Source organism: Alexandromys fortis, unplaced genomic scaffold, assembly GCF_014885135.2.
Source record: "Alexandromys fortis isolate MF-2015 unplaced genomic scaffold, M_Fortis_MF-2015_v1.1 scaffold_75, whole genome shotgun sequence".
Lineage (NCBI taxonomy): Eukaryota > Metazoa > Chordata > Mammalia > Rodentia > Cricetidae > Alexandromys > Alexandromys fortis.
Genome location: NW_026067956.1, coordinates 3352110 through 3413057, shown reverse-complemented (window position 1 = coordinate 3413057; position 60948 = coordinate 3352110). Strand labels below are relative to the sequence as shown.

Genomic DNA, 60948 nt, shown 5'->3' with positions numbered 1-60948 from the left:
AAGGCATAAAGCCGAGCACTGATCTATACAAGTTTTTAATAAGGCGCTTCATCTAGCTAAACAACGGTATTCTCGCCTGTAGAGCAGGTTGAACCTCAGTGGTCTATCTTCCTGTCCCAGAGACCTTTCAGAGCAAATGAAGCAATTGTCATGAAAAATCCTTGTGAACTGTACATCAGTAAGGCCACGTAACGAACGAAGACCTTTAAAACAGAGGTGACACACCTTCAACTAGAGAACAAAGAGCCAGCACCAGAAACCTGCTCTTCCATCACTGACCTAGGGCTGGCGCTATAGCTCAGGGTTAGAGCCCTTGTCTCGGATGCACAACATTGTAGGTTTGACCCCAATATAAATAAGTAAATAAACAAGCAAACAAACAAATAAATAGATTGCTATGGCTTTGCCCTATGTTTTGTCTACCATAGTAGGTGTGCATAGATGATGGTGGCTTGAAAGAAAATAGCCCCCAAAGGAAGTAGCACTATTAGGAGGTGTGGCCTTGTTAGAGGAGGTGTGGTCTTGTAGGAGGAAGTGTGTTACTGTGGAGGCAGGCTTTGAGGTCTCATATATGCTCAAGATACCGCCCAGTGTTAGAGCACTTCCTATTGCTTGCAAGTCAAGATGTAGGACGCTCGGCTACTTCTCCAGCACCATGCCTGCCTGCAAGCCACCATGTTATACCACAATGATAATGGACTAAACCTCTGAAAATGTAAGTCAACCTAATTAAGTGTTTTTCCTTTATAAGAGTTTCCATGGTCATGGTGTCTCTTCACAGCAATAGAAATCCTAACTAAAATGGATAGATAGATGACAGGTAGATAGAAGATAGATAGATAGATAGATAGATAGATAGATAGATAGATAGACAGACAGAGAGATAGAAATAGATAGATAGATAGATAGATAGACAGATAGATAGATAGAAATAGATAGATAGATAGATAGATAGATAGATAGATAGATAGATAGATAGATAGATAGACTGACTGACTACCTGACCATTTCAGTGGGCTCTTGCTTTCAAATTCCATGAATCTTATAACATGGCATGGGTTCATATCTGTGAAAGATCCATGAGAGACCTAAAGCAGAAAATCAGCAAATAATGAACAGAAGACGTGAGTTCAGAGAAGCCTAAAGGGTCACGTGATCACAATGCTGTGAGAGACACTCCTAATGAGCATGTTCCAACCAGAAGCACAGCCAGGCTTTCTTTCCCATGGTCCATAGGTTTCTGATCTCCTCTCCCCCAGCCAATCACCTTGGCCTCCATTTCAACTCTTCCTCTGCTCTATGGAATCCCGACTCCCCTGGACAGATTCTTTACCCCTCCATCTCCAAGTTAGTGGTTCTGGGTTCTCTGAGAGCAGTGCTTCTGTACACAGCTACTGTTCAGAAGTAACCCACCTTCTGGAGCATCCCAAGCCATGGGGCAGGCAAGTAGCTTCTTTCGATCTCTTAATGGCCCCCTGCCCCTTCCACAGCAATACCTTCTGTGAAATGGGTACCTCCTTCCCCTCTCCCTGTTCACACTGAGTACATCATCACACCTTGCCAGGTTCACCTCCAACATCATATAGTTCGCACCCATAGACTGTTCCTCATCTCCACTACCGCTCCTCAATCCCCTGAAGTCATCACCGCCTGTCACTAAACTAAGAGACCTTCTACCTGGCCTCCTGTACCATGTTTAGATAACTGCCATCCGTCCTCCACTCAATAACTGAAATAGCCTTTATAGAAACCTGATCGTGAATTTGCCTGGGAAAAGCCCTTCAGTGGTTCCCACAGTGAGATCCACTAGCAAGGACAACTAATGTGTGCTGTCCTGGTTTGCTTTCTGATGTCGTGATAAACCACTACAGCCAAAAGCCACTTGAGGAGCAAAGCATCGGTTGTGCTGATACGTCTGTCTCAATTACAGTCCCTCACCCAAGGGAGCCAAAGCAGGCCACTGAAGGCAGGAACTCAAACACAGACCAGACAGGAAAGCGGCTCGCAGGCTTGCTCTCCACGGTTTGCATGCTTTGCTTTCTTCCACACCATCTGCCCACGGGTACTAGCTCCCACAGTTGGCTAGGTCCATCCACACCAATTATCAATCGATAAAATGCCCCCCCCCAGGCCAATCCGATGGGAGCATTTTCTCAGCTGAGGTTTCTTATTCTCAGATGAGTCTAGTTTCCTTTGAGGGTAGAGACTAGCGTAAATGTGCTTATATGGAAAGGTTATAATGGAACCATTGGCCCCGAAATTAATACATGCTAATAAGGAGTAAATAAAATTTCCAAAATGTTGTGTATCAGCCATGTTTTTTCTTGTTATTGTTGTAATTTTTTTTTCATTTTCTACTACCTGACAAATCAGGTTATTTATTGCATTCTAAATACTCTATAGGGCTGGCAAGATGGCTCCGTGGGAAAAAAATACCATGATGCTGAGAACTTGCGCTTGAGCCTTGAATCCCACGGTGGGAAGGAAAGACTGACTCCCATCAGCTGTCTTCTGACCTCCCTACGCTGGCCATGGCGTGTGTGTGTGTGTGTGTGTGTGTGTGTGTGTGTGTGTATGTGAGTGTGTGTACTCCCACTCAGAGGCCCACACACAATGATAATAAAGTATTTCTAAATGGAAATACTATGTACAGAAGAAGAGTGGGTACAAAGATGTTACTTTGGATTTGCTTCTGTTCACGTCTGACTTCCGGTGCAGCGAGGATGGTGATCGAGGTGAGAGGCTGGGCCAGCGGAAATGTGTTCAATAGACTTCCAGCATTGTTTTTATTGTTTTCAGCCATTTCTGTTTGGGGATTTTTATTTGTTTTGCCTCGCTTATTGCAGCAACTTAAATCCCAGTTGCCATGAAAAGGGCAAGTGATGTCTTCTTTCTCCTGTCCTTCCAGTTTCTCCACCAAACTTGAAGACGGAGTCTGGGAGCCTAGGAGGCAGACATGGAGATTAAACAACTGGTTCCCAAATCCACAGATGTCTAACCTTCACCTTCTTTCCCCTCTAATCCCAGGCTTATTTCCATCTGGAATTTGGTTTATTCAGGCTTTTTTCCCCCCAAGACAGGGTTTTTTCTGTGTAGCCCTGGCCATCCTGGAACTTACTCTGCAGACCAGGCTGGCCTCGAACCCAGAAGTCCGTCTGCCTCTACCTCCCAAGTTCTGGGATTAAAGGTGTGCTCCACCACTGAGACGTCACCAGGGCTTTCTTACACCTCCTGCTCTTGGCTAATTCATAGAAAACTGATTTTTATTTTGCTTAAGATTGCCACTAAAAGGCACAGAGTTCTTTTGCTCTAACTAAATGGCTTGCAGGATCTTCTTTAGTTTTTTTTATTAGAGATAACCCCTGACTTAAAATAGTTTGATTTATAATTTTTAAAATTTCACTACAGTGTGAAAATGGTATGAAGATTTGCTGCAGGTTTTTCTTTTTGTTAATTTTTATCTTCTTCAAGGGCTGTATGGTACAATACTCTCAGGATGCCGGGTAACAGTTCCCAGCAGTCACACAATCACAAGAGCAAACTACCTATATTTGACACAATACTCTCTTGCTAGGTGATTTGACAGGTTATGTATAGTAAGTGCCTCTTTAACTTACAGTATTTTCCACTTATCACGATTTTTGTTAAGATATAAGTCCATCTCAAGTTGAGGGGCATCTGAAGAAAGACCACCTAAGATTAGTAATGTTTGACTTTCCTGTTTCCACACAGAGTGCTCTCAGCTTCTGAGTAGTCACTAGACGAGGAAGAATCGTAAAGCTGGGATTTGAGAGTTCAAATCCGCCCCTCCCTCCACCCACTTGCGGAGTCTTCCTGAGCCTAAATTGAGCACTTGGAATAGGCATGCTGAGTGAAGGCAGCAGAAAGCTCGCCAGCGGTTCACTTAGGGCGCGAGGACGTTTCCTGGAGCAGCTCCGCTGAGTATGGCACAGTTGGTGTGATTAAGTCAGAGAAGGATTCTGTGGGTGAGAGGCACGGGGGAGAAATACAAGGGAGGTGTACCAACATGGTCTTCATCCGCCACACTGCTCTTCTGATCCAAAAGAAGCCGTGTCCATCCTTCGTAGATGAAAAACGTTCATGGCAAGATACTAAAGTCACCCTATCAGTCCCTTCTGCCACGGGGGTTAAAACACTAAGAAACTGAAGAAATAAGAAAACGGCATCTGTGTACCTGAATTCGAACTCGTTCTGTCACCTCCGTGTGACTCAACACGTTTCCTGGAAGCTCATTACTTTGAATAAGCCAATGGTGTAAAAGCAACTGTAAAGCGAGGTTATAGCGCCCTCGTGTGGTTGTGGTGACTATTACATGAGATCATTTCTCTGTCAGAGACGGGGGAGGAGGACGGCTCAGTGGGGGACAGCTCTCACGTGCAAGCCTGACGGTCCGAGTTTACAGCCTCAGAGCACGTGCAAAAGCCCAGTGTAGTGGCATGTATCTCTAAACCCAGAATTCCTGGCAAGATGATAGGCAGAGATAGGTGAATTCCCTAGACTTCCAGAGACCAACTAGTCTGGAGTACCCAGAACAGTGGGAAAACAAGAAGTATCCTGCCTCCCAATATACGCTGTGGTATGTGCACACTTAAATCCCCCCTTCCACACACACACATACACACCTATACATACAAAAGATTTTAGAATGTCTATGTAACTGTAAGAAACTTAATCTAGTAAGCATGAGGGGATGATAGCTATTTCTGTTATTATTATTAATTGGTGACAGTCAGCAACCAATATTCTGATGACTCATACACTTTTTTAATAATTGTAGACTTCAGTATATGCAGAGATCGAGAAATAGAGCATCTACAAGGAACAAGGAGAAGGGGGAATCCTTAGTAACTGTTGCCGCCTTCCTATGGCAGCCTTTGTCCTTCATCCTTCTGCTCTGATGTGCACACGACTGTGTGTGGGACACGTGGACCTCCTCCCCACTGGCACACTTGCACGTCCTCACACTCACACTTCCACCACCAGCGCCTCTTACACCACCCACCAGAATGGTCCTGACCCAAGTCTGCTTTGTGAAATGCTCGAGAAATAAGGCTCAGCATTCCGAGTTATACCGCAGCTTACTTCAAGTTTACCCAGAAGAAAGTGGGGCCGTGTGACTGTTGCTGCCTCCTGTGGCACGGTGTTACACACACTAGTATTATTACGTGACTATGGCTGTGGGTGTGTGGAGTTAAACACTCAGATTTTTGTCAAACACCTAAAGTTTGCACTTTGATTCTTCTTCCTTTCTTTTTAAAATTGTTTTATTCTATTTTCAAGATGGCTTCCTCTATGTAGTCCTGGCTGTCTTAGAACTCTGTGTGTAGACCAGGATCTGGGATTAAAGGCTTGTACCATGAATCCTGGCATAGGATTTAGCTTCTTGGTCTTTAAAATCAATGGTTGAATTATCTTCTCTTAAGTCATCCCGAGCTCTGGTAGAAGGCTGTGAGCTTGCCAACATTAAGCCAATCCCCAAGGCCCACCCATCAGGTCCTCCATAGACCCAAGGACCCAAACTGACCCCCATGGATTCATTTCAGAAGTCTATTTTAACAGACCTATGCTCTAGACCCAACCCCACAGGCCCAAGACCTAAAGCTGCACACCTGCTGTCCCAGACCCCAGGCCTGCCCACGTGATTCCCAAGGGCACCAGCACCTACATGCCTTCACAGCTGTCTGGTGGAGTTCTCTCAAAGGCAGAACTGTTGGCCAAAGACAAGAATAAGTTCCACTTCCCATGTTCAGATGCTAGTATAATGCGTACAAAAGGCATGATAAGCCAAGGAGAGAAAACACCACACACACACACACACACACACACATATGCACGCACACGCACGCACCTGCGCGCACACCTCCCGGTAGCTGACCTCAAGGAAATGGAGATGTATCAGCTTCTCTGTGATAATCCCAAATGAATTGTTCTTGGGAAGCTCATTGAGCCTGAAAAAAAATACAGCAAAACAGTTTGAGGAAATCAGCAAAATAAAGGAATAGAATGACTCAAGCTAGAAATTTAGAAGGGATTATAATTGTTTTGAAACAACAGAAGTCCTGGAGCAAAAAGGATCCGAAGAATAAAACCGAGACAGCAGGCATTAGCGGCATAGCCGGAAACAGAGGCACCTGAGGTCAGAGAAGAATCACTAAGAAACAGACTGTCAGGCAGAACAAGGAAAACTTGCCCAGTAAATGGTTAAATGTTTCCTTTTGTCAGAGAACAATTTTATTTCCTGATACACCCAGCTACCAATATTAAATCGCTCCTCCAGGACTCAGTGGCTTGGGACTAACTGTATGTTAAAGAATTGCCCTAATTTCTTTTCTTTTTTTTTTTTTTTATTTTCGAGACAGGGTTTCTCCGTGCTTTTTGGTTCCTGTCCTGGAACTAGCTCCTATAGACCAGGCTGGCCTTGAACTCACAGAGATCTGCCTGCCTCTGCCTCCCGAGTGCTGGGATTAAAGGCGTGCACCACCACCACCTGGCTGCCCTAATTTCTTAAACTGGACATGGCCACTGTGTATCCAAATACAGAACTTCATCAAATGCTTAAGATGAGCAAAAATAAAGATAACAGGGAGCCAGGCTGCTCTTTGTTGGAGGGAGAGGTAGGGGCATGCTCGTAGGTTGGAGGGAGAGGTAGGGGCATGCTCATGGGTTGGAGGGAGAGGTAGGGGCATGCTCGTGGGTTGGAGGAGAGGTAGGGGCATGCTCGTGGGTTGGAGCGGGAGGCAGGGGCATGCTCGTGGGTTGGAGGGAGAGGTAGGGGCATGCTCGTGGGTTGGAGCGGGAGGCGGGGGCATGCTTGTGCAGCTCTCCTGGAGGCCAGAGAACCACGTCTAGAATCTTCCTCTATCACTCTCCACCCCTTGTTTGTTTATTTGTTTGAGGCAGGGCCTCTCACTGAACTGAGAGCTTATAATTAGCTAGACTGACTGGCCAGGGCCCTCCCATCTCCTCCTCCTAACACTGGAGAGGTGCCATTCATTTAAAATAAGATGTTATATATAAAATGCTTTAAGTAAGTCTTGTCATAACCAAAAACATTAAGTGTCTGGGACAAACAGAAAACATAAAGAGAAATATAAATAAGAAGCAATCAAGGGATATGATTACCACCAACATTATACGTGCACACACATAAATTAATTAATTAATTAATAAAATAATAACGTCATATAAGTCTCTTCTAGCCAGTTACTGGAGGGGAATTTTCTCTACACCTCTGGAGATACAGATAACGAACTGTAGAGTGGCTCAAATACTGACCCCATGGAACTGAACCAAATCTTCTCCCACTCTCTGTAACATTTGCCTTCATCCGCTCTGTTAGCTTTTCCTTCTCACACATCTGTAATGAACCTCATCCTCTGAAGTTTTGCCACATCAGCTCTGTGTCTCATTTATTGCAGAAGCTGGGTCTAAGAAGAATGGGCCAGCGGTCCCTTCAGACATGTAACTAAGGCTGACAGCTCAAGCCAGATTCCCATCCGGCACAGTGGAGCTGCCCCTCTCGCAGCCCCTCGTCATTCCCAGAAATCCAAGGAAGAAGCACAGCCTTGCTTGATACACTTGTGCTAAGAGCTCTGAGAACAAGGGAGATGTTAAAATGTCCATGGGAAGAATAAGGCAGTGCGGACATTTGGCAGGAGCCAAGAAAAGCAGCCCTGAGCCCTGGGGACTTCTGGGCAGCTATCCCAGGGTATGAGCGCATGAAGCCTTGAAAGCAAGCACCAGGGACTTTTTTTTCTCTTATCAAAGGCAATATTGGTTTCATCTGGCTACACCATCCCTTAAGGCAGCTATGCTTCCTGGACACTTGGACAACCAGATTTTACAACCTTTACTGAACTTGCCCTGATACAGAATGTGATTGATGATTGATTGGTTGGTTGGTTGGTTGGTTGGTTGGTTGGTTGGTTGATTGGTTGGTTTGCCTTGTACCTGAGCAATGTTCTGTGTGGCCAGTTAGATTCTTCAGCTTGGGCTTGGGTTTTCAGTCTGAAGTCGCCTCTCAGTGATCATAGGTTCTCAAGGATCCTGAAACTGTACTCTGAACCAAGTCTTTTTAAAATATTCTTTTATTTACTCTTCGAGAACTTCATACATGTTTACCATTTGGCCAAACGCATCCCTTACTCCACCTCCTCCAGCTCCCACCAGAGCCACACTACTCATCTTTCTCCTAGCTTCAGGCACTGTCTTCTTTTAACCTCCTGAGTACATTTACTGCCTCCAGCATGTGCATGGGTGGAGGGCTATCCAATGTAGCATGGGCAACCTACCAGGGGTCACCTCCCCAGAGAAAATGACTGCACCCCCAGCAGTAATCCCTAGTAGTTCCCTGGGTGGGACAGAGCTGTGTCATCCCCTCTTCCCTCCATGCTAGACTTTTGACTGGCTTAATTGTGTGTAAATCTTGTGCCTGCAACCTTAGATGCTGCAAGGCTTATCCTAATACACAGGTCTGCAGGAACGTAACTGGAGAATGGAATGTTCTGGATGCGGCCTAAAGGCAGGACATATGTTCAGTTTTATCATAACTAGAGGAAAGGCTATGTAAGGTTCTCAGTTCCTATGAGTTAAAAACCCAGTGTTCTGAAGAAGCCAGAAGCAATGATGGAAGTCATTTCTCCTCTTCTTCACAGACATCCCCCACCTGGTACTCTGTGGGGCTGAGCGGCACCCTAGAGCAGCCCCATTCAGTGGCCTACCCAGATCGGTTGAGGGAGGTTCCCCTGCCACCTTCCAGATAATCCAGGCTCTGGGATCTCCTCATCAGATGTGAGAAGGTAGCAACTTTCATGACTAATCTCTCTTCTGATACATGTATGCTCTTGCTAATAGGTACAAGTCGAGCAGAGACATGGGGAGCACATATCAGCTCTTCCTCACACCCAACATCTCCCAGGATTCCAAAGGATTGAGGGCGTGTGTCAACGAACATCCTCTAGGCCAGCGGTTCTCAGCCTTCCTAACGCTGCCACTTTTAGTACAGTTCCTCATGTTGCAGTGACCTCCAACTATAAAATTGTTTCCGTTGCTCCTTCATAACTGTAATTTTGCTACTGTTATGACTCGTAATGTAAATATCTGTGTTTTCCGATGGTCTTGGGTGACCCTTGTGAAAGGGCCATTCAATGCTTCCCCAAAGGGGTCTCAACTCACATGTTGAGAACCACTTCTCTAGGCCATGGCTGGTCTAGGTTGTTCATTACTTTTGTTAACTGATAAATCTCCACATGTGGTAGTGAATATCTGTAACACTAGCACTAAAATCCCTGAGGCAGAAGAATTGGGAGTTCAAGGCCAGCCCAGGCACATTGCAAAACCTGGTCCCCAAAAACGAACTAAGATCTTACATAGTCAAAGGACACACAGACATTGTGCAATGTTTAAGTCAGATTAAATATTCAAATTCACAAACATTTATCATCTTTTTTTAGTGAAAACTTTGTTTCACTTTGTTTGATTCACTGAGACCGGCCTCCAACTCTTGATCCTCCTTCCTCGATGCCTGAATGCTGGGATTAGAGGCGTGGCCCATCCTGCCCAGCTGGTGAAACATTTAAAACTCTTTTCTTGCTTTTTAAGAAAATCTACAGTGTATTATTGTTATTTCTAGCCAATCTAGCATGCAATAACACACCAGAACTTCTTGTGTCTAACTAGAACCCTGTTCCCAGGGAGTGGATGGCCCACAGCCCTCTCTGCCTGTCCACCTCCTTTGGGAAACCACCATTCTGCTCTCAACTTATGTGGGGTCAATGTTTTCAACTCAAGATCACATGGTACTCCTCTTTCTTAATTCACTTTACAGAATCTCCAGTTTCACTCATGTTGGGGGTGGTTAATATTAAATATAGGCACCCCATTTTCTTTGTCCATTCATCAGTTGATAGACATATAAGTTGTTTCAATTTCCTAGATATTGTGAAGCGTTTTCACAATTAATATAGAGGTTTGGTTGTCTTTTTGACATGCTGATTTTATTTCCTTTTTAATAAATTCTCACTAGGCTCTTTCTGGATCACAAGATAATTCTCTTTCAATTTCTGAAAGACCCTCCTTGCTATTGCCCATGATGTTTCTACCAATTTACACTCCAGCCAACAGTGTACAGATGTTCCCCTTTTTCCTTGCCCTCCCCAGCAGTGGTCACCTTTAGTCTTTCTGTAGCAGCCATTCTTATTGGCCCCAGATATGCACCTCCAATATTCATTAGTATTTCTAGGCCATTAGTGATGCTGAGAAAGACTGTTTTTTATAAAAAGCATCTTTTCTTTCTGTTATACTGTTATCCATCATTCTTCAGAAGCTGGTCTAGCGTGTGAATTCAAAACAAAGACATGATTTTAGGTTTGTTGACTAACAAGTACACATGTAGAACACAGCTCCAGCAGCAATTGCTCTCCCCAGGCAAGCCCCTTCAACCCCTCTGAGCCTTAATTTTGCATCTCTAAAAGAATGGCCAAGCCTCTTTCCTGTATTCATGGACAGCAGATGCTTGGGATGAGACTGAAACTCTGTGAGACCAGAAGTCCAATGAGAGGTGCTCTCATGGCAAAGAATCATTCCTTGGAAGAGACATCTCACCACTGGCCACCAAAACATATCGATGCAAAACCCACTGTGGTCTCACTCGGGAGTTTAACTCCAAGTAGAGACCAGAGCAATATTTTCTCAGCAAATGTCCGAGAAGACATTTGGAGGCCTCTGAAGGAGAAAGAAAAGATGGCCACTACAGTGGATTATTTAATAATAATAATGAGTACTTACGGTACACCAGCACGTGTGCCAGCAAGATGGCTGAGCTGGCCTCACCACTGGAGCTCCATCCCTAGAACTCACGTAAAGGTAAAAGGAGACAACTCCACAACATTGTTCTTTGACTTCCACATGCACACTGCACACACACACACACACACACACACACACACACAGCACGGGAACATGTGCACTCATATTTTTTAAATAAAGTATACCAGCATGAACACATTTTTCATTTTATTCTCATATCCTCAAAAGGAGGAAATCCTTCCTACGATGCACCTGGCTCTGGAGAAAGATGCAGCTGGAGCTGAGATGCTAAATAAAGTCTTCAAGAGAGTAGTCCTTCAAGACAGAGTGTAACCCATAAAACTGCACTCTGCTGACATCTTACAGACTGAAGAGTGTGGGCCGCTTGGCCGCAAGCCTACCTCCAAGGGCAGAATAAAATCAAAGTTACTGTCAGTCATTCATCACTGGCCCCGGGCAGAGCAAAGCTAATGGCTCGTATCAAGGGCCACATTTTTAGCTCCAGGGACGTCTTGTCCAGTTCCTCTTCTGAGTCTAGGCATCCAACCATGAACCCAGAACAGGACTGGCCCTCCCGTGGGAAAGCAGCAAGACTTCCAACTCGGCCATTCCAAAATGGGAGCTTCTACCCTGACCCCTGAGGTCCTCACACAGTGATTGGTATCTCAAGCCAACCATTTGGAAAAGGAAGTGCACCTGGGAACTTTGCTTCATCTACATTGGTCTCTGGACAGGGGAGTAAGTGAGGACCCTTCCCTTCTCTACTGCATGAGTAATAATCAATGATTCTACTCTTGGTCAAGCCCTGTTGACATGTTAAGACCCTTTTGTTTCCTAAAACACTGTGAGCACTTCTTACCTTTATTCTACCCAGTCTTGAATTACCTGTACTCAGGAATGGTGTTTCTGGGACCCTGGGCTTTCGGTGTGACTTGAAGGCAAACGTTGCACCCATTTTTTTTCCCTGAATTTTCAAGAGATGAGGGGGAAGGTACTTAGGTCTGACGTGGGGTGTCCTGCTCTGCTGGTGGAGACACTCTGCCCTTGGCTGAGTGCCTTCACATCATGTGGTTTGCAGAAATAAAGGTAGCGCTGAATGGCACGGGTTCTCCTCTTCTTCTGAACCCTGTAGGAACTGTGATCTTCCCAGAAGAGGGAGCCAGAATCCAGCCCCACCTCACCCAGAACATCTCTATAAAGGAAGCTTCCTGACGGCTAACTGGGCAGTTTCTGCTCTGCATTCTCCACAACCATGCACCTGCATCTTTCAGGGCTACTCTTCTTCCTGGTGATCTCACTGCCTGCAGGTAGGAGGTGAACTGTCTGTCTGAATATGTAAAGGTCTCCTAAGGGCTCAGATCCTAAAATTCAAATAAATTAGCAAGCAAGCAAACAACCAAATAAATAACATAAGCCCAGCACGGAAAGTTCCACCCATAAGAGATGAGCTGGTAGGTTAGGCCTAGGATGTGGGTAAGGAGTATCAGGGTGTCATTCTCTGTACGAGTTATCTTGCACTATTTCCTGAAGACCCCCAGGATCTTTAAAGAGGGAAGCCCATTTCATGATGCGTGCACCCCTGTTCAGTCACCAAATTCCTATCTCCTCTAAATTGTGCTTTTGTTTGTTGAGACAGGATCTCTCTATGTAGCCCTGGTTTTTCTGGAACTCACTCTGTAGACCAGGCTGGCCTTGAGCTCCCAGAACCTGCCTCTGCCTCTAGGGTGCTGGGATTAAAAGTGTGTGCCACCATGCCCGCTTGTTGTGGACCTAGACTCTACAGTCTCCACGAGATAGGAAGGGAAGCCAGAGGACGAGTCTGGAAAGGGGAATCAACAGATACCAAACCCTCCACCAGCAGGAAAAAAAAAAAAAAAAAAAAAAAAAAAAAAAGAGACTGCCTTTGCTCCACACCTCCCAAACACTGATTTGTCTTTTTCTCTATTCCTTCAGGTAACTGTGCAATCGGGAATAAAGGTGTAGAATTTCAAACGTGTACCGCAGTCAACGGCATTTGTTTCTTTGGCTGTCGGCCAGGATGGATATGGGTCAGCTACTGTAACAACCTAATGTCCTGCTGTAGAAAGGACAATGAATTTGTACTTCCTCAATCCAAAGGTAGACGACCTATGTATGCTTCCCAGCTCTAATTAAAGAGCTATGTGAATGAATAAAGAGTTCCCAATCTGTCTCCAAGGCCCAAGAGCTCATTAAGAGAGGTTGTGGGTGGCAGACGGGGATCACACTGTCAGATCTGCGATTTACTAGGTTCCAAATGTTCCTTGTAAAAAGCATTGCAGTGAACGGCACTTCCTGGTCTTTCTTTCTTGTCTTAAATCATAAATCCCTGCTTGGGACTGGAGATATGGCTCAGTGCACCAGCTGCTCTTCCAGAGGACCCGGGTTCGATTTCCAGCACCCACATGGTAGCTCACAACCATCTGTAACTCCAGTTCCTGGGGATCTGATGCTCTCTTCTGGCCTTTGCAGGCGCTTCATATATGTGGTACACTGATAGATACCACATATATAAAGTTCAATTAAACTTAAACAAAAATAATAAAGTCCATACAAGTCCACAGACCCAAGGAAAGGACATTCTCTGAGTGTAGAAACAATAGCTGCCACGGTGCTATCGGTCTTTAAACTGTTTTTGCATATATCAAACTACTTACCCCTCAAAACAAAAATCCTATTTCTTCAAATGATAATTTTTCCCCAAGATCACACAAGTAGTAAATTAGTTTGTCCTACATTTGAACCCAGCCCATTTTCACTTGCTTCTTTTTCTTGTTATCATCATCATCAATTTCTCCAAGGAAGAGCACACCAATTGATTATCCAATACCAAATGGTCAGGCCTGGAAAACATATACATACAAGTAATATACAAACTGAACAGGTGTGATTACTTTAAAGGGACCAAACATTGGTCTGTTGCCTGTGTGGAGTCCTGGAGTGCCTTCCAGGTTCATCCTTCCCCTTGATGAGGGAATGACCACGAGCAGCCATAAATACCCAAACCAGATGATTACAAGTTCAGCAGCTACCAATCCCTGTAAATACCAGAATGTTCCATCTTCCCACGAGTCCTGCCGTTCTGAAGTCCTAATGGCTACGGCTCTTTTCCAGCTCCTGACTTGTATGGAAACTCCACTAAGCATGTTTTACAGATGACGGCTCCTTGTCGCCACCATGTGGCAGCTGTCGTCCATTTTACTTCCTCTCAGTCTTGGCACACCAGGTTCCAGTCCACGGTGGGCGTGCTGGAGAATTCCAAGGCTTTTCTAAGGTCTCAACTGTCGGTTGCTTTCTTTCCTTTGGTCAAAAGCAGCACAGAGCAAAGTCTGCAGTCAGAATTCAGTAACAGAATAGACTTTGCTAGAGAAAGTTCTAGAGACTCATTGCATAACCATGTCTACCCTTAAAATGGCACTGAACTGTACCGCTAAAAGGAACTGGGAGGGAGCCTTGCGGTATGGCTCTTTGGGTGAAGGTGCCTGATGCTATACCTGACTAACTGAGCTTTATCCCCAAAACCCACATGCACTTGCACCTGTCTGCATGTGTAAACACACACACATACAATACACACACACCACACACACATGCCACATCTGTCTGAATACCAGTGAAAAACTGAATTCAGAGAGGGAAGAGACTTGTCGGTTACACTTCTGGTGATGGACCACAATTAAGAATTGTTTTATCACTTGGAGGCAGATGCAGGCGGATCTCTGTGAGTTCGAGACCAGCCTGGTCTACAAGAGCTAGTTCCAGGCTCCAAAACCACAGAGAAACCCTGTCTCAAAAAAAAAAAAAAACAAAAAACAAGAATTGTTTTATCTCTTCCGATCTTTGTTGTTTGGGAAAATGGACACTTGGGTAAGACTAAAAAGAACATAGATAAAAAGTCAACGCAATCCACCATTGACCCCTTCCCCCCTGAGGCAGAGCTGGTCTTTGAAAGTTCTGGGGTTCCCTCAGCCCTGGAGGTTTGGGTAGGAAGGCCAACTGCTAGTTTTTGCTTCTGTCAGCAGGAGGCGCAAGCACAGGCTTCAGGCTTCTTCCCACTTCCCACCTGAAGTTTGTAAGATCCGAACAGAGCTAAAAAAGCATGATCTTGGATACAAACTTCACAGCAATAAAGGGAGGAGAGGAATGGGGATGGTGAGAGAGGGTTTACTAATACTGGTTATGAAGACAGAATCCATTTCTGGCTGTATATGGTCATGAAGACCCTTAGCAAAAGTAATGCTTTGATTGGAGTTTTATTTTAATTGCACATGAATGTAGACTTGAAACCCATCTGTCTGGACTCAATTCCTTGTCGCTCTTTGTTGAGGGACATTAGAAAAGGTGCTTACCAAACTCTAGATGCCTGTCTGTAGATGGGAAACAATAGCCACGGAACAGACACATGTAAGTTGATACCCAGAGACATTGAGTGAGACCGAATGTGTCCACTAGAACCCAGGCTGGCCTCGAACTCATGATCCTCCTGCCTCTGTCGCCTTCAGCAAATCCTACCGGCGTGTGCCACCACAACTGTCACCGTGGTGGTGCAAACCTTTAATCCCAGCACTCTGGAGGCAGAGGATCTCTGTGAGTTTGAGGCCAGCCTGGTCTAAAGAGTTTGAGTTCCAGGACAGCTAGGGCTGTTACATGGAGAAACTCTGGGAAAAAAAAAAAAAAGAAAGAAAGAAAGAAAGAAAGAAAGAAGGAAACCTTCGGAGAAGGAATCCAAAAAGGATGTACACATGGAAAGGCAAAGATATTGGAATGCAGCAGCTGTGCTGCCCCTTCCTGTCAATTTAGCAATCGCATGTAATCCCTCCCACTACACCTTCTGACGATGAGGAGTGAGCCTGAGCTCTTTGAACCCCTTCTAGACATCGGAGCCCATTATCCAGACTTAACAAAGGGAGGCGGTAACAACAAATGACCCGAAACATTGTCAAGTGGGAAAGGAAAATCAAGGATCGCCCCGTAATTAGGGCCAGGGACACTGGCCAGCTCTCTGCACCTAAGGCTGGAGGTTCATTGCACGCACTGCCCTGGACTAAACTCAAAATGAAGCAGCGGTAGGGAGTTACAAAGAGGGAGCTGGAGGGTTACTTTATCACTGTCTCACCTGAAATAAAATACAAATGTCATTAAAAATAATCATAGATGACATCAGAGGAACCATTTCTTCACGGAAAATTCAAAAAGGAAAATAACCAGGAAACAACAGATAATAAATTTTTAGAAGTTGGATTGATAGTTTCAAGTAAAACCTTTCAAATGTTAATGAAAACCCTTGAGAGTCCTTCTACAAAGATATGGTGTGCGTGTGTGTGTGTGTGTGTGTGTGTGTGTGCACGTGTATACACAATAGCCCATGTGTGGAAGTCAGAAGTCAGTTTTGTACATCTTTTTTTTCCATTCTATCTCTTTGTGCACATAGGTTCTAGGGGTGGAACAGAGGTGACCCCTGAGCCATCTCAGTAGCCCAATATTGGGGTGTTATTATACTGGCGCACACCCAAGCTAAGAACGGCTTCTGCTACTCACAACAGCACAGCCCTGCAGGCAACCTCCCAGACAAAACAATGAGGAAGAGAAGTTAGGACAGGGACCCACTGGCTCCCACTCACTTGGACTTAAGGAGCACAGCACTGTCAGAAGTAGGGGAGTAGCTGTCTCTGGTGGGTGATGAGGGGGATGAAGAATTCTGAGAACACTCTGGGAACATGTGTGTGGACATGGGCATAGGCTGGCACATGTTGACATCTAAGTAGCACTAGGAAGTGGTTCACATCGCTCCAGAAAAATAATGGCGCTAATAGCCAAGCTTTCCTAGGTGGCGGCCTCCGAAAATCCGAGAAGCTGGAGAGGCCGCCTAGGATAATGGCAAACACCAGAAGTTTTGCAGAATAAAGCAGACTTCAGATGTCTGGGGGGGGGGGGGGAGCATAATGGTCCCCTCTGCCTGTTGTAGGCTAGTTCAGGGTCCACGCGTACCAACTAGACCCCAATCCCGCGAGGAAACAACGGAAGAGGAGGGCTCAGCCCCTCAACTGTGCTCCCATTTCTCTTCCAGACTTCCCAACAAAGCACGGGCTGCCTCGCGTTCCCTGACCTCGGGAGTCCCCGTACCCTCTCATCACCCCCGCCCCCCGCATGAGGCACTGTCCAGACAAGACCCAGGCTGTCCACCCTGTGGCGCCAGCAAGGGGACAGCAGACAGCATGGCCCCTGCTCCCACCACCTCCCGTCCCCTGCCACCATAACAAATGACCTCATCTGAGGATCCGGTTCCTATCAGCCATGTCGCTCCAGGCCAGCAGAGGGAGCATCGGGAGGAACAGAGACGGCACTGGGCTCTGGTTACTTTGGCGCAAATCTGCTTCTGCCAAGCGTCAGCTGCAGCCTTCAAATCAGAGGCACCTCAGTCTTGTTCATGGGTGTTAGACACTGGGGGAGCTCAGCTCCTGCACGCAGAGCTCTCTCAGCCACCTTCCTTTGTGCCAGCCTTGGGTACACACAGACATAAAGGAAAGCCACCACACAAATAGCCACTGGACAGAGGAGGCTGTGTGTGTGTGTGTGTGTGTGTGTGTGTGTGTGTGTGTGTGTGTGTGTGTGATTATACACATGCTCATGACTCTGACATTTTCTGACATTTTGTTGTTATTGTGGTTTGGGTTTTGATTTTTTTTTTTTTGCATGGATACTGGGGCTCTGAATCAGGGAACCACTTCCTAAATATAACCTCAGTAGCACAGACACTGAGAGAAACAATTAATAAATGGAACCTCCTGAAACTGAAAAGCTTCTGTAAAGCAAAGAACATGGTCAACAAGACAAAATGACAGCCTACAGAATTGGAAAAGATGTTCACTAACCCCACATCAGAGAGAGGTCTGATCTCCAAAATACACAAAGAACTCAAGAAATTGGTCATCAAAAGAACAAATAATCCAATTTAAAAATAGAGAAATCTCCACAGAGGAATCTAAAATGGATGAGAAAGACACTTAAGGACATGTTCAACCTCCTTAGTTATCAGAGAAATGCAAATCAAAACAACTCTGAGATTCCATCTTACACCTGAAAGAATGGCCAAGATAAAAAACACTGATGACAACTTATGCTGAAGAGGTTGTGGGGAAAAGGGAACACTTCTGCATTGCTGGTGGGAATGCAAGCTGGTACAACCCCTTTGGATGTCAGTGTAGCGATTTCTCAGAAAATTAAGAAACAACCTTCCTCAAGACCCAGTAATACCACTTTTGGGTATATAACCAAAGGATGCTCAATTATACCACAAGGACATGTGCTCAACTATGTTCATAGCAGCATTGTTTGTCATAGCCAGAACCTGGAAACAACCTAAATGCCCCTCAACTGAAGAATGAAAAAGGAAAATGTGGTACATTTACACAGTGGAGTACTACACAGCAGAAGAAAATAACAACATCTTGAAATTTTCAGGCAAATGGATGGAGCTAGAAAACATCACTTTGAATGAGGTAACCAGACCCAGAAAGACAATTATCATATATACTTACTCATAAGTGGTTTTTAAACATAAAGCAAAGAAAACCAGCCTACAAACCACAATCCCAGAGAATTTAGACAACAATCAGGACCCTAAGAGAGACATACATAGATCTAATCTACATGGGAAGTAGAAAAAGACAAGATCTCCTGAGTAAATTGGGAGCACAGGAACCATGGGAGAGGGTTGAAGGGGAGGGGAGAGGCAGGGAGGGGAGCAGAGAAAAATGTAGATAGAGCTCAAAAAATCAATTTAAAAAAATTAAAAGGATGGTGTTCGTGACGTTGCTCACACAGGTGCAGGCTCTAGAGCCTTCCACAGTATGTGACCTTAAGCGTAGTTGTATATAACCTTTCTAGATCTTGGTGTGGAATCTACCAAGGGGGGTGCAGCTGTTCTCCTCTCCAAGCCCTTGTAAGAATCAAGTGAACAACAATATCAGTGCTCATGCTCCGCATGAAGGAAGCAGTCCACAAATGTGCAACATGTTTGTTACCAGGGTCCCTCTAGCGGCGACCTGGGAAGGTGGTCACCTCTACCTGGCTTCTCTATCCCCATCAGTCTGAACGAGCCACCTGTAGAGTGTGTGAACAGGGGCTCAGTGACCTTCCCAAAGGCAGCTGGAGTTCCCATATGCTGGATCGCAGGACACCCACTGGCCTTTCTACGCCTACCCAGGACAGCACACATTGTGATTATGTGTGCACTGCAAGCACCTGCCTTCAGAATGATTAGCTGAGGGCCGGGATTGTAGCTCAGGTGGTAGAGTGGTTGCCTTGCAGGCGTGAAGCCTTGGGCTCCATTCCCAACACAGCATAAACCGACTACGGTGGTGCTCAGCTTTTATAATCCTAGCACTCAGGAGATGGAGGCAGGAGCATCAAAACACCAAGATTCTCCTTAACCACGTAGTGAGTCCAAGGCCAGCCGGGGAGACAGGAGACTTTTTACCTCAAAAAGGAGGAGGAGGGGAACACGAGGAAAGAAGAGAAGAGGAGGAGGAAGAGGAGAGGAAGCAACCATTGGGCGAGGAGTGGATTTTGTTCAGCATCAGAAAACACCTGTGTTAGGTCACCCCTTCCCCCGGAGGACAGCAGGCGAAGGAAGTTCCTTGGAAGCTGCCCCAAGTAAACAATGTCCTTGTACCTCTGCAGAGGCTCCAGCCCAGAAACACCTCTTCTCAACAAATGTCCGCACAACGGGACAGATGGTCAGACACTAACTAACCTGAGACAGAAGGGCCTTGGAGGCTCACCGTCTCCCCCGGACCCCACATTCCCACAGTGCTCCCGAATGCCTGCAGGAGCTTTGTTCTGGGATTTTGTTAGACTTCTCTCCTTCCATACCCTGACTTCAGCAGGTACCACCTCCCACCACTCGTGTGGGAAAGATGCTGGCTGAGAACATTGAGAAAGGAGGGTCGGTGATCCGTCGAGGACACACAGCTACCGCACAAACTAAGTTTTCTGCTCGTATAAAAACATAATGGTTTGATTTAAAAAAAAAAAAAACAAAGACCTTTAATGTCCACCCACCATTACTCATCAGTGTGTATCTTGGGAGGCACTCTGTTAGAATGCCAGATTTCCAAAATTGCTATTTGAATTGCTGACTTGGGTTTCGTTTAAAAAAAAAAAAATAGTGGGTGTCTTAGTCAGCATTCTGTTGCCGTGAAGAGACACCACGACCAGGGCAACTCTTAGAAAGACAAACATTTAATTGGGATGGCTCACAGCCTTAGAGGCTTCATCTACTATCAGCATGGCATAAACAGCTACCCCGCAGGCAGACATGGTGCTGGAGGAACTGAGAGTTAGTTCTACACAAGGATACACAGGTAGCAGGAAGAGAGAGACACTGAGCACACTTCCTCCAACAAGACAACACCCACACAAACAAGGTCCTACCTCCCTAATCTTTTCAAATAGTGCTTATAGGCCTATGGGGCCATTTTCTTTCAAGCCACCACACTGGGCGAACAAGATGGTTCGGTGAGTAAAGGCATTTGCAAACAAGACTGATAGCCTGAGTTTGAATCCTAGGTCCCACAAGGTAGAAGGAGAGAACAGGTTCCAGCAAGTAGTCCTAGCACACATGCCGTAGTGCATGCACACACACACACACGCACGCGCGCGCGCACACACACGACAGCTGTGCCACAGCTTCTGTAGACCAGCCCTCTTCTGCTGCTTGAGCAGCTCCAGCCCCTCCCCCAGGAGGCCCACAGCAACCGACTGGTCCAAAGCAACTACATGTGACTGGAAGACAGTGATTTAAAAACGCAGACACTTCAGAAGAGATGCAACAGGATTCAAGACACAGAACACCAGACTTTTTATCTCTTTCTACCTGGGTGGTCACTGTTCTGCTCAAATCTGGCTAAAAGCACCGACTGTGCCAAACAACCAGTGATCCACACCAAAGCAAGGTCTGCGTCCTAAATTCCACACACCTGTGACTGGATCGCCAGTCTTGCTAAGGGAGCAGCTCATTTTGAATCTGTTGTGTTTTAGATAGGGCATCATTCTCTATATGAGTTTGTTGTTATAATTAGCAAGCTCACATCCATTTGTATTCATTTTCTAGTCCATACTTCTGTGCCCACCCCCACCCCTTAGGCCATTTATTTTAAAGAGTAAATCTGTTGGAGATGTAAATGAATAAATAAAAATAAAATGAAATCGAAAGAGATCACCAAGTGAATTTTGTCTCCAGGTTAGAACAGAATTTCTCACGGCCTCTGAAACAGCCCTAAACACGTTTCTGCCACTTTGTGCCATGTACTTAGGAGAAACAGTCTCAGAACAGGCAATTAGAAATTCAGAGTCCAGAGTGCTAACCAATACACCCTGCAACCATTGCGGCACTATAAATTCAAACTCTAGATCAACTCTGAAAGCTATTGATGTTCCACACCCTGCAGGACCAAATATCCCGTCCAACTTCAGTTCTTTCTGTAAGAACCAACAAGCACACTGATCTCATTAGTATGCAAATTTGCTTCTAGTAAATAAAAACAACCTATGCATACCAAAGAAGCGTTTTAAATAAATTGCTTAGACATGTCATTGTTTCCTGTAACTCCAGTTCCACGGGGTCCTAAACCTTCCAGCTTCTATGGGCACATGCATGCAAGTGCTCAGACACACGCACATACACATACATGATAAAATAAATTAAAATAAATTCTTTCTGAACTCTTATGAGTAAATGTTTGACTTGTGTGTGTGTTTATACATCTCTATGCCTGAGAGTACCTGAATAAAAATTATGCCTGAATAAAAATTTCTCAGACCAAAAGTGGAGAAAGTTTCAAAGCCCTGCTTTAAACAATAACCCAAAGTGGGGCTGGAGAAATAGTTAAACGTCCTTGCTTTGAAATCCTGAGGACCACAGTTTGAATCCTAGTACCCACATGACAAGTCAGGCATCCAACACACACACCTGGAACCCCAACTCAGACACAAGCAGAGACAGGAGGACCACAGAGTTTGCTGACTTCTAGCCCAGCAAAACAAAACAAAACAAAACAGGACCCCCAGGTTGAGGGGCAGACCCTGTCTCTGCCTCACAGGAACAGGTAGACAGTAATAGAACACATCTGATCATGCCCTCTCCTGACCTCCTGACCTCTGTCTGCACATAGACACATGCATCTGAACACACAGGCATACATACGCTCATACACACACACACACAATAAAAACAAATCTTTTTTTAATTAATGACACAAAGCAGCTGTACACATTTCTGGGATACAGGTAACCTTTGATACACATATACAGTGCACAATGACCAGATATGAGCAATTGGCACATCTATCGCCTAAACACCCACCATTTTTCTTAGTGTTGGGAAAATGCCACACTTTCTGGTGTGTGTTTATGTGTGAATATGGTATATATGTGTGTGGTGTGTGTGTGCACATGTAGGCCAGAAGAGAGCAAATTGTGCCTTCCTCTATCACTCTTGACTTTATTCTTTTGAGGTACGTAGAGCTCTGACTACAGAGATGAGAAGTAGGCTCCTCATGGAGCCTCCGTGCAGGGTGAAACTGGCTACCTGCCAGCTTCAGAAGGCAGAGCCCTGCTCACAACCACTGGTCTCCAGGGCACCTTCCCCACACCACCAGCTGACACGCAGAAGGGGTAACTTAAAGTGGGTATCGAGAGGAGCTGACATACGTGGGATTCGGACCATGGTATCAGATGCAGCTCTTGCCTGATACAGGATACAGATCACACAGTCAGGGAGGTAAGGGAAAGAGGGAGCAGGGCAGGAGGAGCAGGCTCCATCCTTCACATTTTTGGGGGATGGGACAAAGAAAGGAAGGGGGCTTGTGAATCTGTGAGTTGAGCCGCTTGCCATCTTCCCTCCCTGACGTGATGCCTTAGATCCTCCACTGCCACACGGGAGCCACAGTCTCAACCTGTGGGAGACAACCCCTTTAGGGATCAAGCAACCCTTTCAAGGGGATCACCTAAGACCATCGGAAAACACAGATATTTACATTACAATTCATAACGGTAGCAAAATTACAGTTATGAAGTAGCAATGAAAAAAGTTTATGCTTAGGGGTCACCACTACATGCAAAACTGTGTTAAAGGGTCTCAGCATTAGGAAGATTGAGAACCACTTCTCTGGAGACTCTGACCTTCTGCTGTCCCCTCTTGGTGGTTCAGGGCAACTGTGAGTTCCAAGGTCCCCCCACCTGTGGGTTTAGGTCCTCCACCTTGACTGTCCCTGTCCATTCCTCTGGCCTACTCCAAGCCGTGTCCCTGTCCAACTCAGCCCTGATGTGGAAGTCCCAGGATGGGGGAAGCTGCCCAGAGGCTGTCAGTCTGGCTGTTATTGTCCAGATCTCGGCTGCCACTTATCTGGGCCGCCCACATGGGGAAATGAGATAGTCCAACATCACTTTTCCCATTAATATTCTTATCTCCACTGGAAAGGATGCTGTTTGTGTGTAGTGACATGTGGGTGTGAGCTTACAAACCCCCGGGTCTCTCTCTCCATCCTCTGACTTCTGGCCATAGGGATGGGTATCTGAGACACTGTGTAACTTGGACACAGAGTGTGAACATATGAAGTATGTCTGTGTGATGCATTGCAGAGAAGTAGATGGGAAGCAGGGAGGTGAAGGTAGACGGATGGTGGGGGGCAGGCATGCTTGAGTCCATGTGTCTGGACCACACTAAAGAAAGAAAAGAGCAATCAGAGGGTGAACCTGTTAAAAGAGCTAACTAATTCTGGTTGAGAGGATTAAAAAGCCGGGTCATTTCATTCATTGATCATAAAGAGTGTGTTAGCCTAGTCCTCTGGAGGGGCCACTTCTAGGCACAGAATAAAAAGGCTAAATGTGTCTTCTCGTCACTGGAAAGTCTACCTTACCTGTTTCCCCAAGAGAAAAACCTTTGTGTACAGACAAGAGATAAACCTGAGAAGTATCATTACAGAATTATTCATAGTAGCAAAAGTTACAAACAAGCTAAATGTCACTTGGCAGAGTGATTAAATATACTAGAGTATAATAAACCAGGTCTGTGCATTGCTGTGTAACAGTCAGGAATAAAAATATCTTTTTATATGGATTATGAATATCATTATGGGTTATGCATATCATTGTGAATCATGAATATCATTTAGCTTCCGGTCTGCTGCTGTGGTAAAACATTTGGATCAAAAGCAACCTGGGGAGCCCTCTGCCTGTCGCAGTAGCCATTCAGGTTGTCTCGTGGGTGTGTCCTCAGATTTAAACCACCACCACGTCGAGCAAAAAGGCCAAGGCCAAGACCACCAAGAAGCGCCCTCAGCACGCAACATCCAATGTGTTCGCCGTGTTTGACCAGTCCCAGATCCAAGAGTTCAAAGAGGCCTTCAACATGATCGACCAGAACCGGGATGGCTTCATCGACAAGGACGACTTGCATGACATGCTGGCTTCTCTAGGCAAGAATCCCACCGACGCCTACCTGGATGCCATGATGAATGAGGCCGCGGGCCCCATCAATTTCACCATGTTCCTCGCCATGTTTGGAAAGAAGTTGAATGGCACAGATCCCGAGGATGTCATCAGAAACGCCTTCGCCTGCTTTGATGAGGAAGCAACAGGCACCATCCAGGAGAATTACCTGAGGGAGCTGCTGACAATGGTGGGCGACCGCCTCGCAGATGAGGAAGTGGATGAGCTCTACAGGGAGGCCCCCATTGACAAGAAGGGCAGTTTCAACTACATCCAGTTCACGCGCATCCTCAAGCACGGAGCAAAAGACAAAGACAACTGAAGAACTCCAGCGGGAGCTCCTGTCACGTGACCCGACTCACTTCCTTTTCAGCTCCTTCCCCCACCTGTAGGACCTTCTGCACGCCACTTAGTTCACAGCTTTGCCTCTTTTGTAATGTATTCATTTCAGACTCTTCTGTCATTTAGCGCTTGTATAATCAGACTGGAAATGGGGACAGTGCTGTAAATTGTATTGAAAATGCCATGCGAATAAAAATCAACAATGTGAAAGCCCAGAAAAAAAAAAAAAAGCAACCTGGGGAAAGAAGGAATTTATCTGGCTTATACTTCCAGGTCTCAGGCCGTTGTGGAAGGAAGTTAGGACAGGAACTCAAACAGGAACAGGAAGCAGAAACCACAAAGGAACGCTGCTTATGGATTTATTTGGTCTTACATTTAGTTAGCTTTCTTATGTAGCCCAGGATGACTTGCCCAAGGAATGATGCCGCCCACGGTGGGCTGGACTGTCTCACATCAATTGGCAATCAATACACTCTCCCACAGCATGTCTGCCCACAGGTCAATCTAAGCTAAGCAGTCCATCAGTTGAGTTTCTCCTCTCAAATGACTCTAGGTTGTGCCAAGTTGATGATTAAAGACAACTCTAACACCATATACAGACCCCAATGTCAGGGAACATAGATCTCTGGAAGGCTCACACAGCAAAATGGCAGGACTGGAATAAAGGTGAAGGAAGTGTCTTTTGGGGCTGGAGAGATGGCTCAGCAGTTAAGAGCATTGCCTGCTCTTCCAAAGGTCCTGAGTTCAATTCCCGGCAACCACATGGTGGCTCACAACCATCTGTAATGAGATCTGGCGCCCTCTTCTGGCCTGCGGGCACACATGGAGGCAGAATTTGTATACACGATAGATAAGTAAATAAATAAATCTTAAGGAAAAAAAAAAAGAAGTATCTTTTGCATTAGACACACGACCTGAGTTGTTCTGTAATGAAAGTAAGTTTCTCTATTACTTGTGGAATTATAAAAAGAAATCACAGTATTGTAATTCATTAGCTTTGGAGCTGAGGATTCAAACACAATCAAAAATGTAGAAGTCTTACTTTTGGTGGCAAATGTGTTAGAGGTGAGAAAGGAGGCAAAGCACAGAGATGAGGCGGTCAAGACTGAGCCAAGTGATACCAGGTCTACCTAGCACACATGGTAGAGAGGGGTTTACTGAAAAGCAACCGCCCCAGCAGAGTTAAATCCAGAAAAGAGTTGAATTAGGGCTAACCTTTTAATTTGTAATTTTCTTCACTCTATTCACCTGAGGCAGGGTCTCCATTGAGCCTGAAGCTAGGCCCGTGGCCAGCAAGCTCCAACAACCCTCCCTTCTCTGCCCACTGCAACACTGAGGCCACAGACACGTGGACAGGCCTGACTTTCTAAGTGGGTTCTGGGGATTTGAACTCTGGTCCTCATGCTTGTACAACCAGACCTTTTACCTGTCTAGCTATCTCCTCAGCCCCAATTTCCCCCTTTTTAAGGCAAAGCAATGCTTTTTAAGTTTATGTATGTATCACACTTGTCTGTGAGTTCATCCCTGGATGGACTTCTGAGTTGCTCGAGACCAGCATTTAACATGGGAGACTTTTGTCCCATTTAAAGCCCTAAACAAAGCCTCCCTCAGCAGTGGGTTTTTTCAAGGAAGCTCCATCCACTGAGCATTTCACCTTTCAAGGGCCTTAACTTATGCGAGCCCTTGGACCCAGCTACTATCTTCTACGAATCATCACCCCACTATACACACTGTGAGATGCAATAGCTTCTGGACAGCAGGATCTACTTCCTGGTCAACAGGATCTACTTCCTGGTGCTCAAAATTTGTCCAGCCCAATGTCCAGCCACCGAAACCAACTCATTCTTAACACTGTCATTCAGTTCTCTCTCTATACCTGGAACCTCAGGATTCTCATCTTGCTTTGAAATCAGCAATTGAAGGCTATTTTTAAAATCCCAAGACACAACCCAAAACAATCACTTTCAAACCTATAGCACAGGTTTTTTATTTTGTTGTTGTTGTTGTTGTTGTTGTTTGGGTTTTTGAGACAGCATTTCTCTGTGTAACCTTGGCTGTCCTGGAACTTGCTCTGTAGACCAGGCTGGCCTCCAACTCACAGAGATCTATCCCTCTGTCTCTGCCTCCCAAGTGCTCGGATTAAAGGCATGTGCCACCACCACCCAGCTACACTTTTAAAATGTATAGAAACAACCTAAATGAAATACACATGTAATGTTAATAAAAGTGCAGGGTGTGCCTGGAAATGTTTTCTCTAAAATATTCTGAACCTGTTCCAGAATGGCTTTGCAAGGTGTCTCTGAACTGAGGCCACACAATGGGAGAGTGAGGTGCCAGGTGCGCGACCATGTCTGCCGCTGTAACCTTGACCTAATGTGATCCTCTCGGCAACCTCCTCTGTCTCCTGTGAGTTCTTCCTTCAAGTCCAGAGTCCACGCTGTCTATGTTCTGACGGTTCCTGCCAAATCCTCCCAGGGAAAAGGACTGTGGTTTGCAACAGCAGATAAATGAATCTGTCACATATGTCTTCCTATTGTCACCTCTGCTGAAGGACACCATTCTTCTCTAGGCCACACAGGAGTTTGAGGGCTGCTCAGAAAGTCTGGGAATGACAACCGTTGCCAGTAAGCATGAAGTACTTCTGCTATTAACCCAGTTGCTGCAGGAGCCCAGGTAGCACATTGTACATTCTTGTGAGTGGTGTTGGTTTTTAGATTTATTTCATTTTTATGTGTATATGTGAGCATCTCTGTGTATGTATGTGTATCACATGTGTACCTGATGCCGAGAGCAGTCAGAAGTTATCTGATCCCCTGGAACTAGAGTTACAGACAGTTGTGGGCTATCTATCATGTAAGGTCTGGGAATGGAACCAAGGGCTTCTGCAAGAGCAGAAAGCGCTTTTTAACTGCTGAGTCATCTCCCCAGCCCTCTACGTGGTTGCTATTGGTTACCCTTACATGGAAGTAGGTACATAACACGTGATGACGCAGAATCTCATATAGCATAAATAGAGAGAGTTATGCTGCATAATCTGATTACTACTGCTAACATGACAGGCTATTCTAAACACAAAGACAAGCACATAAAACTGGGTCCCAATATGAGCACCTGTAAGTTTTAAGAGGTGTTACTATTTCGCCACGCTGCCTTTAGACACCTGCAGAGAAAAAGCAAATTGTTACAGTACCGTAGAACCTTTGTCGAAACCTCTATTCCAACCCAGACAGACGAGCCTGCCATCGGGAGGCTGTGTTCATCATTTAAAGTGATTCTGAGAGCTATTTCTGCACATATGCTTATAAATAGCAGACAGAGCCACACAAGCTCACATTTTTCACATAAGTTAGATTGCATTGGAATGGTACAGGCACCTGTGCAGTACCTGAACAGTCCACTAGATGGCACTAGAGTTTCTACTAGCGAGGAATTTTTAATTTTTTTTTTTATTATTTATTTTTTGTTAGCAGTTAGCTATGTTTTGCAGATTGAAGACAACCTGCAGAACATAAGGGCCTCCGTTTTCCGTTCTGGAATGATTACCTGGAATCATTTCTTCCTATTCTTTCCCTAGGCAGAAGGCTCAGTGGACAGGGACACTGAGCAGAGGTATGGGGGACTAGAATGCCCAGGTTCAAGTTGCTCAAGTCAAAGTGTGACCTTGAGGCCCTTCTCTAAGGACAGGCTGGCTCAGGGGCAAAGCATCCTCTCACAGTACCTCTGACTCCTGTCACACGATGGTGGTTCCCTCCTGACTGTTCCGAACAGACAAGCAGGAGGCCAAAGACTCAGAGTCAGAGAACAGAGACACTGGAACTCCCAGAGCTGTGTGGGTTGTGATCAAGTTCGGCTTCTCCTGAAGATTAGCCCCCGCCCCCAAGTTCACAGTAGCTAGGACACAAGCATCCACTCCTAGCCCTACCCACGAAAATAGCCAACTGATAGGGTAAAATGGAGGAAATAGAACAGCCACTCTGATGACCCTCCAGAACGCCTGGTGGCCATTGTCTACCATTACATACCCCCCCTCCTGATGTCCGGGCCTGAGGTAGGGGTGTGGACCCACACACAGATCCTGGGGTTTCTGGAAATCTCAGGTTCCCAACAGCTATGCCAGAGGTTTAGAGACCTGGCTGTCCCACACTACCTCCTCTCCTGGCCCCTTTCTGACCTGACCTCTCTCTGGCCTCCGGGCCTGAGAAGGCCTGGAGAGGCCGTGGGACTTTAGCTGCCATTATCTGGCCCTTATCACCAGTAAGTTCAGGCTGACACGGAGACCTCTTAGTTCAATGACGAGGGGCCCACCCGAGGTCATTCCTGTCTCCAGAGAGCCGGAGCCCTATCTCAGCGACCTACGGAAACCTTGGCATGAGCTCATGGTTTCTGACGACAGAGAGGGTCCCTACCCTATCACTGCCCAGACACCCTCCCCCACCTCGCCCCCCCCCCCCCCCCCCCCCCCCCCCCCCCCCCCCCCCCCCCCCCCCCNCCCCCCCCCCCCCCCCCCCCCCCCCCCCCCCCCCCCCCCCCCCCCCCCCCCCCCCCCCCGCCATCCCCTGGCGTCTGACTTGAGCCTGGTAAAGGCTCCACCGTTCCTCACTGAAATAGCAACACTGATAACCGCAGCAGACAGAAGTACACCGACGAATCTCCATTCAGAAAAGCACTGCTCCCTCCTCCCTCTGCCTTGGTGCAGTCCTCCCTCCCGGGATGGGCGTGAGCACACAGGCTGAGTCCATTCCCTGCATAGTCACATGAAGACTGAATGTCCATAGCCCTGCAGAAGCCAGGCTAAAGCGCACTTCTTCTCACGCGGGAAAATAGTGCCCCTGGATGCCAACCCCCCACGCACCAAGGGTGCTGGTAAGACGGACCGTGCCTGGATTGGTGCAGTAAACAGAGCCCCGGAGTGGGGGGCGGTTCATGGAATCCCTTGTGTAAGCACCTCAGCACCCCAAACAACTGTAAAGCCATCCTCTTCGAGGCAGTTTCATCTTTTGGGGTACAAACTTATCATTCCTGTGTCAAGCCCATTCGACTTGAAAACCTACTTACCGAAATTCTTTCGGACCCAAGATGAAAACCACTTTCCTTCGAAGAGAATTCTGTTCTCGGGGATGCCTCTCCAGAACTGCCTTAAACCAAGTTCAAAACTTCAGGCTCCTTGACCACCCACCCCTGGGAAACTGGCACACCCCTGGTTTAACCTGACTGGAGGGTGGAACTCTTCGGGACACCTGCAGAGTGTGGGGAAGTTTTTTCTGTTCAGCTTCTTGACCAACTTGAGCTCAGATTTATTTCTGCCTCCCACTCTCCGTGAGGCTTTCAAAACAAAAATCCAATTGGCTAGAGACGACAAATGTCTTCCAGGCAAAAGTGGCTTCGGGACTCTTCTGGTATCTCTAGGGACCTGTTGAGTCTGGGGTTTGGGCCTAATTTGGTCCTTGTTAGTGACTATTATCAAACATTTGAGAGAATGTTCTTAGTCTAAAATTCGTGCTCAGCCTCTCCCACAAGGGCCTCCTCTGAGGCTCGGTTAGGGTGGGACCTGCTTCCGGAGTCACCAGCACTGCTGTGTGGGTGGAGGGGGTCCTTTCGGGAGGGTGAAATGGCGGTTCAACTTCCAGCTGGCCAGGGGCCAGTGCCTCTCCTGGGCTTGCCATGTGGTCCTCAAACCTTATCTTGTCAAAACCAGCGAGGGACAGTGTGACAGCAAGACCGAAGTCAGACTCCTGTGGGCTAATCGCACAAGTGACACCCCTCTTGTGCAGTTACTAAATTAAACAGAAGGAAGCTATCGTGGGAATTCACGGGGGTGAGAATACTGGACAGCTGGGACCCCCAGAGACACTCGGAAACTGGGGCACAGCCATCCCCAGAGAGGTTCCCAGGTGTGGACATTCACCTAGACCTGAAGGTGTTCCGTGGGACACGTGGGAAGGTGTCCTCTCTGCCTAGAGGACACAGCATTTCCAAGCCAAGGCTTCAGAGTCGGCCTTTATGCACAAGAGTTTTGACTTTCTTACTCAACCATCGATTTACCTTTAGCAAATCGCCTCCCTGAACCTTTGTAATCTTGTCTTTAAACTAGAATATGAACAATGCCTGCCTTCCCCCAAAGCTAGTGCACACCACAGCTTTATGATATTACAGTATCGGTAGTAATACCTGGCAAAACCCCAGTTACCCCAGCCTCCTGGATGTCCCTTGGCCATCCCGGGTCTTAATCCCTGCCTCAGGATCCCCATGAACTCCACGTCCTCCAGCAACTGTGGGAATAATGTCCAAAACTGGCGTACTGGCAAGTTTACGTAACAAAATGCTGCAAATAAAATGCATTTACTGTCACCATTTCTGCGGGTTAGGAATCCAGGAGCAACAAGCTGGATCCTCTACTTGGTGTCTCCCACAAAGTGATAAACTGTCAGCTGGGGCTGGGGCGCCTCTGAAGGTCTGAGAAGGGAGAGAAAGGCTTCTGAGTCACACTGCCTGGCACCAGCTCCACAAGGTCCATCCTGAGTGTTTTGAATAGCATCACTGAGTGGAATGTTGACCATAAATTTCAGGCATCCAAGAGAACATTTATTATATGGCAAAATTCACTTTGCTGATTACGCTCTAAAAATATGAAAGACGCACACACACACACACACACACACACACACCCTTTCGCTGCCTCCCCTACCTACTCATAAACCAACTGGTAGTCCTAATAGGTGGCAAATTTGAAAGGGTGCTTCCTACAGCATTTCCAAACTTGGATTAAGTCTCCCCCTCCCCTGCCTGTCTCTGGCCCCTCCCTGCCCACCAAAGCAAAGGGCATGAGACCATCCTTGGCTCCTGGGGTCTATCTAGGAAATGCTACTCAAATCTAAATCCTGTCCCCATGTCACCTCAGTGATTGTCCTTTCCCATGTAGGAAAGCGTCCCCTCTACTACCGAATGCCTACTAGAATATACTGAATTTCCAGAGCTTCTGTTTCCCAGGTTCCTCAACCTTCTGTTGTCAGCCACCTGCTATGCAGGTCACCCTGTGCTGGACTCTTGGCCTGTGCCACCAAGGGAGGAAAGCCGGTTCGTGAGCCAGGAGTGCTCAGGGCAACAAAAACCCAAAAGAAGTGGGAGATCTGGAGAAACTGGGTCAGGGTGCCCTGGGAACCTCGCTGCAGGCTTCCCAGGGAAGGAGACTCCTAGGCTGAGGTCCAAACATACGCACATGATAGTGTGGCTGCAGAGGGAAGGGTGGGTATGGGAGACGAGCTGTCTGTGCAAGGGGCAGGTGGGAAAGAGCAGAGCCGTCTCCGTAATTATGGCAGGGGAGTGGTTAGTGTTGATTGTCAAGTTGAGAGCACCTAGATTCACCGAGGTGACAAACCTCTGGACGTGTCTGTAAGGGGGTTTCTAGACTGGGTTAACTGAGGTGGGGAGGCTGCCCCCCCATAACTGGGGCAGCACCATTCAATGGGTCGGGATCCCCAGCTGCGTAAAAGGGCCAAAGCGTTGAGGTGAGCGTTCTTATTCGTTACCCTCTGCTGCCTGGCTGGGTGACGCCCCCACAGGCCTTAGCTCCTGCTCCGTGACTTCTCCACCATTACAGACAATTGCAGGCTGACACAGTGACCACAGCAACACCGGCATTCAGACGTGCTCAGAGCAGCAGCCAGAACCCCCTCTGCTCTGAGTCAGAGTTCCTTTCCAGAGAGTTCTTCCTTCTTATCTCTGTAAACCCCACCTTCCCCTCAGCTGACCCCGGAATCCTTCTTCCTAGGGCTTGAGCTCACTGCCTCTCCAGTCCCATCCCCACAGGCAGTTAGCTGACTGCCTGGGCTCAGCGTCTGCTGCCGCATCCGCATCCGTACTGGTGCCTCTGAGGAACTCCCAGGCCGGGGTTAATGGACTTGCAGGCAGCCTCCTGGGAAGACTGCGGGGTGACGGCGGGTGCAGAAGGAGAAGGGGTGATGAAAACAGGAAGGTGAAGGTGATAAGAGAGGGAGGCTTGAGGATCCTATTTTTAAAAACAGTGAGGTTTGGGGAAGTCCTAGATTCCCGGTCAGCTGTCTCGAAAACGCCGTCATTTACAGGATCACAGAGGAAGATGTGTCCGTGCGCTGCTCTGATTCCTCCCAGAGGCTGGTCCTTCACTCATGCAGTAAGGCCTTTATCAAGAGGCTGTCTCTCCATGTTCTGTACCCATGCAAGTCTGGCCTGTCCCCAGGGCTTTCGTTTCCTGAACATTCCAGGTGCGCCGTTGCAGTGTTTGCATTCGGTTTTGGTTCCTCTGCCTGGAGTTATGCTTCCGCGCTCCTCTCCACTCCTCACGCCACCTTCTCACCCACGCTTTACGTCATCACGCTAGCCAGAATTGTACCCCCCCACCCCGCCCAGCTCACCCCACCCCACCAGCTTTCAAAGTTCCCTAACCTCCTCTACCCGTCCTGTGAGCTTAGAGCCGAGTAAAACTTGCCGGCCTCAAAAAAGAGCCAGTTGCACAACCCCATGCAGAAGAGGATGTTGCGCTTTGTTTACCGGCACGTTCTTAGGTTATTTACGCTCATAACAGAATCTGGCAGACAACTGGGGCTCAACAAATACTTGGAGAAGGGATGACGGACTTGGTAGTTTCCTGGTCCCAGGGGAGAAAGCCAGGGGAGGGGAAGATGTGTGTGCATAAGCAAGCTCCGTTGTTCTAGAGAGCTCTGACAGGAAGGTCACAAGGCGAGTAAGGCAAACCTCCTTCGGAATGGGCAAATCCCATCAAGGACGCGCTGAGCTCTGCTTCCCGGAAGACGGTGAGGAGGGCGCACTGGTGTTTTGCAGCCCCGTGCATAATGTTCACGTCAGTATATATTCATAGTCACTATGTGTGGTGACCCAGCTTCAGGCTCCTCGACCCTCCTGCTCTGTCTGTCTCAGCTTTGCCTACCTTGTCTTGGCGGAGAATTTCATCAGGTCAGTTTGATAACGGTCCCTGTGTCTTGATATTCACCTCCACATGTGATCAAGTTCCCTATTCTTCATTCTTTCTAAATCTTTGGCCTGCCTTCAGACAGAATCCCTCTGCCCTACAGAGTCTTTAGTAATGTTCAGCCCACTGGCTTGTTCACCCTGTCCTTGCCTATAAATGCTCCCTCTTGGCCTTGTGGTAGTAGAGTTGAGACTATCATTTCTTGATGTTTAGGCAATTGTCAGAACAACTTCTCTTTAACAGGAACCCAGAGCTCAATTAGGATCCCTGACTTGAAAGTTCCAATCAGGGAGAAACTCAGACGCATAAATCAATAAGCAAATACAAGACCACAAGGAGGGCAGCAAAAGCATGAACGAATATTGTCAAACTGCCTGCTAAATACTTCCCTTTATAGCCTCAGGTTAGTGCAGCCCTCACCCTCGGCCAGAGAGGCCGGTTTTTCTGCAGTGGGCAGCAATGCCGAGACTCACACTGATCAAAGGGCTGAGAACAAGAGCCTGTTGAGTTCTCAGCCCTAAACGGGTCTCTTGGGGGGGGGGGCAACGCCTCACCCCAAGGCTTGGGAGACAAGAAAGAAAGAACGTGAGAGCTGAAGGACCCGGATGAGTTCCGTGGGCTGCTGTCTTCCAGGTGTGAGACGGTTACACTTGGGTTCGCTGCAGGTGTGATTAATGGTACACAATCAAGCCAGTGAGATGGCTTGGCACTCCAACAGGCAACATGAGAGAGGGGGGAAAGGGAGAGGGAAAGAGAGAGGACGGGGATAGGGGGATGTGTTGGACATGTCTTGGGGAGTTGTGAAGTGAGGGTTGGAAGTGGGTATGGTCAAGATGCATTGCATAAGGCTGGGTGGACTTTGTGCTTCTGGAAGCTCGGGGGTTAAAGGTAGAAAATGTCTCCGCTTCAAAGATCATCGATGTATATGACCCTTGACAACCAGAGCAACTGACTCTTTTCTTCCCTTTTTCCATTTTTTATGTGGTATGTGTGTGTATGTGTATTTTCATAGTAAAAAAAAAAAAAAACCCAAAAACTTTAAACTGGGTAGTGGTGGCGCATGCCTTTAATCCCAGCACTTGGGAGGCAGAGGCAGGTGGATCTCTGTGAGTTCAAGGCTGGTCTATAAGAGCTAGTTCCAGGACAGGCTTGGACAGGTTCCAAAGCTCAGAGAAACCCTGTCTCGAAAAAAAAAAAAACAACACAAAACTATAATCTAGAAGGATATATTCATTGAAAATCGAGTGTCTTCAGAGTAGTGCGATCAAGCCATCCTTCCTTTTTCTGGAAGCCGTTTTGTATGGAAGCAGATTCACTTCATCTTTACTGTTAGAAACTGCGGAGGTGACAGGCGGGTTTCATTCCCACACCCACAGAAGCGCGTGTGGATTCAGGATGAGGAGCTGATGAAAATGTTTTCAGCCACAGTGTGGAGGTGGGGAAGCATGGGATTGTTTGGGGGACAGGGAGAGCCTACCTATCGGAGCACAGAGCAGCTTGAATTAAGACTGGGAGATTCTTGGCCCCGAAATTGCAAGGCAGATGAAGCTTTGGACCTATAATCTGCAGGCTTGGGGGCTTTGGAGCAGTGCTTGAGCAAGGAGGCTCTGCTTGCCCCACTGATACCACTGATATCATTGGCAGCGAGGTATTCAGGACAAATGCAGTGGAGTCTAGCTTGAAGTCACTAGACCCTGGTTCAGTCGGAGGCTCAAGGACCTAGCGGTCCAGACACCTCGAGTTTGGAGAGGCGCAGGTTCTGGGCCTGGTGTGCAGACAGGGCTGTGGAGTGCACATGGCATGGAAGCGCTGATGCAGGAGACTGAGGTGGAGATGAAGGTAGACTTGTGCTGCGGGATGTGCTGCAGGCCCTTATGAACTAGAGAGGTCATTAGGCTGACTTTATGAGATGGTTTCTCAGCTCCCCAAACACAGCTCAGTATACAGATCCCCTTCCCTCAGAAGCAGGAAAGGAGGCACACCAAAGTCATGGCACAAGAAGTCAGGGCGGACAGCATTGGAATGTTCCAGTAGGACCATCGGCATCCGTGTGAGAAGAAAGCAGCCGGCACTGGGATGGGTCCATTCACTCAGGCAATTGACTGCTCCTCCCAGATCTGACGCTTGGTGGCGCTGTGAGCACGAAAGGCGAGCACAAACCCGACGCAAAGACCGGAGATGTGACTTGGGGAAAAGGCTTAGCTGCAACTTAAGGCGCCCAGCCTACTCCAGGCTCCAGCTAGAAACAAATACCGACCTGGAAATGTCCTGCGAGACACCAGGAAGCAGACAGAGCAGGGATGATGACTGTCTGTCTCGTGGCCAGGAAACTGGACTCCTGAGGTTACGGGACCTCTTCCACTTTCCTTGACTGCGGTTGGATCAGGAAAGGGCATACGTGTGCAGCGGATAGCACGGGGGGGGGGGGGGGGGGGGGGGGGGGGGGGGGGGGGGGGGGGGGGGGGGGGGACAGGAGTCTACAGGGAACTGGTGAACTTAGCTGTCCCCAACAGACCTCCGGTAGTGAGGAAGAGGAAGATATGCTAAGTGACCTCATAGGAAACTTACAGTTCAAAAAAGTGAGAAAGGGATTGTTAGAGAGGGCTCAGAATCAAGGCCCTGACTGAGGCCTGGCTGTTCTCCAACCTCTCAGAGGCACGCGCCTGTTAAATGTGTACACACAGTAGGGTGACCATAGATGACAATAGTAGACTATAGATTTCAGAAAAGTGAGAGCCGGAATCTGTTTGTTTGTTTTTGAGAAAGGGTCTCTCTATGTAGCCCTGGAACTCGCTCTGTAGACCAAGCTGGCCTCAAATTCATAGATTTGACTGTCTCTGCCTCCCGAGTTTTGGGGTTAGAGGTGTACAGCACCATGCCCACCTGCCTTAGTTAGGGTTTGTATTACTATGAAGAGACACCATGACCATGGCAACTCTTATAAAGGAAAGCATTTCATTGAGGGAGCTGGCTTACAGTTTCAGGGGTTCAGTCCTTTGTCATCATGGCAAGGAACATGGCGGCACGCAGGCAGACACGGCGCTGGCTACATCTTGATCAGAAGGCAACAACAAGTGGACTGTGACACTGAGCGAAACTTAAGCAAAAGAGACCCCATGGTGACACACTTCCTTCAACAAGACCATGCCTACTTCAACATGGCCACACCTTCCAATAACACCACTCCCTATGAGCTTATTATGGGGATCAATTACATTCAAACCGCCACAGCAACCAAAGGGCTGACGTCTTAAGTTTGTGGTAGGTCACTTGCCCAGCACATAGAGAAAACGGGAGGAGCTAGAGAGATAGCCCAGGGGTTGAAAGTACTCACCGCTCAGGCACAGGATCTGAGTTTGTCATCAACACCCAGTCAAGTGCTCACAGCCACTCCAGCTTCAGGGGTACCTGATGCTCCCTCTTCTGGCCTCCTTAGGAACTGCACTGACGGAGGTATAAAATAAAAATAAGTATTTTTCTAAGTTTGCTAAGTGTGTGCGTGTGTGTTCTCAGGAGACACCCACCTTGTTATTTTGAGGCAAGGGTTCTCATTGGCCTCAAATTTGGTGGAGTGTGGTAGATGGCTGGCCAGCAACACCCATCAAATCTTACCTCCACCTTACCAGGGCTGGGATTATGATCACACTCAGCTTTTCCATTTGAGCTCTGAGGATCAAACTCAGATCTTCATGTTTGGGTAACATCATCACTTTGCCAACTGACCTATCTCCCCAGCCCCGGTTAAAAATTTTAACTGATACATAAAGACATAATAGTACATATTAAGGTAGTACTGGGTGATGTTTCTATGCATATATAAATTCTATATTGTTTAAATCACATTAATCATTTATTTTCTCGAAAAGTATTTTTATTTTTTTTGGTTTTTTTTCGAGACTGGGTTTCCCTCTAGCTTTGGTGCCTGTCCTGGAACTAGCTCTTGTAGACCAAGCTGACCTCGAACTCACAGAGATCTGCCTGCCTCTGCCTCCTGAGTGCTGGGATTAAAGGCATGCGCCTCTACTGCCTGGCTTAAAAAGTATTCTTTTTAATTTATCCTAAGGCACCCCCCTAAAACAAACCACAATTATCTGTGTTTACACTAACCCTCTCCAGTGTTCACCCTATTGATGGCAAAAATCCCTGAGTGCAACTTTTATTACAACTTGGGCGTGGTGGGGCCTACCCCTAATCTCAGCAGTGGAGAAGCAGAAGCAGGAAGATCAGGAGTTTGTACTAGGGCTGCTTTTGCTCATATCGCAAAGAAACAAGTAACCAAGCAAAAACAGAAACAAACAAAAAAATCAGGGAAGTTGAGGATTTGTAGATCAAGGGATGCTTATCATTGGGAAGTCCTTCATTTGATCCCTGGCACCACAAGGAAGAAAAGAAGATTGGGGGGGAGAGATGGGGATTTCATGGGAGACAACCTCTCCTAAGAACTTCATGTTGCTCAACTCTAGAGCAGCACCAGCTGACATTATGAGAAAGCCAGCTCTCTGCTGAATGCTTTTCTGCTGAGCAGCTTGGGCAATGTTTTATCACGTGCAACATAGTCCTCAATGGCCCCTGCCTCCTGATGTCACAGTTATGCAGTGGCCTCTGTTGCACATGACTGCAGGCAAAACTGACCACAGAAACGCTGGCGTGATTTCTCAGACGAGGTCCTAAAGACATTGTATTGCTTTCTCTTAGGTTACTCGCTGTGGGGAAGTCAGCCACCTCGTTGTGGTGGACACTCCAGCAGCCCAGTGAGGGAGAAGCTGAGGGTGCTTGCCCTCAGCCAGCACCAACTTGCCAGCCAAACTGCGACCCACCACGGCAGCAGGTCTCCAGTCTCAGTTGGGCCTTTTAGGAACTGCTGCTACCACAGAACAGGCAGCAGGATGCTGGGATTCCTGGAGACCCTGAGCCACAGCAGCCTGTCCTTCTGCTCCCAGACTCCAGACTCCCCAGAACGACGACATCACTGTTTCAGATTGGACAGAAAATGTCCTCCACAGGCAGGTGGATTTGAAAACTTGGGTGAAAACATCTGGACAGGGGGCTGCTTGTGGCCTTTGAAGCCTAGTCTCACTTGCACCATATGGCCCCTGCTTCCTGGTTCAGCCACCACTTGAGAAGCTTGGCCATAGGCTCCATCCTCTTTAGCTGTCGTGTTTTGGCCATCACGGTAGACCCTGGTCCCCTAAACCGTGACCTTTGAGTTGCTTCTGTGTGTCATTCAACTAATGCCATCTTAAATGATCATCCATAGTTGAAGCTGTGTCTGGGAGTAAGTTGTTGCTCAGCAAAATATAATTCAGCAGATCAGGGTTTGCCGTGCAGCCTGAGGACCAGAGTTCAGATTCCCCAGAATCCAAGGAAAAGCCAGGTGGGCACCCCGTAGGTGCACACCTTTGATGGATCCCAGCATTCAGATAACAGAGGCAGGCAGAGCTCTGTGAGTTCAAGGTCAGCTTGGTCTACACAGTGAGTTTCGAGGCAGCCAGGGCTACACGGAGAGACTCTGTCTCAAAAAACCAAAGCCAAAACAAAACAAAAATCAAACCCCAAATGAACAGCTGCCATCCCGGTGCCTGGTTAGCAGAGACAGGATCCCTGGAGACCATCAACTAGTTAGGTCACCTAAAGGGTGACCTCCAGGTCCATCAAGAGACCCTGACTAAAGGTACAAGTCAGAGAGAGAGAGATCAAGGAGGACATTCAGCATCAACCTTAGGTCTCCACATACATGCACTAGTGTGCGTGTGCCCCCCCACGCGGGCGTGCGTGTGTCCCCCTATGCGGGCGTGCTTGCACACACACACACACACACACAACAGACACAAGCAGAAGAGCTGAGTTTCTGTTCCTGCTCCACCATGACACAAAATACTGCTGTGTCATTTTCTATCTTTGAACCATGATTACTTTAAAAAACAAAACAGGCAGGACAGTGGTGGCGCACGCCTTTAATCCCAGCACTAGGGAGGCAGAGGCAGGTGGATCTCTTTGAGTTTGAGACCAGCCTGGTCTACAAAAGCCAGTTCCAGGGACAGGCTCTAAAGCTACAGAGAAAACCTGTCTTGAAAAACAAAAAACAAAGGAAAAAAAAAAACCCAACAACAAACAGCTGGGGGCGTAGCTCAGCAATAAAGCACACACTCAGTGTGTGTGGCGGAGGCATGAACGTGCTGTTAGCATCACACATACACTTGAAAGACCAAACCGGAACAAACCTGGCCAGCGCCAGGCCCAGGAAAGGAACCAGCACAGGTCCTGTTCTGCACACACTTCCTGCTCTCCCTCCCTCCCTGTGGGGCAGATCTAGCTATCTGCCTTCAGGGCTGCTGGGAGAGCCTCACAGAAATCTGTGTCAGCAGTCAGCAGGCCTGTAGACTCTGACAGACTTTGTAAGCGTGCTGGAGTTAGCATCTGAGGGCCCATGCCCGGAACTCGGCCAGCATGACTTCCTCTGTTGGAGGTGAACAGAAGGGTTCACTAGGGTTCTGTTTTGTCCCCAGTGTCACAGGGCTGCGGGAGAAAAGCAGCAGGAAGCCTGCTCCCCACCCCAAGGACCGCCTGTAGCCACAAAGCCGGGCTACAGAAACTCCAGAGCAGATAAGGCATGTGATCCAGCAGTCAGGAGGTGCTGAGCTCGCTGGAGGAGTCTTAGAAGGAAGCAAAAAACCCAGAGTGAAAGGCCTTTAGTGATGACGCTTGAAGAAATACGCTGAGCTCTGCAGTGCTGGGAAATCTGCCCCCCTCCTGGTGGGGCTGTGGGCAGGGTAGCCCTGAGTCCACAGTCCCATGCTTATTTGTCTTTCCCCTTCCTCTGCCCCAGAGTCCCTGTGGCTTGGGGATTGGCTTGTGAGGTGGCGGTGGTCAGATTAAGCAAGTGACCCTCTGGAATCACTCCCTGATGTCCAATAAGGACTAATAGTGCAAACTGGGGACGGAGAGGGGAGAGAAAATAACTGGGCCCTGAGCAAAGAGGCGTGGAAACTGCTGTAAACATAAGCTTCGGTCTGTGAAATTCTACCTCAAAATCTGAATTTTGTTTGTTTGTTTGTTTTTGTTTTTCAAGACAGGGTTTCTCTGTGGTTTTGGAGCCTGTTCTGGAACTAGCTCTTGTAGACCAGGCTGGTCTCGAACTCACAGAGATCCACCTGCCTCTGCCTCCCGAGTGCTGGGATTAAAGGCGTGCGCCACCCACTGCCCAGCTAAAATCTGAAGTTTTAAATTCAGTTTTCCTACAGTATCTCCATTAAAAAAAAATTCAAGGCAGCAGTGATTGGCGCATGCCTTTAATCCCAGCATTTGAGAGGCAGAGGTAGGCGGGAGCTCTGTGAGTTTGAGGCCAGCCTGGTCTACAAATCCTGAGTTCTAGGACAGCCAAAGCTGTTACAAAGAGAAACCCTGTCTCGAAAAACAAAACGAAAAAAAAAAAAAAAAAGAAATCAAAAAAGGTAAAAGCAGGAAGTGAAGACACAGCTCCCGGGTAGGACACAAACCTAATGCACACCACAAAAATAAGGTTTCCATATCACATTTTAAAGAGAAAACCACTGTCTGCGCATATCTGTGATCCTAGCACTTAGGGGCAGGAGGATTGTGAGTCTGAAGCCAGCGTGGGCTACATAACATGATCTTCTGAAGGAAAAACAAACCTATAAAAGAGATGGTAGCTGGTGTTCGTGGGCACAAATCTGTAACCCTGGCCTCGAAAGGCTGAGACAGGCCCATCAGTGGTTTGAGAATAGACGAGGCTGAACGTAAGACTCTTGTCACCAAAAAAAAATGAAGAAAGGAAAGAAGAGGGAGGGGAAGCAGGAAGAGGAGAGAGGGAAGGCGGGGACGGGACTTCAGACCGAGGGTCCGGTGAATCTTCAAGGCCGACCTGGGTTACTTGGCTATACCCTGCCTCAAAATAAAAATAAAGAGCTGAAGGCCTTGGATTGCATACCCAGTACAGGAAAAGTAAAATAAAATTAAGCATCCTGGTCTACTTCACGGCTGCCGTCAGTGATTTGGCAACCCTGGGCTGAGCAATGTCTCCCATAGGCCCAGGTGTTGGAGCACTTGGTCTGCAGCTGGTGGCTCTGCTTGGGGGGGTCGTCCACCTGGAAGGAGTAAGTGTATCAGGGGCCAGGCGGAAGTGTATCAGGGGCCAGGCGGAAGTGTATCAGGGGCCAGGCGGAAGTGTATCAGGGGCCAGGCGGAAGTGTATCAGGGGCCAGGCGGAAGTGTATCAGGGGCCAGGCGGAAGTGTATCAGGGGCCAGGCTTTGCGAGCTCTGTCCTCACGGAACTTCCAGGTCCCCCTGTCTGCTCTCTGCTTTGTCACTGAAGTTGAAGAAGTGGTCCAGCTTTGGCAGCCTGCTGCCATGCCAACCCCATGCTATTATGGGCTCTCCCTCTGGAACCCCAAGCCAAAATAAACTCAGAAGTTGCCGTCTGCTGTGGGCTTGGCACTGCAACCGAAAACTAACGAATACAACCATGACGACAAAGTTTGACCCTTTCGAAGTCATGAAAGCGAAGAGAACAGGGACAGAGTAAACAAAAAGGAGGTTTAGGGGCAGGGTCAAGGATGTAGCTCACTTGGTAGAGTCCTTGTCTAATGTGCGTGACCCGGATCGAGTCCCAGAGCGCACAAAACTAGGTGTGGCAACACATGCCTGCGATTTTAGCACTTGGGAGACTGAGTGGAAGGCCAAGCATTCAGTCAACCAGCGGACGGACACATAGAAAATTCAATGTCATTCAGAGCTACACAAGGCCTATCTCAATAAATAAATAAACACTAAAAAGCTTCTGAAAGTCCTGAAGGCTTCTCCCACAGTGCACCTATTTCTGAGGCTGTGGTTGGCCTTTGTGACTGCTGAAGCTAAAAATCCCAGCCAGAAAAAAAAAAAAAAAAAAAAAAAGGCAGTCACTGCAGGCAAGACAGCTGTGGCCCAAAAAGCCCACAGGCCAGAAAGCATAGCTTCCTTCTAAGGTCAGAAGACTCCAGCCCAGAAAGCACCTGCTCCACAGGCAGCTGGCACAAAAGCGGAAGAGGAGATCACAAAAAAGAGCAGACGTTGCCAAGATGTGCTGGCCGTGGTCCCAGCCTTGGGACGTGGAAGCCGGAGGATCTATAGTGCAGGCTCTTACGGATACCTGAGATGCTGTCTCAAAGACAGCGTTTTTCAAAAAGAAAGGAACAAGGGTTCTTTCTGACAATCAATCACTCAAGTGGAGATTTCCCCTACTGTCCAATAACCCAGAAGACAATGCCATTCTTCTGGCTTTCTGGAACAGAGACCCGCCTGAGTGGAAGTCTTGTTTTGTTTCTCTTTGTTTTCTCCGTGGTGCATGGAGTGAATCCAGAGCCTAAAGCATGCCAGGCAAGCGCTTCCCAGCATCAGCTCGGGAAATCAGTCCGCCCCTCTGTGTAAGGGCTTCATGCTTTGTCGCTTCCCCCGCTTCCTCCCTTCGTTTCTCCCCAACTATGAGGCCGGCTAATACCACACGTCACAATCCCTTACTTCTTCTCTGACAACAGAAAGTCTGTGTCTTCGACTCTCAAGTGGGGGAGAAGGAGCCCAGTGCGGACCACCCAGGGGAGCCTCTGACGAATTCTAATGAGCCGTGGGAGGGGCTATCCCGTGAAACTCACTCCATTGCGTATGTGAATGGTGTTCCCAAGGGTGGCACAATAAGCAATTTCCACAGCTGAGCAGGGCTTTCTACAGGCCCAAGAAAGAGTGCGTGTGGCCCAGACCTGGGTGAATAGGGTGGGCAGGCTCTGACCAACTTCCCTGAAGAAAGAAGGAAACGGAAGTGAGGTTGGGGTGTAGTGGCAGAACACAGAAGAAAACAAATGTTTTTAACCCTCATCTGCTTTCATCTTAACAATAAACAAGCAGAGTGAACACAGAAGGCCTCTGGGTACCCTTCCACAGTCTGTATTACCTAGCCTGGGGGTTTTGGAAGACGACAGACATGGGTTTAACTGTTCTCGGGACAAGACCCCATCTTGGTTTATTCTACTATATAAAGAGAGTTTCTGGACACTAAGAGACAGAGATGAGCGCTGGGGATGTAGGTGGGTAGAACGCTTGCTTACTTGCACTGTATGAAACCAGATATGGGGGTGCACACCTGTAATCCCAGCATTATGGAAACGGAAGCAGAAGAAGCTGAAGTTTAAGGTCATCTTGGGCTACGTAGTAAGGTTGGGGTCAGTCTAGGTTTCATGAGACTGTGTGTGTGCTTATGTTTGTGTGTGTGTGTGTGTGTGTGTGTGTGGACAGCGAGTGAATGAGAGAGAAAAGACTATACTGTGAAGCAGAGGACTCTACTATGAGTGAGTACTATAGCCTACTACCAGATGTGGGCAGAGAGATGGTGGGCAGCTTATAGATGGATGTGAACACCAGAAATTGGAGGAAAAGATTCTTTTCTTGCTAGCATTCTCTAGGGAGCAGTACCTAAGTGTCCTTGCAGCCTGCTCTCATCAGTCCAGACTTGATCCACTCCTGAGGCCATGCTTTCAGGAAGGCATCATTACGAGCTAAGTAGCCAGGATGATATGAAATCTGGACACTGATCTTGAGAGCATGAGAGAATGGATCTAAGCCTTTCGGCCCCACCTGGCCAGAGAGTGGAAGCCAGAAGACGGCTGATGGCACTGAAGTGGACTCCATATCAGGAAAGTCAGAAGTCAGAAAGGCCTTGGGAAGTACTGAGCACCCCAAAGTTAAGTGCCCAGTGGTCAGAGTCTGAATTATAAAAGGAAAGCATTGCTGAGCTGTAAGCTTTTGAAAATGTATTACATGAAGAGGTTTTAGAGGCTAAGTTTCTTGGAGACAGGGAAGCCAGCAGACTCCGTGTCGTCGGCATCTGGGAGAGTGCCAGCATGTAAAAGCACGCTCAGGATGCCTTTCAATCTTACGATGATTGGGTCTCTCAAGGACTATAGCAGCCAAACAATAATGTCTGTGTGGTGACTCACATCTGTGAGCCTGGCACTTGGGAGGTAAGAGCAGGATGATTGGGAGTTCAAGGACAACTTCAGCTACACAGTGAGTTCAAGACCAGCCTGAACTACGTGAGACCCTGCCTCAAAAAAGCCAAATAACTAAACAAAGTTGCTAAGAGAAAACTTCTTACCAGAGAAACTCTGATTGTAACACTCAGTCAGTGATGAACCAGGTGAACTGTTTCAGTAATATTATAAAGAAGCAAATTCCATACTGAGGTGTGTTACCAGTGTGCTCCAAGACACACCTGCAGTGCTCCGGTAGAATCAAAATGCAGTGCACAGTTGTACACAGTACCTGAGACTTGACATCAGAACAAACTATGATACAGATTTGCACACTCATCTTTCTATGCTTCATCTTTTTAGGGTTGTATTGTTTTCTGAGGTTTCGTTGTTGTTTTCTTATTTATTGTTTGGGGGTTGTTTATTTGTTTGTTTGTTTAGATAGGGTCTCACGAAGTAGCCTTGGCTAGCCTTGAACACACTGTGCAGATCAGGTTGGCCTCAGACTCTTGGAGATACACCCGTCTCTGCCTCCAGAGTACTGGAGTTAAAGGCGCGTGGAGCACCAGGCCCAACACGTTTTGTTTGTGTTTATGTTGGAGATTGAAACTGGAGCCTCACAATGCTCTGCTACTGTGAGCCATTTACTGTCAGCATTTTATATTCTCTCTCTCTCTCTCTCTCTCTCTCTCTCTCTCTTTCTCTTTGTGTGTGTGTGTGTGTGTGTGTGTGTGTGTGTGTGTGTAGATAATAGGTTGAGTGCAGTATGGTAGATAGATGATAGACATATAATGATTGATAGATAGATTTAAGATGACACATGGTGGATAGATGGCAGATAACAGAGTGATAGATAACAGAGATGGGGGATGGGTATCTTTATGATAATGCAGTGCCCTAGTGTGCCTGTTTTATGTCAACTGGACCCAAACTAAAGTCATCTGAGAGGAGGGAATATCAATTCAGAAAATATCTCTGACTAGGCGTGGTGGCACACACCTTTAGCCCCAACACTTGGGAGGCAGACACAGGTGAACTCTGTGAGTTGGAAGCCAACCTGGTCTACAGAGCGAGTTCCAGGACACCTGGGGCTGTTACACAGAGAAACCCTATCTCAAAAAATCAAGAAGAAGAAGAGGAAGGCGAAGAGGAAGAAGAGGAGGAGAATGAGGAGGATTGTCAATTCTTATCCCCTGTAATAGCCTTTCTAACGAACCAGTTAAAGTAAGAAACATTTCCCAAATTCTGTCAGTCACACTAGCAAATTCTTGAGCCCAGGAAGGTGCCGTGGGAGCCCTTATTTACAGCAGGCTTGTCAGAAGCACAGATTGCAAACTGGTACTCAAAGTTGACATCTAAAAGGAGTGGACAACCATGGGAACTGAGCCTTCTACCTATGAGTTGTTAATAACTCCAGATATATGGTCATGCTTTATATGGTCCAGAGAATGATTTACAATAGCCATACTTTTGGCTTTGGATGAATGAGTTTATTAAGGATATATCAAGTTAAAGTAAAAGAATAAGTAGCAAGAGAGAAATGATGATAGATAGATAGATAGATAGATAGATAGATAGATAGATAAAAACAGATAGGTAAACATAGTCAAATTGAGCACCAAGAACATTTATTAAAAATTGACTGATGGTCAACTGGTATTTCCAACTGAAATTTTTCTTTCCCATGGCTAAGTGTCTCTGGCTGAGCTTGTAGCTTTTCCTTCCATGGTAGATACTTTCATATAATGGCATAAAGAATGTTAACCTCTCTTAGAAACAGTTTAGTGTTTTTTACTCTTGGGGTGTTTGTAATTCTTTTCTTCCCCATAACTGAGTTAGGTGGACAGCTAGCTCATCCCCAGCCAAGGCATGCTGGGCCCGGCTGTTTTCAGTCTAAGAGCACAGTAGAAGACAATGACAATCCATTGGTTCTTTTCCTACCGTGAGGTAAAGAAGAGCCTTTCCTCACTGGCACAGCAAACAGATCAATACAAAAGACATAGAATCCGAGTTGTAACCATGATTTTACTCAGTTGCAACAGATTTTTGCTCATTTCAAAACCAGAAAACAAGTTCTCAGTAATACTGACTCAAAGAAATATTCCAGAACTAAGTATGATGGCACATGCTCATAATTCCAAAATTCAGGAGGATTGCCATGAGTTCAATGCCAGCGTGGGCTATCTAGTAAACTACTGGCCAACCTGGGCTATAGTGTGAGGTCCTGTGTCAGGAGAAAAAAAAATAGGAGAGGAGAAAGGAGGGGAGGGGAGGAGGAGAGGAGAAAGGAGGAAAGAGAGACGAGAACTGGGCCAGCAAAATGCCTCAGCAAATCTGGCAGCTTGAGTTCAATCACTAAATCCCATGTAAGGTTGGAAGGAGAGAACCAGCTCCACAAGGCTGTTCTCTGAGCTCTACATGCACGTAGTACCATGTATGTACACATCCTGGACAGTAGGAGACCTGTCTCACAAAGTAGGCATTGCAGATGTTAGTAGAGGGATTTCCCAGAGTGCGTGAGGCCCTAGATTCAATCCCCAGCATGCTTGAGGCCCTAGATTCAATCCCCAGCATGCATGAGGCCCTAGATTCAATCCCCAGCGCTGCATAAACGCACATCTGCAATACCAGCATTTGGGAGGTGCAGGCATAAGGACCAAAGTTCAAAGTCATCCTCTGCTATGTATAAAGTTCAAGACTAGTCTGTGTTACATGAGGTGCTGCCAAAGGAGAAGGAAGGAAGGACAGAAAGCGGGGGAGTGCCTTGTGTTAAATAAATCTCAGAAAGTTTCTACTGTTTGGGGCGTATCACCCATGCTAACAACCTAAAGAGAGTCATCTCTGATGTTCCATGCCACTTCGTAAGAGAAACGAAGGCTGGCTCTCTCTCAGAGTCCAGTTTAATCAGTTCCCACTACCTTAATCATTAAACCAGGAAGGCAATCACCTGGAGTCACCCTTACCAACCAAACAACTCATTGTTCCACCTCCAGACCCAACAGTGCAAAGAAAGCAAATTGTGTTTTGCTCCTGACTTCTTCAAGTCTTTTCCTTGAAACCAACCCCCTCTGTCTGGCTTCCGGGAACACTTTAATTTATTCAGTAAAGTGTTGCTCCGTGCTAGAATGAAAAGATAAAGCTAATTAAGATCTATATTGTATTATATCATAATATATTATATTTATTATTAGGCAAGGGCAGTTGAGAGCCAACGCATGCTTGTAGCAGTCAGGGAACAATTTGTAGGGTTAATTCTTTCCTTCTACCATGCGGGTCCTGGGGGTCAAACTCAGATGGTCAGGCTTGGTGACAAACACCTCTACCCATGGTGTCACCCTGCCAGCCTCCATTTCAAACCTTTGGAGAGAATTGTTTTGATCCTGCTTTTTGGTGCCAGTAAAGTGACTGCCTAAATGAAAATACTGTGGGACCCAGACAGTCCTGGATCACCCACTGAAGGACATCCCCAGGAAAGGCATTTTCTCCTAATGCCATAGAGAGGCCCAGATGTGCTGAAGTCATGAATAGCCTCATCTCCCCAAGCCTTTAATCCCAGAGGCAGGAGGATTTCTATGAACCTGAAGGACAGCTTCTGGTATACATAGTTCCAGGACCTCCAGGACTACATAGAAAGGTACCGTCTCAAACAAAACAAAGCAACTGCAGAAGTCACCCACCCAGAACAAAGACCAAAGACGTGTGCCTACCGTGTGTACCCAGTTCTCTGCTGGGCCCATACTTACTTGTATTTAAGGGCCTTCTGCAGCTATTCCAATGTTTAGCTCACAACAGCAATAACCATTGGTCAAGTGGCTGAGTGTAGGGTAAATAAGAGACTTATGACATTCAGACCCACTTCTCAGGTAGGGGCTTGGTATACCCACTCTAATAAGCTTTAAAATTCATAAACTGGATTCCAATACCATGTGTGCTATAACATTCTTCAGAATCAATTAGACCCAACCCATATTGGAAGAGTTGAGAAGAATTGGGCTAAAAATTGTACATAGAGGGCTAGAGAGATGGTTCAGAGGGTAAAGGCACTTGCTGCCAAACCTAATGGCCTGAGCCCACATAGTGGAAGGAAAGAACCGATTTCTAAAGATTGTTTTCTAACCTCCACATGTGTACCCGGGATGCACACACATAAATAATTCAGTATCGTTTACATTACATGACATGTACAGGTCACTTGAATAAGAACAAAGTAGAACCCAGGCCTCTGACTAAATAAGGGTGGTGGCTCTGATCCCCCAGCCCCAGGCTGCCTGTCCCGAGAGGCACACCCAAATGTCTGTGACACCGGCATCCACCTGATAGGGATCATCTTCTGCTGTGTCACTTGGGACAGAGTCAACAAGGCTAACATCGTAGAACTGGTGTGGGCTAATACCTCAGCCCCAGGCTAGTGTCCAGACTGGCAGTACCTGCTGGGAGCTCTACTGCCTAGAAGGACCAGACCAGCACGGAGATGACTCCCTTAGCATCTTCTCCAATGAAACAAGTGCGGGCAAACCTGTGCCAAGGCCAGTGACGAAGTTCACCCCGATACCTGTGCTAGCTAGCTCTTCCACTCAAGGAAGCTCATCACAGCAAGGATGTGGCCAATAGCTATGCCTATAGCCCTGCACCATCAGTAAAAATGTCACTAACTGCATCTCAGACCAAGTGCACAAGCTGGCTGACCGGTGCATGGGTCTCCAGGGCTTCTTGGTTTCCCAGAGCTTTGTGGGGAAACTGTCTCTGGTTCCCCCACCTGCTGGCGATTACAGCAAGAAGCCAGCTGGAGTTCTCCGTTTGCCATTTCCAGGTTCCCACAGGTATTGCTGCTGCCATCCTCATCGCCCACACCCTTGGAGCACTCAGACGGTGCCTTCATGGTAGACAAGGAGGACATGGCATCTAGCATAGAAATCAGGATGCCAAAGGCCCAAACTCTATTAACCTCAACTTCCTTGTCAACCAGATCATATTTTCCATCACCGCTCCCCTCGGATTTTAGGAACGCCTGAATGTTCATCTGGAAGATTCCATGCCAGCCCGAAACTTTACACTCACATCTACTTCCATGTGGCCACAAAGGCCCCTGACATCTCTGCTGAGAAAGCCTACTATGTCAAGAGATCAAAGAAACCTCAGAGGGGACACCGAAGTGTGCCAATGTCAAACTAAGGAATGGAAACAGAAACTTCACTGGTGTGTTTGACCAAGGAAAGGCCCACATTTGAACTTACCACTTCCTTCTGTGTGTCTTCCATCTGTCTGTAGTCTATGATTACTGGCCTGTCCGCAGTCTGTCTACTGTGTGTGTCTGAGATCTGTCCCTGCTGTCTGTTGTGTTGTTCCTGTCCCCAACAAAGGGCTCTGCTATGTGTTTACTGAACAGCACATTACAGGGAAATGAGGAAACAACAGGGAATACATTTTTTTTTTACAGAAATCTTTAACAAAGTTTTACAAAGGGAGAAAGTTACCCTACCGACTCCAATTAACCCACAATAGCACTCAAAACCGCAAACAGACATTAGCAACCTGTATCCACATGTTACTTCCAGCATTTATGGGCTATTTGTTTTGTTTAAGGTTGCTCTCAACTTGTTGAATGCTTCCCACAAATGATTACAATGCACACATTACATAATTCTGGGTCAGGAGCTGGAAGAGTACATAGCTTAAGATTAAAGCTGTATGTATTTAGCTTAGGTTGTAGAGTTGATTGCATGGGAGATCCAGGGCATGGTAAGGCTGATTTCATTGTTCTCTTAAAGGCAAGTTAAACTTAAACAGACTGAGCACACAGTAGGACAACAGGCTGAGCACAAGGTAGGACATCACGTTGAGAATACAATCTTAAATGGTCTCAAGGCATATTATTAACTTGGCTCCAGAGTCCAGCAAAGGTTCAGTCTCTTTGAAGCTAAGAGACATTGTCAGGAAAAAAAAAAAGATTCACTCCAGCTTGCTATGAACATCTCTCTGTAGCAGAGGTGCCAATGACTCCTTTGAGCTGGTCAGCCTGGGTGAACTATGACCCTCACCGTAGTAAAGACACAGCTTGCTGCCTAACGTAACTTGGTGATGGTGTTCCCAATGAAGTCATTGCTGCTGCTGCTGCTGCTACCATCATATCCAAGCACAATACTTGGTTTGTGGACTAGTGTCCTGCTAGCTTCCAGCACCTTAATCATCAGGTTCCCACTGTGGAACCTGCTAGAGACAAAGCCAGGTTCAGCTCACTGTGTGTGTGCTGTACTACACCACAGCCATTTCTGAAGGCTGGTCTAGCATGGACCACAAGTTGACTCAATGTCTTCTTTACTGGCATATGGCGAAGGGAATGAAAGAGAGAAAGGAACACTAATTACCCCTTCCTGTCAGTCCTGCAGTAGGTTGTAATCCCAGAATGCAACTTTAACCTTGGCTGACAGCCATTAAAATTGTCTCACTAGACTATATTTACAAATAAATAAAAAGACTGGAGAGGTGGCTCAGCCAGCAAGAGCGCTTTCTACTCTTGCAGAGGACCCAAGTTCAGTCCCTAGCACCCACAGAAGGCACTCACAAACTTATAATTCCAGCTCTAAGGGAAGCCCTCCTTTGCCTTCACAGGCACCCATACTCATGTGCACGTATGTACCCATAAAGGTAGACATAACAATAATAAAAAAAAATTTAAAGCCACATGGTTGACCTGGCCATTGCCCATTGGATGAGAATCTGCCTTCCCACTAGACCCTAGATTCCAGTTCAAACAGGCTTGCCACTCAGTCCCCACTGCCCAGAATGGTGACTGGCAAGAAACAGACCAGAGGAAGACATAAACATTGCAAGTCTAGAGGAACTCAAGAACGTCATCTTCTTTTTTGTTTTTAAGACCGAGTCTTTCTACATAGCCCTGGCTGGCCTTGAACTCACAGAGATCGGCCCTCTTCTGTCTCCTGAGTACTGGAATTAAAGGTGTGCACCTTTAATTTAACCCAGGAGCTGTTCATGTAGCACTGGTGGCTGAACCCAGGGCTTTATGCCTACCAGGCAGGCACTATGCCAAGCCGCATCCCAGTGTTTACTCCTGTTTGGGTTATACTTGTTTAAGGATGTGTTTTTTTTTTCCTTTGAGAACCTCATACTTGTATTCAATGTTTCTTAACCATACATAGCCAGAATCTCTCCCTCCACTTTCCCCAGACTCTCCCTCTGGTTCCTCCCCCCATTATCCCCATGCCCTCTTCTTCCTTAGTTTTTTTAGGATGAAATCTGCCGGGGAAGTGTGCTCTCCAGTGCTTCTTTTGGATACGGCTGCCCTCGGATGGTGGTGGGGAGCTGGAACATCCTGCCTGTCCCTTACCAGCTGCTAGGTTGGGTGAGCAGGGACACAGCTCAGCTCTCAAGCACAGACAACTCCACGCCCCATCGTATCGGACCTCCTTAGTTGAACCAAGTAAGTGAAAACAATGAGTCCTACTGACCCCAGAACTCTCATGTAAGGGAACTCTCTTTAACCAGACAGACTAGGTTGGGGTAGATGAACCAGCCGTTGTGGGTTCAAAGTCCAAAAGGTCTATGAAGGGCTCTAGTAGGCCCAAGCAAGGCAAACGTGGCTCTGACAGGCCTTGCCCTTCCCCTACTCCCCCTTCCTTGCTTAAAACAAAAATAAAACATTTGATTGCATTCCTAAAACTAGCCTCTAAAGTCTGTTTGGCTACTTCCTCCTCCTAAGGCTGACCACAAGGTTCAGTTATCAAAGTATTGAAGTTCAGCAATTAAAAGCCCCCTTTGATTCACCTACCTAATTAACATACCTAATCAGAATTAACCAACTCATTCTAGCATGGGTTTTTCCCTTTGCCATTTTTCCCATGGGCCATGTCTGTCTCTCTCTATCCAGAGGCCATCCCTTGTCCCTCCAGAACAAATGCCCCTGCCCCCTCCCTTGTTCCTTTCCATTCTCCCTCTTCCTATCTCTGTTTTATTATCTCTTATTCCCTGACTTTTGTCCCTCTGGTACAAATAAATCTCCTTTGTACTGAGAACGGGATCTTGGGTGTCTTGTGCCTATACTGGGCCTTGCAGGGCGAGTGTGGAGGCCCGAAAATGTGAGCCTATTTCTAGGTTAACCAAAGGTCAGAGAGTTGGAACTTATTTCTAGTGCTTCAAGGTTATTGATTTTTTAATTTTTAATTTTTTTTTTTAGTTTTTCAAGACAAGGTTTTTCTGTAGCTTTGGAACCTGTCCTGGAACTAGCTCTGTAGACCAGCCTGGTCTCAAACTCACAGAGATCCTCCTGCCTCTGCCTCCTGAGTACTGGGATTAAGCTCAAGGCCAACCTGGGCTTCAGCGTGAGAACCACTCAGAGAGAGAGAGCTAGAGATAGATAGAGACCTATGTTATGGATATATTTATTTCTGCTCCGTTGCATGGCCATTTCTACCTACAAACTCCACAGTTTACTTAGCTTGCCATGATTCAGATGGGTGTGGAAATCAAGAAGCAAGGAGTCACGTCTTATGGACAGATTAAAGTGTGAGCAAAGCTCAGAAGCCAGAGTTCAGAGATGGTTCAAAGACACCCACGGCTTGCTGCATCTGACCAAGGTGGAAGACCAAGATAAGGCCAGTTTGGGCTATGTGAGACTCTCTCCAGAAAACTAAAATGACTAGATAGGTAGTAGAAAGGTAGATAGATAAATAGATAGACAGATAGATAATAAGCAGACAGACAGATAGGAAAATAGATAGATAGATAGATAGATAGATAGATAAATAACTTTCTCTCCTCTTTCATGACTCCTATCTTCACAACTTTTAAAATTAATTTTAATTGATTTTGTGTGTGTGTATAAGCATGTCTGTGTGTGTGTGTGTGTGTGTGTGTGTGTGTGTGTGTGAACTTGTGTCCTGGCGCACATGTAGAGGTCAGAGAACAGCTTTCAGAAGCCAGTTCCCGCTTTCCACCTGCTGATTGCCCTCAGGGTTGGCACCTTTGCCTGCTGAGCCACCTCTTCAGCCCCGTGAAGGAGGATATAAAGCTCATTTTTCCTAGTTTTGGCTCCATCATGGTTTGTGTGTGGTGGATCTGGGAACGTCAACTTCTGAGCATTGAAGTAGCAAGAGCAAGGCTGCATCCCTTCTTTTGCATTTGTTGCTGTGACAAACAGGCTTTCTTCTGAATTCCAGTGCACGCTGGAGCAATGGGAACCAGCTGTGGCGGTCACTGCTCACATCTGTGCCGTTGAGCCACTTTTGAAATGGGATTAAGAAGGCAATTAGGGTTTCTGAGGGGGAGGGCTCTATAGCCTGAAATGTTTCCTCTTTCTCTTCTGTCTAAAACTATATCAAAACATTCTGTCATAGTCTTATTTAACATGTAGATTGTTCTGCTGCACATAAAGCATGGCTTTTAAAACTTAAATTAAGAATATCAAAGGCAAGATGAGTGTGGGGTGTACACCCGATAATCTGTAGACAATAAAGAAAATTCAAGGCTAGCCTGGGGTATATAAGACTTTGTTAATAATAAGGACGGATGATGATGATTTTAAATAATAAAAAATGCTCTAGAGAAATGGCTCAGCAGTTAAAAGCATTTCCTACTTCTTCAAAATTTAGCTCCCACCCATATTGGATGGCTTATAACTACCTGTAACTCCAACTCCAGGGCCCTCTTCTGGCCTCTGAGGGCACCCACCCAAACATAGCATGCATGTACTCGAGCACAAATACACACACACACACACACACACACACACACACATTTCACGTTAGAGTACTACTTGGCAGTAAAAAACAATGACATCTTGAAATCTGCATGCAAATGGATAAAAATAGAAAAACCATCCTGAGTGAGGTAGCCCAGACCCACATGGTATGTACTCACTCACAAGTGGATACTAGCTGTAAAGCAAAGATATTGAGCCTATAGTCCATGATCCTAGCGAAGCTAAGTAACAAAGTGAACCCTAAGGAAAACATGCATAGATCCACCTGGAAAGGGGAAATAGACAAGATTGACTGACAAAATTGTGAGCATGGGGGTGGAGGGAGTAGGGAGGACGGAAGGGGAAGAGGAGGGGAGAAGAGGAGTGGGAAGGAGAACTTGAGGGAAGGAGATAGTTGAGATAGAGGAAGACAGAGATGAGAGCAAAAAAAAAAAGAGAGAGAGAGAGAGATTTTGATTGAGAAACCTGGCACTAGAGAAATTCCCAGGAATCTACAAGGATGACCCCAACTAACACCCTAAGCAATAGAGGAGAGAGTACCTGAACTGACCTTGTCCTGTAGTCAGACTGATGGATATCTTAAATATCACCACAGAACCTTCACCCAGCAACTGGTGGAAACAGAGGCAGAGACCTGCATTGGAGCACTGGACTGAGCTCCAGAAGTCCAGTTGAAGAGTGGGAGGAGTGAGAATATGAACCATGATGGGGACACCCACTGAGACAGTTTACCTGAGCTAATGGGAGCTCACCAACTCCAGCTGGACAGAGAAGGAAATAGGTCCAAACTAGTCCCTCTGAATGTGGGTGACGGTTGTACGGCTGGGGCAGACTGCAGGGCCATTGGCAGTGACACCAGGATTTATCCCTACTCCTTGTACTGGCATCTTGGGAACCTATTCTCTTTGGATGGATACCTTGCTCAGCCTAGATATAGTAGGGAGGGCCTTGGACCTTCCCCAAAGCAATGTGACTTATCCTCTCTGAGGAGTGGATGGGGCGTGGGGAGGGGTGGGTGGAGGGAATGGGAGGAGGGGAGGGAGTAGGAACTGGGATTGGTATGTAAAATAAAAAAGGTACTTTGTTGTCTTTTTTTAAAAAAATACAGGCGGGGCTGGAGAGATGGCTCAGTGGTTAAGAGCACTGACTGCTCTTCTGGAGGACCTGGGTTCAATTCCCAGCACCCACATGGCAGCTCACAACTGTCTGACACTCCAGTTCCAGGGGATCTGACACCTTCACACTGATGCACATAAAATGAATCTAAATAAATTATTTTAAAAAATACACATGCACACACATTTTGTAAATAAATAAATTTTTTAAAATAAATAAAATACTGGAAGCCTTGCATATGGACTGTTTCTGCCCATTTCACCTAGAAGAAGGCCTAGTCTTGAGTACCAAGGGTCTGTCTGTGTACATGCCCAGTCAGCCTCCTGCCTTGACTTCCAACCCTACAGCCCAGCTCCACTAACTGGGACTCCACTCCGGGGCACGCAGGAATCTTCCCTTTCCAGAGCACCTTGCCTCCGTTATCGGAGACATCTTTGAAGGATGCTTGCAACCCCTGCCAACCTTCCATGTGCTCTTGTGGGCTCGGGGGAGAGCACTCCTAGGTGACTGAACAGGAAGTGAAACAGAAGGAACAGGAAGTGAAAGGCCCCTGTGAAAGATAATCCCTGCACCTGTCTGCCGGCCAAGCCCCGCCCAGCTCCTGTTGTGAAATCCACCGGTTTCTGACTCGTCCCGATGACTGATCCACTCCGCCCTACAAAGACACGAGTGAGATGGTTAACAACAAAAAAATACTTTATATACAGTCACAGACATCGCAATTAGCGGAAATCATCTTGCCCACACAGCGCTTTAAATAAACAAACAAGATGGAAAGCCCTCAGCAGGCAAACAGCTAGCGAAACAAATCATTTCATGTCTCGACGTGGACTTTTAAAATTCAAAGATATCCAAATGCCACAGTTCATGAATAATAAAGGACCAATAAAATAATTTATTTTTGCTCTTGTTGTCCTGGGAATAGAACTCAGGGCAAGAGCTTTACCGATGTCTGCAAACCCATTTCCATAAAACCAATAAATTATTGAAAAGTATTTATTGGCCATCTTCGGCATGCCTGCCTGTGCTTCTAAAATGGATATAGTACTGAGCACATTCTTCGAGGCCAAGGGTGCAAGGGGCCAATATGAGCCAGAAAAAATTCTACATAATAAAGTGAGGACTACTTTTTATTATTGTTTCAGTTGTGTTTTGTTTTGTTTTGAGATTTCATGCACCCCTAGCTGGTCTCAAACTCTCCGAGTAGTTGACGATGATCTTGAACTTCTAATCCTCCTGCCTCTACCTCCCAATGCTGGCACTGTATGGGTACACCACCATAGCCAGGTTTTGAAATGGGACAGTGAACATCTCATCTTCCCTTAACAAGGCGAACCTCAGACAAACTCTTTCTACTGGCCCACAACCCAGAAACTTCTCCTTTATCCGGCCTGTGAGCTGGGTCGAAATGACAGAGAAACTACAGTGGATAGTCCCCTCTCTGCTCACAGAAATTGAAAGTACAATGCTGTTTTTCAGAGAGCTAAGTCAATAGATCTGTCCCGAGGGGAAATGACAACCCAGGACAAAAACACACTCTGGAACATTCTATAAGAACCAGAAAGAGGACCAAAGAAACCAGCTCAATTCCTGTAACTCAGAACTTCCCTGCCAGCTTCTCCGAGGGCCTTGGAGAGCATCCAAAGAGTACATCACGCTAAGGTGCTGACGGTGACCTCAGCAGAAGGCAGAAGAGCCAGGCTGAATCAGCAGGCCTGACTACTAAGGGCCTCATGACTTTGTGAGGCTTTCTCATCTGTAAAGGGCCCACCCCTCGGGGCCCCGCTAAGGAGCGCAAATTAAACTGATCATGTAGATGACAATGTGTTGTAAACATCACGGAGTTGACTGAATGTAAGCATTCCCCTGGAGCTGTCAGGATGGGCAGCCCTTGGTACCCACAGGCTCGAAATCTGCAGATTCCACTCACCACAGATGGAAACGTTTTAAAAAGTGGAGTGTGCGTGCCTCAACACTTGCAAGCTAGAACAGGAGGATCTCATGTTCAAGGCCAGCCTGGGCTTCCTAGGGCCCTGTCTTTAAAAGAAAGAAGAAGGGAGGGAAGGAGGGAAAGAGGGAGGGAGGGAGGGAGGGAGGGAGGGAGGGAGGGAGGGAGGGAAGAAAGGAGAAGAGGGATAGGTTGAGAAGTATATACTCTAAGTTAAGCACTAAAGTGTACACCTATAATCCCAGTACTTGAGAGGTAGAACAGTGATATCATTCATGGCTAGCCTCAGCTATGGGACCAAAGAAAGAAAAGAAGGGAGGGAGGGAGGGAGGGAGGGAGGAAGGAAGGAAGGAAGGAAGGAAGGAAGGAAGGAAGGAAGGAGGAAAGTCACACAAACCCAGCCCTATCCCTGGACAATACAGAATAGTGATTATTGATACCATGTACAGAGCACTTTAGTAATCTAGAGATGCTTTAAAGTCTCTGGAAGGAGCTGGGGACATGTCTCAGTGATAGAGCATTTGCCTTGCAACCACAGCCCCCGAGTTCAGTTCCCGTAATGGAAAAACAAGGGAGGAGGCTCACAGTGGCTGTGCTTGGCCTGAGCTAGGCAGAGGCACCGAGTGCTTTATGGGCATCCAGTCCTGAGTCTAGACTGTAACTTGGTGCTTGAGTGTTTGACCGCATCCTCAAGTCTTTCTGTGCATCTTCCAAAATTCCTCTAAACCAACAATCCCACTGATTTTCATGACACATGCTTGTGACTGCAGCTCTTGGGAGTCACAGGGGGGATGACAAGGAGTTCCTGACCAGTTGTGGGCTATAGGAGACCCTGTCTCAGGAAAAAAAAAAAAGGGGTGGGGGGTTGCTCAGAGGTTAAGAGCACTGGCTGCTCTTCCAGAGGACCACAGTTCAATTCTCAGCACCCACATGGCAGTTCACAACTGTCTGTAACATCAGTTCCAGGGGATCCAAGGCCCTTGTCTGGCCTTTTCAGGCACTGTATACCATGTGGTGCACAGACATACATACAAGCAAATCACATCATAATTAAGTAAATAAATCTCAAAATTTAGGGGGAAAAAGGCTGACGACACCCCTAAGAGGCTAGCCCCATCATCATTATCATGCTGCTAGGGAAAACATGGGCCTGGATTTCACAGGTTTGTCCCAGGCACCAAGTGGAAAGTGGTGTGATCAGGACCGTAAGCCTGAGGGACAGGTCAGTTAGGGATCCTGAAGTCCTGTCCTTTTCCTAGGCCTGCATCTAAACCATGCTTCCCTGCCCTCTAACACCTAAACAGATTTCATCAGTGGAATGTAGTAGAGGCTTTGCAGACTCCACCCGCGGCCAGGAGCTGATTACAGGGCAGGATGTTTTTTCCGAGCCGCCCTCTGCAACTGGCTTAGATTGTGTAGCCGGACGGACGGACGTACGACAAGAGCTGGGAAAGCAGCCCGAGTCCCTCACTGACACAGCAGAGAAGAGCTTCTGTGGCTCATAGGTCTTCAGGTGGATGAGCAATTAGCTGTCGTGACGTTGAGGATGTGGCGCAGTGGCATGACAGGACTTACCCTGCGTGTGAGAGGCACTAGAGTTTGTCTGTAGCAGAGACAGCAGCGAGGGAAGGAAGGGAGAGGGAGGGAGCATTGGTACAGCAGGCCTGTCATCGCAGCTGCTAGAAAGGTTAATGCAGAAGGATCACAAGTTCAAGGCCAGCCCAGGAAACTTAGTGAGCCCCTGTCTCCAAAGAAAGAGTGACAAAGAAAGAAAAGGCAGCTAAGGATATGGGTCAGTTCAGAGAGCTTGACGAGGACGTGCAAGGTCCTGACTCCAGGAGAGACAGAGACAAAGAGACAGGAAGAGAGAAAGGGCGGAGAGACTTTCAAGGTATCTCAGTGGTAGAGCATTTGCCTTGTGTGTAAATGGCCTTGAGTTTAGGTTCCAGACACACACACATGAACACATGCATGCACACACAGACATGCACACATGCACTCTCTGTTGGGCTGGTTTGTTACAGATGCTCATCACTCTTAACAGGGAGTATTGAGCCCTCTCTTGACAAGAGCCACAGGCATCACGTATTGGGGTGTCTCATGGGCATCACGTACTGGGGTGTCTCACGGGCATCACGTACTGGGGTGTCTCAGGAGTATAAAGTCATCTGTAGACATCAGCATCAAGCAGGGAGCCAAAAAAATATTCTCGCTCTAAAAACCTGCACACGGTCTCTAATTATAAACCCAGAAACAACCCAGCTGTATCTGCAGTAAATGCGGGAAAGATCACTGGCGACCGCTGTTTTCTTCCAGGAGTCTGGCTTTCGATATCTAACACCTAATCACGTGTGAGCTGTAGCAAAGTTCTCTCCTGACTGCCGGTACCCAGGGTATCGCGTGTCACATGGTGGAAGGTCAGTAAATATTTGTTGAAGGAATAGCGGCAGGCCTTTGACCCATTTGTTCCTCTCCCTACCGTAGTAAGACATTTACAGCCAGGAAAACCCCCTACGTCATTTTCTCTCTGGGCTCTCCAAAGTCTGAGACAGCCAACTTTTCTAGGTTGGTGTTATAGACCCAACTATGACCCCTGTCAAATTCAGATGTCAAAGCCCGGCCCCTAGCACCCCAGAATGTGACTTTACTTGAAGATGGGAGCCCTGAAGCAGTGATTAAATTGAAATGAAGTCAGTCCAGTGGGCTCCGATCTGATGTGACAGCTGTCCTTCCTCCTATTTTATCTTATTTTATTTTACTATTTTGAGACAATGTCTCACATAACCCAGTTCAGCCTCAGACTTCTTGTGTATCTAAGAATGAGCTTGAATTTCTGATCCTCTTGCATCCATCTTTCGGGTACAGGGATTACAGATGGGAACCACCATGCCCAGTTTACATGGCTTTGTGCACGCGAGGCAAGCATTCTGCCAACTGAGCTGGATCCCCAGCCCCTGGCTGCTGTCTTAATACAGAGAGGAAATTCAAGCTAGTCCTGGTGGCACTACTCTATATTAGCTCCTCCAGATCCTGAGGCAAGAAGACAGCAAATCCAATGGCTGTCTGGTCTGCAGAACAAATTCAAGGCCAGCCTAGGAAGAAGGCTTGCTTAGCATGTACAAAAACCCTGGGTTTTAACCCAGTACCATAGAAGAAGGGGGATGCAATTCAGATGTTGTAATACCCCAAAGATCCACAAGTAGAAAAGGCCCCACCCACAAGCAAGGGGAAAGGTCTCCTTTGGGAGAGGCTGCCACTCCCAGGACCTAATTCTAGGCCTTCTGACCTTCTGACCTTTGGTTGTTTCTACCCTGCAGTGTCTGCTGTCTTGCTGTGACAGCCCCAGCGGACTAACACAGGCAGACTTGCTTCACAGTTTACCTGGGGGGGGGGGGGGTCCAGCTGACCCTCTGCAAGCCCTCATGAGCAACTGTGTCCCCTTGATGCTTCCCAGAGAAGTGTCTTTCCAAACTTAAACTGTCCCCAAAGAACCTGAGTGTGGAAGGAGGA

The 60948-nt window shown here is 47.1% G+C and overlaps 2 protein-coding genes across 2 annotated transcripts; both read left to right on the top strand.

The window, feature by feature from the left end:
- The first annotated feature begins 11780 nt into the window (after nt 1-11780).
- Defb136 (defensin beta 136) lies at nt 11781-16996 on the top strand. The gene is made up of 4 exons (XM_050152159.1): nt 11781-12134; nt 12781-12945; nt 13960-14084; nt 16913-16996. Exons 1-4 carry the CDS (start codon nt 12080-12082, stop codon nt 16994-16996), a joined length of 429 nt encoding a protein of 142 aa, XP_050008116.1. The 5' UTR covers nt 11781-12079.
- A 7130-nt stretch (nt 16997-24126) lies between these two features.
- LOC126507643 (myosin regulatory light chain 12B-like) lies at nt 24127-25245 on the top strand. The gene has a single exon (XM_050152277.1). The coding sequence runs from the start codon at nt 24257-24259 to the stop codon at nt 24656-24658; it is 402 nt and encodes a 133-aa protein (XP_050008234.1). The 5' UTR covers nt 24127-24256; the 3' UTR covers nt 24659-25245.
- The last annotated feature ends 35703 nt before the right edge of the window (nt 25246-60948 follow it).

Excerpts from the sequence above, each read along its gene's own strand:
- Defb136 (XM_050152159.1), top strand. The coding sequence starts at position 12,080 with ATGCACCTGCATCTTTCAGGGCTACTCTTCTTCCTGGTGATCTCACTG. Across the intron at positions 12,135-12,780 it reads GGTGATCTCACTGCCTGCAG|GTAACTGTGCAATCGGGAAT; the intron begins GTAGGAGGTGAA and ends CTATTCCTTCAG. Across the intron at positions 14,085-16,912 it reads ACACCAGGTTCCAGTCCACG|ACTTCCCAACAAAGCACGGG; the intron begins GTGGGCGTGCTG and ends TTTCTCTTCCAG.
- LOC126507643 (XM_050152277.1), top strand. The coding sequence starts at position 24,257 with ATGATCGACCAGAACCGGGATGGCTTCATCGACAAGGACGACTTGCAT.